At 34.2% G+C, this 72,089-nt stretch overlaps 1 protein-coding gene and 1 long non-coding RNA gene across 2 annotated transcripts; one reads left to right on the plus strand and one right to left on the minus strand.

Annotated features, from left to right (window-relative positions):
- Positions 1-9,589: 9,589 nt before the first annotated feature.
- LOC138700337 (protein doublesex-like) lies at positions 9,590-29,516 on the minus strand. Its single transcript, XM_069826895.1, has 3 exons — positions 29,362-29,516; positions 16,534-16,559; positions 9,590-11,965 (listed from the first exon to the last, which is right to left on the minus strand). The coding sequence occupies exons 1-3, from the start codon at positions 29,420-29,422 to the stop codon at positions 11,702-11,704; spliced, it is 351 nt and encodes a 116-aa protein (XP_069682996.1). The 5' UTR covers positions 29,423-29,516; the 3' UTR covers positions 9,590-11,701.
- Positions 29,517-41,039: 11,523 nt separating this feature from the next.
- Positions 41,040-48,538, plus strand: LOC138700338 (uncharacterized). The gene is made up of 3 exons (XR_011332331.1): positions 41,040-41,169; positions 46,808-46,842; positions 48,245-48,538. It is a non-coding gene; the product is annotated as an uncharacterized lncRNA (long non-coding RNA).
- Positions 48,539-72,089: the final 23,551 nt, after the last annotated feature.

A 72,089-nucleotide genomic window follows, 5' to 3' on the forward strand; every position in this document is an offset into this window, starting at 1 on the left:
CTCTTTCTATTATCTAATATTATTTGAAATATATTAACATTCTATGTATTTTAGTTTAATTCTGCTACACAGTTTATTTCAGTGTTTAATTAATAGTTCATAGTATTTTGTTGTTTAATTCGTAAATAACTCTTGTATACATGTAACTCTCATCTAAATCAAATTGTTGAATTCTTTGTAAGTTCATGCTTATGTATATACACTTTTTGCTGGTTGAGTGGAACAGAAGGCCTTACGGCCTTAACTCTGCCAGCTAAAATAAATTATTATTATTATTATTATTATTATTATTATTATTATTATTATTATTATTAGTATATTACTGTTAAATACAAGTACTATCTAAATTATTTTCATGATCACTTGGTAGGGAAGATAGGACATATTCCGTTAAAGAATATGTTTCACTTATAGTGGCAGGTGCAGGTTTGTAGTGATTTTGGTGAAAAGTGATGATGTTTTGGATGTTGGTAAATGGTGGTCTAAATCTTACAGGAAGATTGAAACAAAATACAAACAACGTGATGAAAGAGTCATATTTCAGCCTACTTTGTTCAATCAGTTTTAATAATCTTCTGAACGCCCTGCACAGGTGATTGCTTCGAGACACATTGCTGGTCTTGAACAGTATATATTTGATCTAAGGTTGCCAGCTCCTTCAAGAGTGGTTCAAATTCGAACGCGTAAAGCTTATGACACCAAAGTGCCTATACATTTTCAAAGATTTCAAATTTGAAGAGACTTATGTGTTATATCCCAGAAGAGCACAAAAAGGCTTCTATGAAGAAATTTTAGGTAGGCCTTCATACAGTGCAGATATTCGTGAGTGAACTCATTTAAATGTGTCTACTTCGCAAGAGACTGAAATTGATTCAATGATACAAATTATTATTTTTAATATTTTGAAATATTTTTATTTAATAACATTGTAACAGCTACAAAAAATTCTATAATAAACTTAACCATATCCATCATGTTAAATTTCAGTGCAATCAGTTTTGAAGGGGCTCAACTCCATGACTTTCACCTTAAAATTATCGGTATTTAATTATCGACAACGAAAGTTTACGCATCAAAAATATCAAACCCTTCTAGTACAACAATTTAGACTAAAAATTAAATTAAAAGTGAGAGATACAAAATGAATATTAATACATGGGAAGTGAAAGAACTTCCTTTTGGCGCTAGGGGAACTTCATTTAAGTTAACCAAAACCATTCTCCTTTCTCTTAAATTTTCTAATGAGGACATTAACAAAATATGTCTAATAGTATTGAGAGATTCATTATCCATTTTACACAGTCACTTGTACAGGGACATCACTTTATTTTTACTTCCACATTTATTGTACCTGCGTTTCTGAATGTACTTGACTCCCACCCTTTTCACTAATGTTCCTGCTCCCGTCAGCCACACGAACTTACGGCCGCTGTTGTATTCGAAGTCTGCTAGCAGTGAAGTAAACAGTACAGAGTATAGTGTGTTTCAGAAATATGGTTGAGTTTTATATAGAAGAAAGAGCCTATATTAATGAAGCTTATTTCCAGGGGCAGGCATTTATGGAGATTAACTTTATCATTTGTGTTTTTTTAATATTGGTGTCGGCGGAGATTGTTGGAGATTGATTTGTACTCTTGGCGGGTATTAATGGAAATTTTGGAAAATACAATTATTTTGAAATTGGAGTATTAACTCAGTATGAATATTACTTTCCAAATAATTAATATTAAAAGTTCGTTGGATTCTGGTATGGCCGATAGACAATATTTGTTGGATTGAGACTGTATTTAACACATATTCATTAAACACGAAAAAAAAACTTGCCGCCCTCAAATTAACACTTTCAAATTATTGGTGAAATGTTGAATTCTCCGTCTTTTGAGTTCACTAATGTAATCAGAACACCTGGAATACCATGTAATGTAGTCTACTTGAATGTGCAACAAATTCAAAAGAAAAAGAATCCTAAAAAAGAACTCAGAATATGAAATTCGCTATAAAACGACACAATAATAATAATTCGTGAATGTGTTCATATTTCGCTATTAGAACTCTATTTCGCGATTTGTCTTGATTGTTTTATCCGCATATTATTAATCAGAATCACTTAATTCGTAAAGATTAGTAAAAATCTATTGTATATCTATTATGTCGTGATTTTCGCGATCTCTATAAACACCCGGCCCTGCTTATTTCGCACAAGTAAGATGTGTAGCATGACTGAATAACTTTATCTGTGTGGACTGAGCAGGAGTGAAGATTAGAGTACCGAAAGTACGGTAATATGCTGAATAAAGTAGCCATTATATAATGAATACAATCGCCTGAAGAGTTGAGTTGTGAAAAAAAACTGTTACTACTTTACTGTATTTTGATAAAATACCGTAAAAGTAATAAACAAACTGAAAGTCCTAATATAATATTTCCTGTAACATAAATGGATACACTACTTTTCTCTCCTCCTATAGCTAGTAAAATGATTTGTTCACATATTGCACTAGTAACACCAAACTCCTGTAATGGAAGGGGGTAACAGCGTTTCCGAGTATAGCCAGGTTAATGTTAAAAATGTTGGTAAAAATAAAGTGTATAACATTACGTAATATATATTAAAAATAAATAATAATTAATATAAGGAATAAAATAGCACAGATTACAAAACAAGAGCTTATATCACAAAAGCAATCACAATTGATAAAGTTTATAACATATATTCACAAGTATATAAGACTAATTAATTATCTAACCCTACATTAAGTTCCCTTAATAATTTCTTTAATTTTCAGTTTAAATTTAATCGTACTCATGTTAGCTAAAACAGGGTACTGATAAATTAATTTGTTGTATAGTTTTAAGCCATAGTTGAAGCCATGTTTCATACCAGCCGCCGTTGAACTTTTGGATTCTGTGAAATGAAATAATGTTTCTTCTCGTATCATAATTCGACGGAGTTACGCAGTAATATACCAACCGACAAATTAAAAAAAAAAAGAAAGAAATATTTGCACAAATCTGTTGATGGCAAAATTTTGTGCATAACAAATATCAAACCCTTCTAGTACAACATTTTATGCTAAAAATAAATTAAAAGTAATACATTGTAAGAGAAACAATGTTTTTTTTTTCACTCTACTGAAAATTTTACTTTTTTGTCATTGAGTCCTTTCTTAAGTGACTGATTCAAATCATATCTTCATCTACCCTCTGTTAGTCTAAGCTGTTACAAAACAGTTCGCTATTCATGTATTGCAACAGTATTCAATGCACTGCATAATTATCGTAAAGCTTTGAAGGACCATGAGAAAAGGTTTAGAACAAAATTAAATAAATTTCTGCATTAGCGCGTTTCATAAATTCCATTTTTAGCGCGTTTCATAAAACTTCAATTCAGTTTTGCTTCCCTGGTGAAGAGTAGAGAGTAATATAGGCAGAATTCTGCCTCCAAGCACGTTATTATTCCATTCTCAGCTTTTGATAACAGATGTCAGAATGTTAACGGTTGAAGCCTTGCAGTGACGCGTCTTCGGCTCAAGTGTTAGCTTGCTGCCCATGGGTTCGATCCCCAGCCAGGTCGTGCTGGAATGTGTGTTAAAAAAGGAGATATTGAAAATAAAGGGAAACGAGGGTATCCAAAGAAATCTATCATTCCACCAACATTCATCATCACAGATACTTCACAAACACCAGGAAGTAGGGAGTCCGCAAGATCAGACATACAACGAAACAAAACTGATTTTATAACCTCAACTAGTCCTTTTGTGAACCAGGTCGCTCGTCCTCTGATCAGGCGCACTGCCTCCTTTCTGGGAATTGTAAAGTAGGCTATCTGTGCGACAAAACTTTTTCCTAAGACTGTACATGTGTGAGAAGAATTTCTCCCAAACATGCGTAGATCTAAACGTTACCATTAACCTGCCTCCACAAGCATGCATATGTGTGTATTTATCTTCCCGCAACTTCCTGAATAAATTCATTCCTCTAAGAGACCAATACTCATTCCTGATGTGCATGTTCATTGTATAGAGCACATCTAGATCACAAAGCATGGGTAGACATAACGGCTCGGTTAAGGGAATGCGCTACTGAATTTTCTAATTTCTACATTTTAAGAGATAAATATATTGAAATTTTAACAGCATATTATGATCATTATTATGAATTAATCAGGAAAATTTCAATGATCTAAGTCAAGAAATAACTCTTTTAAAAATAAAATTTGAAAATAATACGTTTATTTTTGGAAACCGTTTTTTGGAATCTAAAACAAGAGTTTTCTATGTTTTTTATAGTGCATATTATAGCTGAAACACAGGTTGTGGTAATGGAGCATTGGAATTTAGCATATGAAGAGGAAAATAAAAAAAAATATGACATTTCTTCAAAAACTGTCATTTTTCAGTAGCGCATCCCCTTAAAGAAGCCAACGTACTATGATAGGAACGATCATGATTTTAAAATCAAATGTAGGAAACAGAAAACGGATGTAGGTAAATTCTTATTTTTAAATAGAACTATAAATGATCGGAATAACCTATCTGCAGCGGTTTTTGAGGGCTGTCCTTCCTTAAGGAGATTCAAGAATAACTTAAAACGTTGTGTATAAATTGTAAATTAAAATTAAGGTGACATTTATTTTTTAAAGTGATATGTATTTATTTAGCCTGACGAGTTACTCCCTTGGTTTGAATTGTAAGTTTAGTTTAAATGTAGTTCTGTTTATAAGTATGCATAAGGGTGTAATTGTATGTCTTATTATTTTGAACTGTTGTATCAGTGAAGCGAGGTGAGTCAGTGAAGTTATGGTTTTACAGTGAAGTGTATAGTTTCGATCAGTGATAAATTATAGTGTCAGTGAAATGTGTTCTATAGTGTCAGTGAAATGTGTTCTATAGTGTCAGTGAAATGTGTTGTAAAGTGTCAGTGAAATGTGTCATTGTGCGACTACAGTGAGTGAGATGAGAGTAAAGTGAAAGACTATTATCACTACCAATGTGAAACTTATGTAGGGCCTATACATATGTGGGTTGTAATGTAACATTAGGTTCACTTATTAATTAGGTTATTTTATGTATTATTATTAATTTTAATTATTGTGTATAATTCTATTGTGTATCTAATTGTATTGTGCATTGTATAATTGTATTGTGTATTGTAATTTTATTGTGTATTGTTTTATTGTTTGTACCACTGTCACCGGGTGCTTGCCCACTTGCAATGTAAATAAATACATACATGTTATGTTTAAGTTCACTTACTTCCATTTATAACCCGAGAGGGACCTCAATGTTTCCTACTGCAAACAGATTCCAAAATAAACTACAGCCAACGATTTTTCTCAATTTCTGACATCTTGGAATTTCTTTTTAAATTTGTCTTAGAGATTTTCAAGGCCATTACCATATTTATCATGTCTGTTATCTGAAATATCTGGCAAAGCCTTCAGAGATCGAAAGTGAAACAGTCCGTTGCGACTCATCTGTTCCTTCATCTCATGTGACACAAACGCCACTGTCCACTGTTTTCGCAGATACAGATGTCGGATTTTATCTCTGCGGTGGAGAGGAAGAGGGAGAGTAGCGGTTCTACTAGTCTATGAAAAAAAGTTCGCCCAAATGTTTAACCTTGAGTATAGTGAGGATCACATAAGAGCAGTTCCTAAAAGGCTAATTTGGCCGTCTCTTCAGTGTTGCCAACTAATAACAGTTATCACCAAAAGAGGGCTAAATCACAATGCCATGTACTATAATAATAATAATAATAATAATAATAATAATAATAATAATAATAATAATAATAATAATATAGTATTAACAATAGCGATATCTTGCTTATTTACCACATCTCATCTTTATGATATCTAAAAGGTTCAATAATTTGTGAAAGAGTTTTTTTTTTTCTGGATCTCTCGTACAACATGTTAGTAGTTAGTAGATTAGTGTATAATCTAATATCAAAATATATTTTGTCTGACAACATGAAATTCATTGCTTTGATTAAACAGTTTACGATCACGAGACCTAACCTAAAATTGTATTTTGTTTGATCACGTGAAATGATTAGTATGAATTCCGAAAACGAATGCCACTTTGAAATGTATGCTTTAGAATATTTACTCCATTATTGTAATAAAAGTCTAAACACGAAATAAATAAATTAAAATGTGAAATGGTATTTCTATCGATTACCCAAGGGCATGTATCACACGAAATATGTTACATTGATTTACACTTAGGTCCAATTGTTTAAAATTCCCTGACTAAAGATCAACTTTGATCGAAGATCGAAAAGTGAACAGAGTTCAGACACTTCTTCTATTGTATAAAACTTTTCTGCGATCAAATTACTTTGGTTCAAATGCAATCTAAGTTCACGTGAAAAGGATTTGGCAACATCGCATAAACAGATGAAATACGTGATGCGCGGACCATGTTATACAGGTTTGTTCAGTGTTGCCAGTCTAGCGACTTTAACTCTTTTTCAACAACAATTTCTTTTAACTTTTATATTGCTTAAATAGGGATTTAGTGACCTTTTTAGCACCCCAATAGTGACAGAATTTAATCTTTCTTTGTTGATAATGAGAAATCTAGCGACTTTACAACTACTTTTTGGCGACTTTCCGTATTACACTCTGTTGGAGACACTGGTTTTTTGTGCAATGTAAATAATGGCGGACAATAAGAAGAAGGTTGACTGTTCTCCGAGTTGTTATCATGTTATGGTGTTTGATACTGCTAAACATAGTAAAGCTTTATAAAACGACAATTTTCGTTTAGTAATACAGTTAATTGAACATTTATGAATGTACCTATCATATCCATTAATAATTAATGGTTGTTATAAACATAATATAATTATAGGTTATGTTATTTGATACTGCTGAACACGATAGAGCCTTATAAAATATAAGATTGTTTGTGTATTAAGGCAGGAAATTGAAAGAAATATATATAAATGTACCTAACATATCTATTAATATTAATAATAATGGATATTTTATTTGCACAATCTGTCACTCGTATATTTCAAACAGAAAAGAAATGACTGAACTTGGATCATCTAACTTAATCGGAGAAATTTCTTCAGTCAAAGTTGACTTTAGTTTAAGATAAATTAATCTCAGATTAGACTTTATACAACACAAAATTCCAAGTTCAGCTAAAACGAGGATCAATTTAACCTCTGATCTGAGATTAAATGGTTTATACAATCGGGCCTTAGCCTACCTGACTCTAATCTTGAAATTGTAACCACAACACAACGCAACACATACAATAACTATTATGTACTAATATTAATACTGATATTAATGAATTTTTAGTGTGTTCAAATTTTACTAGCTTCCAATAATCTGCTCAGAAATATAGAATAATTTGAATTTTCAGAATTTAAACTACTGACAACTTGTGTCACTGCTGCCAACATAACATTTATAAAATCACTACCAGTTGTAGTATTTCTCAGTACCGAAATTCGAAACGAAGTTGGCAAAAGGAAATGCAACCTGCAAACTAGAAAATCGCCATAATCCACTAGCTTATGTAGTAATGGGGGGGAAAATGGTTAGGTTTCACCCTTAGGGTATTAAGTAAGCTGATCCGGACTATGTTTAAATATTTTTACAATTATTTTAAAATTAACTGTATGAGAGCTCATAATCCCCACTAGGCCTTCTAGAGTCAGCCTTCTACATTATGTACAAAACGCTCGGCACTCCCCGTGTGTACAATAATTATAAGTCTTTGTTCTTTGTTTAACGGAACCCTCAGTCCCTTATTTGTATCGTCACTCTAGTCTTTACTGCTTACATAATTTGTAAGTACTATGTAGCTTTCGCCCGTGTACACAATAGCGCGTCCATTGTCTCTGAATTACTATATTTGTCTGACATAAGTAATTCTTTTATTTCTAATAACAGATAATAACTTTTCTATTATTCCTTTGTTTCCGTCCATTTCAAACCTAATTGGTTCAATACATATCGAAAGCTTCTATCACTCCCTCTAAACCCAATACTCCCCCCTAATTTACTTCTAGTTTCCCTACAGTCGGTGCACACTTCTTCAATGAGTAACTTAAAATGCATGCACGTCCCCTTTATTTTATTTTATTTTATTTAACTTATTTATGTATTTATTTAACCTGGTAGAGATAAGGCCATCAGACCTTCTCTTCCCCTCTACCAGGGGATTACAACTACAATATTAAGAATACAATTACAATTAATATTAAATTTACAAATACAATAAAAATCAAAGTACTAAAAGATTAACTGATTAATAAAAGCTAGACAGTTTATTGTAAAAGTTAAGAAGAGAGAAAATTTTTTTATTAACTAAGTAAAAATTAAACCTACTCTACGCAGTAAGAAAATGCTTAATAAGCTTGCTTTTGAACGCTACTAAATTCCGACAGTCTCTGATGTCACTGGGTAGGGTATTCCACAAGCGCGAGAGCGAGATTGTGTATGATGATGAATACGATGATGTCTTATGTGTTGGTATGGCTAGTATGCGGCTATTTTGCGTGTGTGTGTGAAGAGATTATGATATGATGACAGGTAACTGAAACGTGAGGCAAGGTAGGTAGGTGTAGAGGTGTGAAAGACTTGGAAAAGGAGAACAAGAGAATGAAAATTTCTACGTTCGTTAAGCCGTAGCCAGTTTAGAGTTTGGAAGGATGGGATAATGTGGTCAGCGCGACGGACATCGCAGACGAAGCGAACACAAGAATTATGAACACGTTGTAATCTTTGCGACTGGTTGACATTGAGGTCAGTCAGTAGAGAATCACAATAATCGAAGTGGGCATTACTAGTGTTTCCACTAGTATTTTCTTGAGTGATAGCGGAAGGAATTTTCGAATGCTCTTTAAGGAATGTAGTATGGAAAGCGCTTTTTTGGTAGTGTGGGTTACTTGGTTATTCCAGTTTAAATGCGTATCAAAGTAAACTCCAAGGTTTTTAATACAGGAAGCAAAAGGGATTATTGTGTCGTTTAACTTGACTCGAAGAGCAGGAGTAATATTGCATAATAGACGCTGATGTCCCACTAGGATTGCTTGTGATTTTCTTGCATTGAGAGTCAAACCAAACTTTCTGGCCCATGCAGATATAAATTCAAGGTCCTCGTTAAGATTGTGTATTGCGTCATTGAGTGAGTCAGGGGTTGTATGGATATAGATTTGTAAATTGTCTCCGTAGAGGTGATGCTTACAGTGCTGTAGAGTCGAGGGGATGTCATTTACGTAAATAGCGAATAGTAGTGGTGATAGAACAGATCCCTGCGGGACTCCAGTATCAACGATACGCCAAGAGGAAGTTCGACTTCCAATGCAAACACACTGCTGACGTTCGCTGAGATGAGAGGAGAACCAAGAAACTGTGTTTTCTGATAGTTGGCGTGATCGTAATTTTCCCGTCAGTAAGTCGATATTTACAGTGTCAAACGCTTTACTGAAGTCTAGTAGTGTCAGTATTGTAATTTTACGTTCCTCCATAGCTTTTCGGATGTCTTCCGTTACTTCCAACAGCGCAGTCGCTGTACTGTGTCGAGTCCTGAAACCTGACTGTTATGTGTCCAAGAGTTCATATCTGTTTAGGTAGTCAATGACTATGCACTGGTCAAAATCGTCCGAGTTAGTAACAGTCGCTGTATTTATCTGGTATTGAGAACTGACTGACTTCCTTCTCAATGGCGGATAGTTCTTGTTTTATCACACGCATCGTTCTCTCTGATATGCCTGTTGCAGCAGCTGACCTCTCTTGTCATTTAGGGACATGAATACTGAAGTCACCAGATCTACTTCATTCTTCATAAACTTTAATGCATTAGCCATCAGCTCCCGACTTTGACCACTCATATAGTGGCTCCCATTAATACTCGGTTTGACTGGCATGTAAGATTAAAATAAATACACTAGTTATTTTCAAAAAAATTAGTGAAAGTAAAAATGTGCACTATAATAAACTTAAAAGTATACTCTCTGTTAAATTACATAGAATTACAACAAAATGAAAAACATCTTCTCTGTTGCATAATAAAAAATTATAAACATTAATACATTATTTGTGATAGAATATATTGCCTCATTAATATTCGGTTTGTTCAATTCAATATTTTGTTGAATACCCCTTTTGCCTCAAAACAGTCCTCCAACGCCTTGGCATGCTTCTGGATAACTTCGTAGTAAATTGGGGACTAATTTTCCTCCATTCTTCCGTTAATCTCCGTTTCAGTTCTGTCTTGGAAGTGATATAAATTTGTCTGATATTGCGATTAAGGTTCTTCCACAGATTCTCAATCGGATTTAAATCCGGTGATTGTGCTGGGGTTCGGACAGTTGTATAGAAGCCATAAATGCACTTTTACAGCTGTGTGTTTAGGATCATTGTCCTGATAGTACTTGAAACTGTCTTTAGTCCCTAGCTCTCGCCATTTCATTTTAAATTATTTCTAATAAAGTCCAAATACACATCCTGATCCATTCTTTTTCTACGAAAACAAGTTCACCAACTCCACCTGCAGCCATACAATTCCATACCATGACGTTGCCCACACCGTGTTTCATTGTTCGCAACAGATTCTTTTTTTTCCGAGATCTTCATTTTTCTTATGCCACACGTACTGTTGTCCATCCGACCCGAAGACGTTAAATTTGCTTTCATCAGCAAACATCACAACGTCCCACCAGTTTTCCTCTTTATGGACATGTTCCCTTGCGAACTGAAGCCGCATCCTTTTATTTATTTCATTTATGTAAGGTTTTCTCCTACATACTCTCCCATTAAACCCCTCTTTCCTCAAATCTCTTCGAATTATTTCGGCACCTACCTGCTTGCTAAACTCCTCAAGAACACATGCTGCAAGTTTCGTTGCATTTAGTCGAAGATTTTCTTTTATTTTCTTCAGGATGGAATGGTCTTCTCGTTCAGTTAATTTTTTTGGCTGCCCTTTCTGTGGTATGGACTCGATTCTGCCTTCGTTTCTGTCTCTTCCCACTATATCCCCAACTGTATTCTTATTCATACTAATATTTTGGCTATTTTTGTGTATTTTAGCCCCTCTTCGTCATGATAGATCACAAAAGTTGTGTTGTTTCCTTTGCGACCGATTTGACGACCTGTAGACTAGTCCAACCTCGCCAGGGTTGTGCACAACGTGTAGACAGAATGATTGCACGTTCGCTACTGAACCCTACAATGATGTCAACGGAAAACGTGCATTAGATTGAAAGCAAAGAAATCAAAACCGAATATTAAAGAGAGTGAACTTTGATGGTACTTGCCGATTATTTGTTATTACATCGTGAATATTAAACTTTCGATGTAAATTATTTAACGTTATGTACAAAGTGTTTAAATAATGTATTTGCAAGGAAATGCGGTTCGCTTGAACACAGAACAAAACAACAATAGCAAAATACTGTAAAATCAGTCACGAACCGAATATTTATGGGCGCCACTGTATATCATTATGATGTACCGAAGTACACATGATATTACCGTGCAGATATTCTGCGTCATCATACGACTCAGTTGGTAGTTTCACTGGTAAATGTGAAAATTGGAAGCCAAGCAAATAATGTCGGTGATTAATGTATATTTCTTGCAATACACAACAGTATCACTCAGATGTTGGAACCAAGTTTTTTTTTCTGAATTGGGACGAATTGCTGCCCTCGAGTGGTAGTACCACTGTATCTAACCGACGACGACCGTAGTGGTGTCTTCAGTCATTGTTGGATCTGTGTGTGAAGAGTGATCTGTGGAATTGGTCGAATTTGTATCGTTGGCTATGGTATGGTCTTGCTTAGGGCCATGATGGTGCTGGTGGTGATGGTGGTGGTGATGGTGTCCGTGTCCGTGTCCGTGACGACCGTGACGTCCGTGACGTCGACAACCACCCCTATCAGGTGCTGATGTACTTGTCACAGGACTGATAGTTGTCTCCGGTGAGGAAGAAATCTGAAAAATATTTTAAATATTATTGTAATTACATTTCAAAATTCAAAAGCATGTAATTGAAAATAAAACGTTAATACTATTACAATGGAACTAGTTTGACACAAACTTTTATCGCCTAGTCTTTATACAGGGTGATTCAAGAATATTACACCTTACTCTAGGATCTGAATCCTTATGTCATTGTGAAGGAAAAAGTCCATATATGCAAGTGTTCGATTTTGAATAGTTTTGGGTAAAATCACGCATCCTTGTGAACTTCTCTCTCTCTCTCTCTCTCTCTCTCTCTCTGGACATCTGGAACTGTGTTACAGTACAGCTGATAGCAGCGACACAAAATCTCGTGACGTCAGTGTCAGGGTTAGAGATAACTCAACACCGGTACAACGTATCTACCTAGCATCCGAACAACAGAAGTTAGGGAATGAGGCGCCCGCAGTTCACACTAGGGCGACTTAATGTATTGCTGTAGAAGATGGGGTCTTTGAAAACCGGGTTTAATAACATTTTTCAAGTGAGTGATAATGTGAATATTATTATTTAACTTTAGTATTGCCAGCGGAGGTGTACTTTGTGCCTACCTTCTGCAAAATTTATACTTTAAATATGTAATTAATTTCGGAATATGTATTATATGACTTTCTTGTGTTAAATTCTATCGTACCTGGTTTACATGTCTCGACCTATTATGGGTCATCCTCAGAGGAAAGAAAGTCATATAATACATATTCCGAAGTGATAGTATTAAAAGTTGTGTAATCAAGATGTAATTAATATATTAAAAATATGAAAATATTATTTATTTTCAGTTGTAATCCTTCTAACTTATTGTGTTATGGTTTAATCGTTTTCAGTGATAATTTTATTAAAGTACGAAAATTGTCAAAGTGGACGAAATAAATTCCGCTCTTGTTGATGTAATTGTTCGAAAATATACAATGACACTTCAACTTTTCTTTATACATCTTGATTACACAACTTTCAACACTATATCACTTCGGAAAACGTATTATCTGTCTTTCTCGTGTTAAATTTTACATTACTTCGTTAACATGTTTCAGCCTGTTATCGGCCATCTTCAGAACTGGTTGTTGCTGGTCTTGGAGCCTTTTGTTTATATTTCCTATGAGGGTGTGTTTGTGTAGTGTGATGTTAACATTACAAATGTTAAAAAATTGTTCGAAATTAAACACTTTTGTAGTAATACTATGGTCTGTTCAGTATGTGACGATGGATGTGGAGAAAGTGATGCGTAACATTTACCAGATTGTTATATTTAAGTAAGCGTTCGAAAATATACAATAACATTTCAGTTTTTATTTTTTATTGTAGTATATTATTTGTTGATTACAACTGTTAAAAATTATTCGAAATTAAACACTTTTGTAGTGGTCACAAAATACATCCCCATTGGTACTGTATGTTATTTAAAATACTTTGGTTCATTAATTTATAATACACTCAGTACCGTCCTCGTAAATAATTAAAAATACATAAAACATCTTAACTTCCACGTTTATTACTATTAAATACGAGAAAAATTCGTACCGGCACCGGGAATCGAACCCAGGACCTCTCAGCTCTGCGCGCTGAGCGCTCTTTCCAACTGAGCTATGCCGGGACACGATCCACGGCGCCGGCCGAACCCCTCTCGTAATGCTATTTTACGGCCATACTGCCTGCACTTGAGACGATACACGTCACATATGCAGGAGCGCATATTTTAAATGACTTTGTGGCCATATTCAACATCAGTTTCATGACAACTGCTAACGTATTTAATAGTAATAATACAATAGACTGATTCATATTAGTCATGTAATATTCAATGAGGTGGGCGAGACCTCATACATATGAATATTCCACGTTTATGTTTAACATTCAGCAGGGCTGAACTTGCTCAATTTAAAAAATATATGACATGTTTATATGAACTTTTTTCATTACAATGACGTCAGAAGTCAGATTCTAGAATATGGCATAATCTTCAAGAATCTCCGTGTATGTACGTATTTCCCAATGGGAATCAAATTCGTTGAAAATTTAATTGGAAATGCTGCCGCCTGGGTGGCGGCAGTGGGCCATTGTTGTTTGAATGTCAAACTACAATTAGTTATTTATATGGTACTTGCACGACAGGACATTCGCTTTCATAATTATCATGTTACTTTCACAACGTATGGACACAAAATTAACAACAAATTCTTATCATACGAATGTTTTCTAAAATTTACATGCTACAGAAAGTGACGTCTTTATTGTTTTAGAAAGCCTAGAGATAAGGATTCAAATGTGGGAGACAGTGTAGTTCAATATTATGCCATTAGAGACGTGGATGATTTCAGTATTTGCACACAAATTCCACAATTTGGGACATCTGGCCGAAATATACTAGGATCCAGAATACAAAGCAGAGGTTAAATTAAAAATACAATATGATTGCGGACAGAATACGGAACAATGATAAATTTAAAAATAAAGTACAATTTGATTTCGGAGAAAGATGAGATGAAAATACATTGAAGAGTAATGAAATGAAGTAAAAAAAATTACATGGTATTATAAAGTGATTGTGTAAAATGGATAATGAATCTCTCAATACCATTAGACATATTTTGTTAATGTCCTAATTAGAAAATTCAAGAGAAAGGAGAATGGTTTTGGTTAACTTAAATGAAGTTCCCCTAGCGCCAAAAAGAAGTCCTTTCACTTCCCATGTATTAATATTCATTTTGTATCTCTCACTGAAGTGAGGAATAAATGGGTTGTAAATAGACTTCTTTTCATCGTTAATGTTATTGGCTTGTTGATCATGCTTCTCAAAACTGACAGTGGGGTCAAGATTCCGGCGATCGATGGCTACAACGTCTGCTCTTCTCGTTGACCCATTCTCAGCCAAGCAGTGCACTTACACTGAGACAAGAATAGCGAAAGGGTTTCGTATTTTTTATACATGATAATCGAGTTGAGAGGTAGAGAATAGATCAATATTTTTATTCTATATTTAAAGTCATATATTTAAATCATGCGAATCAAGAAGCACGGGAGAATTCTGTATGTTTAATTTTGTCTGACACAAGAGTCGCAGAAATTGTCATGTGTGTAACTTCGTATCAGTCATAGTTCGCGAATGAGATCCATATATTTTATTATATGCGAATCGAGACTCGCAGATCCGTTCTAAATCTTAGATTATAATTTGAAGATATTATCAGCCAAACCCAAAACTATGGCTTTCATAGGTAAATATAATTTAAGAGGTAAAATAGTTATAATAGAGGGCAAAATAATCGAACACGTAAACTCCTTCAATTACCTAGGGTACAATGTATCATACTGCCAGAAAACGATATAACCTATAAAGTGAATACGTTCCAAGAAATGTGTGGCACTGTAAGAAGGATCTTGGGACGTAAAACTTTGAAGTCCACAAAACTTCAATTTTATAAAGCTATGTAAGTTCCTATGCTTGTACAAAATGGAAACATAAAAATTGGACATTTATCCTTCGAAGAGATGGAAAAATTCAAATATCTTAGAGCAACAGTAACAAATATAAATGACACTCGGGAGGAAATTAATAAATATGGGAAATGCCTGTTATTATTCGGTTGAGAAGCTTTTGGCATCCAGTCTGCTGTCAAAAAATCTGAAAGTTAGAATTTATAAAACAGTTATATTACCGGTTGTTCTGTATGGTTGTGAAACTTGGACTCTCACTTTGAGAGAGAAACAGAGACTAAGGGTGTTTGAGAATAAGGTGCTTAGGAAAATATTTGGGGCTAAGAGGGATGAAGTTACAGGAGAATGGAGAAAGTTACACAACACAGAACTGCACGCATTGTATTCTTCACCTGACGTAATTAGGAACATTAAATCCAGACGTTTGAGATGGGCAGGGCATGTAGCACGTTCAGGCGAATCCAGAAATGCATATAGAATGTTAGTTGGGAGACCGGAGGGAAAAAAACTTTTGGGGAGGCTGAGACATAGGTGGGAGAATAATATTAAAATGGATTTGAGGGAGGTGGGTTATGATGATAGAGACTGGATTAAGCCTAATCTTGCGCAGGATAGGGACCGATGGGGGGCTTATGTGAGGGCGGAAATGAGCCTACGGGTTCCTTAAAGGCATTTGTAAGTAAGTTGTGAGTCCCTATGCTCACATATAGCAGCGAGAACTGGACTTTGAATGAGACAGAAGGAAGATAGAGGCTGGAGAGATGAGATTTTTTAGATCGGTTGCGGGGTTTACTCTTTTAGATCATAAAAGATCTGAAGACATACATGCTGAACTTAACTTTTTTAACTCAGTGATAAATTATCACAATATAAATAAGACTGGAAAGAGCATAGTGAAGGTATGAATGAAGACAAGTTCCCAAAATTACTTTTTAACTATACTTCAAATGGAAGACGGAGTGTAGGTAAACCTTGTAATAGATGGGAAGATCAGTTTCTCTGAGAAGGAACAGACCAAATGGCTCAAACCTTAATGATGATGATGAATCAAAACTCGCGGAACAGTTGCATATCTTTGATCCTATGAGAATAATTGTGAATTGACTTACCTCAGCTTGTGACACGGCACCTGGAACTGAAACAAGAACAATGTAGGTATGAACTGAACTCATTCACTGAATACAGGCCTATTGTTAATTACTGTTAAAGCTACAGGTTGAATTTAAATATCATGCTTAGCCTCTGTACATTATTTGAAACTTTTACCTCACTTCAAGATTGCTCATCACTGGCGAATTTTAACCCAAACATTAACACTGACTATTACACTCTTACTACGTCATACTACTTTTGACCAATAAAACGGTACGAAAGGACGTATTTCAACCAATCATGGCTGCATATCGCACAATTTTATCGCGTCCCTAGCATTTGTTTAATTTTATCGTGTCCCTTGCATTTGTTTAATTTTATCGCGTCCTTAGCATTTGTTTCTTTGTTTGCCAACATTTGAAACTGCGTTGGTCTGGCGTCAAAAAAAAAAAATTTATATATATATATATATAATTACAAACCACTCCAGTCGATGCACAGCAGTTTCAAATATGACTCGCATTGGCATTCAAGAACAAGAATTCATAAAAATCACTGATCATGCCTATGCATCTTCTGAAATCCGATTTACAAATAAATGAAGGGCACCATTCGGAAATCCTGAATAAGTTGAAGTAGGCCTAAATCAACGAGTTCCACTTCTATTACGCACACGTCCAATATAACATCAATTGAACCACCAACCACATTCAAATTTGAAAATTGTACATTCAATAATTATTCCTTTTAAAATTATTCATGTTTATTTTTTATGTTATCGTCGTTAATTAAAACTTTTCTAACACTTGTGTATATTAGTTAGGTTATGTTATAGCTTCTGCTATATGACATTATGAATAGTCACGTATCAGAGATTGTTTAATATTAAGATTTATTGAAAATCATCTGTCAAGTGACGTTGATTACTGGGATTCGGATAATTGAAGTAGAATGCAACTGTCTCAATAAAAATGAAACTGAATCAACAAAGCCTTCTTGACTAGTAACATTGCCTCAATAAAAATGAAACTGAATCAACAAAGCCTTCTTGACTAGTAACATTGCCATCGTGTGTAATAGATCGAGAACTTCTCGACGAGAAGGCATTGCTCACTACTGCCATCTAGCATGCATCTAGCGTAATATTTGTAATGTTGAGATGGTACAATAATACATTTGAAGACAGTTGTATTTTCGTAAGTCAATTAATATTTTATTGTATTGGAGTACTTCGTTACTTCTAATCTTTATATACTTTCTTCTAATCGTGTAATAGTCAATTAAATCCCACTCGAGTTTTGATTTTCTCTACATCAATCAAAACGTCTAGTGAGATTACTGTTGATAACACACGACTGGCGGGGAAGCAATTAGCAGGCGTTGTGAGTTATACTGAACCACCAGTAGTGGCGCTTTGATTGCAGTTACAGTAAGAAGATCTGAGTGCTCTTCTACCGGCTAATCTTTGAAATAAAATTATGTCACTCCACCAATTAATAGCTAACAACCTCATACACGAGATCGAAATAAATATATTGTTTGTTACACCGCTTTACCTCTCGGAGGCTCAAATATACGCCCAACTTGTACTTATTTATAAAATTTGTGTATAGCAGGGTGCGGCATTTAACGTTTCCCATTTTAAGTTGGCGATTCTGTTCACATTGTTGGTAAAACATGTTTGCAAACACAGGGATTCGGTATAGCAAAGCCTTTACAGAGGTGTGAAAATTATTAGAATAATCTTAATTTTAAAGGTTTTTTAATAGTTCCTTCACAAATATTAATTGAACTGATGAATATTGGTATATATTACTACACTGATGTAGGATATATTTACTACTAACAATGCCGGAAAGCATTGCTGTACATTGGTATTTTTCTTATTTTACAATTGTTATGTGAATTCAGAAATTATTATATTATGTTGGCGGAATTGGAAACATGAAAAATTATATGCACAAAACAGATGTATACGTTCATTTGAACCTTCACAACAATGTAAACGCAAAGAACAGTTTGTTTAAAGCATTTCTTAATTAATTTTTGATGTTTCCAATTCCGCCAACATCATATAATAATTTCTGAATTCCCATAACAATTATAAAATAAGAAAAATACCAATGTACAACAATGCTTTCCGGCATTGTTAGTAGTAAATATATCCTACATCAGTATAGTAATATTATATAACAATATTCTTCAATTCAATGAATATTTGTGAAGGAACTATTAAAAAACCATTAAAATTAAGATTATTCTAATAATTTTCACACGTCTGTAGTTAACCACGGAACGTTGGCCGGTGCAACAGCGCATTTTCTGTGTTGAACAGTTTGTTTCAACCAAGTCAATTGTTGCTGTCCAGCGCGAGTGTAGGCGGATTTTTGGTGATAATCAACGTGGAGTTGCACCATCACGAAAAATAATCAGTGTGTGGGTGCGTCAGTGGCGTGAAACGGGATCGGTTCGAAACAAAGCTGAGTTCGTCAGAAAACGGCGCGGACTCCTGATAATGTCGAACGTGTGAGAACGGCTCTGCAGAGAAGTCCGTATCGTTCCGTGCGGCGTCATTCCCGGATCATGAATTTGTCGGACAGAAGTGTGCGAAGAATATTACATAATGATTTGCACTTCCATCCATATAAACTCCAGGTCGCACAAAAATTAACAGTAGTAAACAAAGCAATGCGCGTCCAATGTTGTCAGAGAATGCTGCAATTTAACACTCACAGCTGCCGGATAATGAGTGACGAAGCAAATTTCTGTCTCAATGGTTATCTAAACAAGCAGAACTTTCGTTATTGGGCCCCACAAAATCCACGTGAAATCTTTGAACGACCACTACACAGTCCTAAGGTCGTAGTCTGGTGTGCAGTTGCAGCAGAGGGTATCATTGGTCCTTACTTCTTCGAGGACGATAATGGTCCTGCGGTGACTGTGAATTCTGAGCGTTACAACATAATGTTGACAACTTTTTTCCTGCCTGAGTTGAGACGCCGTAACTGGAACATTCAGCGCCTGTGGTTTCAACAGGATGGAGCCACATCCCATACAGCACGTGTTTCAATGAACACACTTCGTGCTGCTTCCCCTGGACGACTTCTCTCCAGATTAGGTGACATTCAGTGGCCCTCTGTTCCCCCTGATCTCACTGCACCAGACTTCTTTTTGTGGGGGTATCTTAAGAGTAAGGTCTACGGTCATATCCTTCATGACATCGAGGACCTTAAAACCGCGATTCGTGAAGAAATTGCTGATGTTACACCTGAAACATTGCGGCGAGTAATGGACGGTGTGCTGGGAAGATTGCAACAATGCATTGACGCCAATGGAGGACATCTTAAAGACATTATTTTCAAAACAAAAGATGTACTGTAATTCCAAGATTATAATGGTTGTAAACTGATTAATTTCTTGCAATTTACTTGTAAACTAGATAAGTTACGGGGGTTTGAAAATAGGAAACGTTAGATGCCGCACTCTGTATGTACGCTTGGTCAAAATGAAAGTGGCCAGCGTCTGAGGGACTAAGTTCGAATCGGGTATTTCCGTGAACGCTCGGGACAGCCAGGCTTTGTTCAAAAGATTACGTACCGTATATTCTTCTAGTAGTTATAATGGGGATCACAACTATTAATCACTAAAATCTTCCGAGAAAATAATTCATATACGACATTTAAAACAGACAGATCGATCAGGGTGTTTAAACAGTGAATATTGTAACACAAACACTATATACTGCATAACAGGTTCTCAAGTGGAGTACGACCGTTGCTAGTTACAATGCCATTCTGACTGCAGTAGTACTTTTAGGCCCAATTGTATAAAACTCCCTGAATAAAGATCAACTTTGATCGAAGATCGAAAAGTAAACCGAGTTCAGACACTTCTTCTATTGTATAAAACTTTTCTGCGATCAAATTACCTTGGTTCAAATGCAATCTAAGTTCACGTGAAAAGGATTTGGCAACATCGCATAAACAGGTGAAATACGTGATGCGCGGACCATGTTACACAGGTTTGTTCAGTGTTGCCAATCTAGCGACTTTAACTCTTTTTCAACAACAATTTCTTTTAACTTTTATATTGCTTAAATAGGGATTTAGTGACCTTTTTAGCACCCCATAGTGACAAAATTTAATCTTTCTTTGTTGATAATGAGAAATCTAGCGACTTTACAACTACTTTTTGGCGACTTTCCGTACACTCTGTTGGAGACACTGGTTTTTTGTGCAATGTAAATAATGGCGGACAATAAGAAGAAGGTTGACTGTTCTCCGAGTTGTTATCATGTTATGGTGTTTGATACTGCTAAACATAATAAAGCTTTATAAAACGACAATTTTCGTTCAGTAATACAGTTAATTGAACATTTATGAATGTACCTATCATATCCATTAATAATTAATGGTTGTTATAAACATAATATAATTAGGCTATAGGTTATGTTATTTGATACTGCTGAACACGATAGAGCCTTATAAAATATAAGAATGTTTGTGTATTAAGGCAAGAAATTGAAAGAAATATATATAAATGTACCTAACATATCTATTAAAATTAATAATAATGGATATTTTATTTGCACAATCTGTCACTCGTATATTTCAAACAGAAAAGAAATAACTGAACTTGGATCATCTAACTTAATCGGAGAAATTTCTTCAGTCAAAGTTGACTTTAGTTTGAGACAAATTAATCTCAGATTAGACTTTATACAACACAAAATTCCAAGTTTAGCTGAAACAAGGATCAATTTAACCTCTGATCTAAGATTAAATGGTTTATACAATCGGGCCTTAGCCTAGTAGTAGAATGTTAGGTAAATGTTCGTGAAGTTCAGATCTTGCTTATTCCTGGTAGCTCTTTTAATTATTCTCTGTGTATTTATACTTTGTAGCTTGATGTACGTTTCTGTCTGAAATTCTTTTAAAACGTTGATAAAATGGTAAATGTTTGGATGAGCAAAATTTACCATGCGTTAGTTGTGTGGCAAACGCTAATAAATAAACAGTTGGCAGACGAGTTACATGTTCGATTAAAATGTCACACCTTCGAAATGCAACGTGTTTGCCAGTTTCTTACGAATGTACATCTCCCCCACACTGCATGCACACTATTGTATCCCGGATATTGCAACGGGCCCACCCGAGGGAACTAATTGACAGATAATCTATGTAATGAATATGTGGTCACGAAGGACGCAACACTCAGACACAATTCTAGCGTTTTGTAAAAGTCACTAACCTAGGTTTGAATTATGTATAGGACTTCAATGGTTATCCATAATCAGCCCTACGTTATGTTACGTGGAAACCCGGTTTATACAGGGACCTCATTTTATTTTTACTAACATTTTTAATATTAACCTGTCTATACCTTTAGAGAACCGGAAACACCGCTTGCTCCCCCCCTCCAAGACTGGAGTTCGATGATACTGGCGTAAAACACAAATCACTCTACTAGGTATAGGAAGGAAGAAAAGTAGTTCATCCATTTACGTAAACTAGGAAATATCGCGATTTTGAGTTTGATAATTTTCATTAGGTTTTTCTTTAATCAAAGTACAATACTGTATTAAGAATAAGTGTTTTTACTCACGAAGTGAGTTATCCATGCGAACGTATTCATTATGCAGTGTATATTATACTGTCTACAGCACATTAGCGTACAATATAGAGAAAGAAGTTAAATTGAAAAATAATCATAATATGAATATTTAAACACAATTTTGAAAATGGTGGCTGTTCATTTCGATACAGGCTTCAGTTCTTTTGTGCATATTATCGCACTATAGACTATTGCATCTAGTTCCAATTGCCAGTTTCGTCCTTCGTACTAGTAACTCATGTTGAAATAATTCTGTACCTACTCTACGTACTGTAAATTCAATCTTCACTTCTGCCCGACCCGAAAATATAAAATTACTCAGACATGCTATCTACTGTCCGTCCAAGTTGTTATGCCGTAGGATTGTAGAAAGGGAGGAAATCACGTGACAGTTAATTACTTAACGAGGCCCTTTTATTTAAGTTAAATTAAACAGCTGTATAATATTACGTAAACGTGTAATTCCTATGAGAAATTAATGTTTTCAGAAAAGAGCTAAGACAGCCCAGCTTTTACAGAGGGGCGAGCAGAAGCAGGTGGGGGAAATCGGGAAGCTACGTAGGCAAACGGACAGTACCTGTGCGAAAATATGATTCAATATTGAAAGCTCTTTCGTCACTGGAAAACGCGAACATATTTCTGGAACGTACTATACTCAGTAACTCAGTACTGCTTACTATCTGCGGTCTTGGTTCTGTGTGGAGTTGGAACTTCCTTAGTAGAAGGGGTGGGAGTGAAGTACATTCAAAAACTCGGGTACAATAAAAATTGAAGTAAAAATAAAATGATGTCCCTGTATATATATCTACACCATGGATGCAGTATGGTGACACGGGATAATTAGTTAACATGCATAACTAAACATAAATATGAAAGTTATAGAATAGATTTAGAAAATTAAAGTAAAAATAAAAATTGATTTAAAAAAAATGTTTATGGTAGAAAATTGTCAAAAGTTTTAATCGTTATCACTATTGGTTTAAACATGCAATAAAACTAGACGTAAATGCAAGTTTGAACCAATAAATTACTGAGATTTGCGATAGATTAAGTAGCTAGTTTAGGAAATTGTATATTTATTATGTATAACTACTTTTTGTATTTAGAACATTTTTTAAATTATTAAGTTTGTACAGTACTTTTGTGAACTAATATGAATAAATCTAATCTAATCTAATCTAATCTAATCTAATCTAATATAATATAATATAATCTATTATATCTACACCATATGCGTACGCAAGGGGGGTTTACCGGGTTTGAACCCCCCCCCCCTTAAACTTAAAAAGAGTTACATATATTTCAATATATTTTATTGTTTCCATGGATTGTCCTGTTATGTAAAGTGTCTTACCTATCATACATAATTATTGTGTAAGTGTAATGACAAAAGAATTTCTTATTATACAAAATTAAACACAAGTTAAAATTTGTTAAATATTGGATGGCTGTGAAAAATACGTTTCAAAGATTTTATGAGGATATTCATGAATATGTTGTATTAGAGCATAGTATGATATTAATAATATACCGTGACATAATAATAATTTAAAATACCGATACTGTTAATTGCAAACAATTTTAATAATACGCAAATCTAGCTTTTCAGGTAAAGCTCCCTGTGAAGCAGACTTGAATAATTTCAGAGGAAAATTGTTCCGGGGACGGGTATCGATCCCGAAAACTTTGGCTGAACGCACCAACGCACTTACCAACTGAGCTACCCAGGAACTTCACCCGACACCGTCTCAAATTCTCCCTTTATATCCACATAGCTTGTCCCCAGTTGTTTAAAATTAGGTTGTTTAGAAATATTTTAAATGCACAGAAATAGTTTTAGGTATTATTATTATGATTATTATTATTATTATTATTATTATTATTATTATTATTATTACTATTATTATTATTTTACACAGTCATTACTTTATTTTTCCATTAACACTGATATCTAGGTAATTGTCATTGTCTCAATGTAACACGTGCTGTGCTGATCATACTAATTGTACTATTCCTTTAGTTGTGAGATTATATTCATATGTATTAATTCTTTTTTTTCTTTTAACTTAATACTTGTATACTAGAATGTATTTTTCTGTTTGTGATTATGTATTCAGTCTCTTTTTTTTATTACACATATATTTTTTTATTATTGTCATTTCAAAGTTAATACTGATTGTGTATATGTATTCAATCTCTCTTTTCTACTTAATTATGTTTATTATTATTTTTAAGTTCATATTTGTATACCGGTATGTATTTTTTCTGTATGTGATTTGATCCTGGTTGAGTGGAAGAAAAGGCCTGATGGCCTTAACTCTGCCAGGGAAAATGAAACTATTATTATTATTATAGCTTGGGTGGGCTGACAAGACACCAGAAACCCACATCGAGTGCACACAAACTCTGTGTGACTTGAATTGTGGTTTTCTGTTAAAAGCTAGATTTGCATAATATATACATTACTGTAGGTACGTTAACAGAAAACCACAATTGAATCGGTCATTTGTAAAACCACATGAGTCCACATTTTTACGAAAATGAGTTGACGGTACTGTAGGAAGCACTATGGGTAGACGCATCATTTCCAGTCAAAACAACATGAGTCCTATCATCACTAAGCATTCTATAAAATCTTAAAATATTGAGGTCTTTCAAAACCACATCAGTCCCGGAGTTATGTGACTTAACGCCATGAAGCGTCCATGACGCATTTGCTATCACACACTTCTTTGTCAAGATGTTGAACAGCGAGTGTAGTTCCAAGAGTTCTTAGAATAAAAAATAATCAACAGTGTTCTGTGGAAGTACCTGTACCAGATATAACAGACATTTTTAATAAAACTACGTCATTTGAAAGCAAAAATGAACAAGATGTGTACCTGTGCACCTTCTAAGTAGAAGTGCATGATATAAAGAGGAAACGTCCTCAAAGAGAGATTCCAAAGCAGAACCACCGTCTTTTTTGGAGGGATAATATGCAACTTATGTTATTTCTTATTGTGAACTAAAGATATGTCTGTACTCTTACATTGTCATTAAACATGTGACACACTGGTATGAAAATTAATTACTCGTGAATACCTTTTTTCAGTCGGCTATGATATTTTGAATTTAATTTGTGAATTATATGAATTATTTTGAATATGAAATAAAAATAACAATATAAATTGATTGAAAACTGTACCTATAATAATGTATTTCATACTACAACAAACAATACACTCCATATTTTGTCAGGATACTGGAGTTGTTATTATTGGTACTTGTTAAAACAACATGAGTCCAAGAAATTAAAAAAATATTTTAAGGTGATATGAAATGAAACTCAGATGCTCAACGCCTAACAACTGCGGAAATGAGATTTCTAAGGAGGACTGCCGGCTACAGCTTGCTTGACCACAAAAGGAATGAACTAATTACAAAAGAATTGAAAATTACACCTATTTATGAACATCTCAACCACTACAGACAAAAATGGCTTAACCATGTCAATAGGATGGACCGTTCCAGACTCCCAAGACAAATTCTCCGCTATATACCACATGGAAGACGATCTTTGAGACGCCCCACAGTGGTCTAAAATCCATATTTAGGAGGACAAATGCAGAAAAATGACACGTAAAAAAATGAAATTAAACCCTTAAATTATTTTTCCTATATAACTGAGTAACACTGAATTGATTATCTTAATCAGCGGAGGTGGCTGCATAGCGAGATAAGAAGCCGGTAACATGCCACATTTCGCCACCCAGCATTCTTACTCAGCAAGCGCCGCGAGTCTGCCGTTTTCCTTGTGCTGTAACTCTGTTGTAAGTGGTCGATTCCATTCACATTTGGTATCAACATGTCAAGTAGTTCTTTGGGTATGTAACACTGTTTGTTTGTGTTACATTTAATGTTATTATAGCATGTCAAATTAGCATAAATGGACACGGGACAAAATGTAAATATAACCATTGAGTGCAGACTTTGCTAAGGTAGAGAAAAAAAAAACCCCTTTTGTTCGTCCAAAAATGATTTTTTTTTCACTTCCTCCACTATTTACCTCTATTTTAAATCTAGTCTTAAGGTGCGCAAATTTGCGGAAGTAATAATTCATGAGCACTATTCTTTCGAGGTGCAGTAGTGCAATTTTTCTCGGTTGCAATTATTTCAATATCTGTGAACCGAATCTGCTTCCGCAGTATAATTCAGGGAATTCAAGATTACAGCTTGTTAATTATGTACCAAATAAGCTTTTCGAGTGTCCAAAAGGTGCAATAGTACCTAAAATGTTACATTTCCCCCCCCCCATAAGATTTTGTCTAAATGCATCCCCCTGTAAGGGGCACTTCTGCTTATACCAACGTAAACAGAGTTTGTACACAAAACAAATGTACTAAGTGTAACTACTGTATACAATTTAATAAAAATCTGTTAGATAGGACAAAAGTTACTAATTTTGTCTAATTGCGCCCCCCCCATATAAGGGGTAGTCACACTTACATCAAAGTAATGAGAGCTTGTATACAAAACATACATGCTACCTGTAATTACTTTGTAAAATTTCATAATGATCTGTTAAATAGGAGAAAAATTACTAATTTTGTCTAATTGCGGTCCCCTATAAGGGGTAGTTACATTTAGACCAACATAATGAGAGCTTGTATACAAAACATACATGCTACCTGTAATTACTTTGTAAAATTTCATAAAGATCTGTTAAATAGGAGAAATGTTACTAATTTTGTCTAATTGTGCCCCCTATAAGGGGTAGTTCTCCTTATACCAACGTAATGAGAGCTTGTATACAAAACATACATGATACCTGTAATTACTTTGTAAAATTTCATAATGATCTGTTAAATAGGAAAAAAGTTAATAATTTTGTTTAATTGCGTCCCCCTATAAGGGGTATTTCCCCTTATACCAACGTAATCAGAACTTGTATACAAAACATATATGTTCCTTGTAACTGTTTTGTAAAATTTCATAAAAATCTGTTAAATAGGAGAAAAGTTACTAATTTTGTCTAGTTGCGCCCCCTATTAGGGGTATTTCCCCTTATACCAACGTAATCAGAACTTGTATACAAAACATATATGCTACTTGTAACTGCTTTGTAAAATTTCATAAAAATCTTTCAGATAGGAGAAAAGTTTCTAATTTTGTCTGAATGCGCCCCCCTATAAGGGGTAGTTCCCCTTATACCAACGTAACGAAAGCTTGCATACAAAACATATATGCTACCTGTAACTACTGTGTAAAATTTCATAAAAATCTGTTAGGTAGCTGAAACGTTATTAATATGTCCCGCTAAATTGGCACTCTAGACCACTGTGGCGCCCCCTGAAAAGATGGACGGAGACCGTAACAGACCACTAGGCCTAATACCTGCAAGGACGATGATGATTATGATGATGGTGATGATGATGATGATGATGATGATGATGATGATGAAATAAGATAATTAAGATACAATGCTTTTGTAATCAGACATACTAATTAACGGTTCTCCTGTAAAAATTTGACAGAAACAGAAAACCCATTAACTATAGGTAGTTGTTCCTATTTTTCTCGAAACTTATTTTCTGTGACTCATGTGGTTTTACAAACGACCGATTCAATTTCAAGTCACACAGAGTTTGTCTGCATTCGATGTGGGTTTCTGGTGTCTTGTCAGCCCACCCAAGCTATGTGGATATGAAGGGAGAATTTGAGACGGTGTCGGGTGAAGTTCCTGGGTAGTTCAATTGTTAAGAGCGTTGTTGCGTTCAGCCAAAGGTCATGGGATCGATGTCTGCCCCCCCTTGACTGAATCGTGCGTACGCCACTGCTCTACACCAAAGGAGTCGCATGGTGCGTCTTTTAAAAAATGTCTCTATGAGATCACGATCATTGGACGATCGTAAGCGCCATAGGATAGAAAGTTAGAAGTCATTATAGAGAAAGCTAGTGGCTTGTGCAGCAAATGCTGCTGCAAACTAAGTTCGTTAGACGTTCAAATAACAATTTTTCAGATTTATTTTCAATGAAGAATACTTGTCTTTTTGATAGTTATTTGCTTCCATAATAATGAAACATACTCCCTCTGAATGGATTTTTTTAGGCCAAATACTTTTTCTTGAACCTATCCAACTTCAGTTTTTGAGTTTCAACGCGAAAACGCAAGTAACAATGTCAGGACGATAGCAGTAGCTATTTCAGGTCATTGTGGATTGTAGGCAAAAGTTAAAAAAATGTCAGGTTTGCTAAGCTTTCGAACAATAGCATTTTCGTATAGCTGCTGCATGTAGAACTTGAAATGTAGAGCGTAAAATCATTTTATCCTACTAAGAGATCTTGCTGAAATGATCTGGAGACTACAAAATTTTCTAGGTCTCTTAATTTATTAGTAAGTAATACCTTTTGATCTTTCCTTAGGAACTGTAATTTTTGCGCTCTCTCGAGCCAATACTGAAGACAATGACACATATTAATATCTACACTACCCCGCCATGAAGTATATGAAAAAGACCCAACCCCACTGGGTTAATAAGTAATTTTTTTTATTTTTAATAACAATATTATTATCTTAAGTTTTGTAGTTATATATAGCAGTCACTCAGTAAATTATAGAAATGAAGATCTAAATTAAGATATTCTCTACATTTACTTACATAACCTCAAAACGTTTCACTTTCATATCATCACTATTGCATCAATATTATGTACAATTAATGAAAAATAGACGCATCATGATATTAACTATAATAATATTTAATTTCTAATGGTAATAATGTCATCAAACCACCTCAAGTTTCGTAGATTTGAATATCCAATACACAGCTGTACTGAGAAAATTATACACTGCAGAATCAGTTTTCAATAACAAATTTAATTGAACTCTAAATATGTCGGCAATCCTGCAGGTCATGGCCTTCGTGTAATAGCCTATTGTTTATTGTAGTGTGTTTTGTTCTGAAATTCAATCAAGTCGGCCGTGATTCAATAAATTAGTTCTCAAAACTGACAACAGATGGATTTTGGAAAATAGGAAAATTATGTAGGAAAATTGACATTTCACTGAAAACTACTATTTCTCCGAAAAACTTTGGATGCCAGGCATAAAAATGAGGGGTCACTCATTAAAATCCGTTCAGCCGTTTTCCCGTAATTTATGTGAAAAAGGTGTTATTAACAGACTTCTTTCAGCTAGAGAGAAGCCTTATTTAAACGATCAAAGACCATAGCAAGAGATGGCTACTTACTCGATGAGATGCAAACAATCACCGTTGCTACAACGACGAGGAAGCCTAACATTCTCGCCATGTTGCTGGGTTACGAATGTTTGGCGTAAGCTTGGAAACCTAAAGAATTATTCATGCACAGCGTTTCTATTGTGACACAGTTAAATAATGCGGAACAGGTTTGCATACTGCTTTGTAGGAAAAGCTTTATCACAGATATTCTTTATGAGTAATGGGGGTTCACCAGCGATTTTTTTTACTGAAACCTACGAAGGAAAGTGCGAAAGTACACGTTAGCCAGTTACTGAGGCTTTACATACAGTGAAACCTGTCTAAAGCGGCCATCTGAAGTTACCTTGTAAAATGGCCGTTTTATCAGGTGGCCGCTTGATTAAGGTTGCGGTTCTTTATGAATCAGCATGAAAGTACTGAATTTCACTGACGTTTTAGGACTGTGCGCGTACAACAATCGTGCATATTAATGTCAGCCTCTTCCATTCTTGCAACTAGCCTTTTCAAAACTCAATTTCTTCGCCCTCGCACACTTGAACCATTCGTAAACGAAATCATTCACATTACTAAACACAGATTCTCTCTCCTTTTTTGGCTATCATTCTTTTAATATTTCATATTAATTATACCGTGTATTTGTGTCCTTCCACATTTGAATATTTCTGCCATTTTTCTCGCAGATGTTCCCTTCTCACTTCCTTCAATCATTTTTCGTCTCACCTCTAAACTTAACACCACTCTAGATTTATTGTTAGACATGATTTCTCTCTCAAACTAACGTCACACTTCCTCCGAATCAACTGCATAAAAAGAAGAACAATTCGTAAAAGCTGGTCCAAATAGAAAAAGATGGAAAGAGGAGAAAACAATTTAAAAAAATTCGAATGGTTAACTACTGACCTAAAACATACTGTGACATTTTCGATAGAAAAAGTCCGTGTTTCAATCCTTTAAAAACGAGTAATAATTTATAGCTGTGCAGGGTCGGAGTGGAAAGTGACAAAAGAGTCATAAAACAGTAACCAACTAACCCCAAGATATGGAGGGTGTACTGTTGTACACTTAGCTATTGTCCTCGTGATATTGCTCTCTGTCCTCTAACCATCGAAAAAATAGGTCAGACAGTATCCGTGAAAAGATTTTTTGTTGGACAGTGACTGTTATAGTCAGGTTCCAATCCAAACAGACCCTGGCCGCTGGCCGAAGCATGAGGTGGCCGCTAAATAAAGAGACAATTTGTATAGATCTTATGGCAAATCCAATTGGTTCCAGAGAAAATTGGCCTTTTGGCCAGGTGGCCGTTTAAATGAAGTGACCGCAAAGGCAGGTTTCACTGTATCTTCTTTCTTCACGTGCCTATTTGTTTCCACCAATTTTGTTTCGTCTTTTCACTTCTCTTCTTCCAGTTCGTAAGTCCCTTATTGTTTTGATAAGTCTCATGTTAGCCTATGTTTTCTGTCCACATGAGCATCCCATTCTTTTCTTCTCGTTTTAACGAATGTCTAGCATCGACACGCCACATTCCTTCTTATATATTTATTCCTAATTCTATCCAATTTTGTTTTGCCTATGATTATTCTTAAGGGGTTAGGTACAGCTTTCAGCAATACAATTTTTGGAAATATTCAACATTTTTTTTCCTTCATTATTGTATTTTTTTTATTTTAGTTGGTTATTTAATGACGCTGTATCAACTACTAGGTTATTTAGCGTCGATGAGATTGGTGATAGCGAGATGGTATTTGGCGAGATGAGGCCGAGGATTCGCCGTAGATTACCTGGCATTCACATTACGGTTGGGGAAAACCTCGGAAAAAAACCCAATCAGGTAATCAGCCCAAGCGGGAATCGAACCAGCGCCCGAACGTAACTTCAGACCGGCAGGCAAGTGCCTTAACCGACTGAGCTTTCATTACTGTATCTTGTACAATAATGAAAATTAGTATGTGTAAAACACTGTCCTTCTGTTATATGAAAAAAAAAAAATACGATTTAAAAAAATTATTTATATATATTTTTTTCAAAATTCAAAATGTGCAGTTCACTGTGCAGTGATGAAGCGTTTCCCTCATAACTCATAAACTTGTTAACTTTTTCATGTTCTCTCTCTTTTATTTTATTGCTGAAACTCATGTTTACAATATCATGCTCTGTCAGCTATATTCCTTAATAAATAATATATTTTTTTTTATTTTGTGTTAGGAGAAAATACCGATATTTGACCATTTTGTAAAAAAAAATATTTTTTATCAGACAATCTATCAAAGATAGAGAAGTGATCTTGCATCATGCAGATATGACATCCATTAATACACACAAGAAATTTCATCACAGAATGTTGGATATTTTTTCGAGATATGTGGGAAACGCTTCATCGCTGCACAGTAAACTGAATTTTGAAAAAAGAAATGTAAATAATTTTTTTAAATCGTAAAAATATTTTTTTCATATAGAAGATGGACGGTCTTTTACATATACTAATTTTAATTATTGTACAAGATATAGCAATGGAAGAAACAAATGTTGAATATTTCCAAAATTTTACTGCTGTAAGCTGTACCTAACCCCTTAAAATAATCGATTCCGCTGTTTTCATTAGCTGTTTATTGTAGTTTTGTTCATACTTGCTCTTGAATCTGTAGAATATCTTTATCTTGCTTTCTGTCCTTAGCTATTTATTTTTACAAATGAAATTTCGATATGCTTCTACACCACACACGAGACTGACGTCTGATTTTCGTTGCGTTATTTCATGACCAAATGAAAGTGAGTGATAATTCTCACTCTGTCTGGCAGAAGACTCGCGGGAAACGCGTCGCTGCTGCCAATATTATGTGGAAAGCTAAAGCGAGTTTTCGTAAGGCTTATGTTAGATTAAGTTTATGTTTGTTGAGGCTTTTAATATGCCTTGCATATACGCTTTTTCGTACATAGATTTACCGCCGAATATACCAAAGAACGTCGAAAAAATTGGAAGATAATTTCAAACACGCTACAAGGAACAAATCACAACAAGGTTCAACTTAAAAAGAAGAAATTAAATACACTAGAACAGTACAAAATAAGCAGCCATACAAAAACACATCCACAACACAGCCTCAATACACGATTACATTTCAGAACACACCCTATTTGTCGCCACACTGCCACACACAAACGCACCCACCATCAAAGTAGCTTCAGAAGAAACCGGAAACAAGCAAAGACTCACTAGTTCTAAAATGAAGCCGAAACTATAACACCCATGTAAATTACAAACTTAGTTCCATATTAATAAAGGAAAATTGTTTATGTAGTAAGTCTTAATTTATAAAAGTGTTAAAAGAGTGTAATGAAGGTGGATAATTTTAGTTAGGAAAAATGATGTTACAATTCATGTTATTGATAATGAAGAAATATTGGTAAATACAGTGAAACTTCCCAATAGCGGACACCGCCGTGGAAAAATTAAATGTCCCGTTATTGAGAAGTGTCCGCTATTTAGAAAATCGTTAGTATGTATACAGTACATTGAAATGTCTCATACATATTCAACACTATATTTTACAATACAGTACAGTAGACAGTGAGATTGTTTACAGTATTCATCCTGAGAGAAATCGTACCAGTAAATGTTTTGTAAATGAAATAAACATCAGTCACTGTACCACTTCACCTTACACAAAGAAGTCTAGAATTGTTGACTTTAAAATAACATCCTTGTTTTTCATAATTTCACTAACCTGAGTTTTTCCACATTAAACTTTGTGGCCAGCTCACGAACACTTAATTTCTCCTTCTCACTATGCTTCACAACATCCACTTTCTCTTTTAGTGACAAACGTTTACGTTTTTGTGACATTTTTAATGTGACTGTACTTCCGAACACTCAACTTGACAAACCAAGAAAGTACGGACTGCTCGCGTACAGTATCACAACTAACAACTGTGCTGCTTACCTTCAATAAAGTACAAGAACGTTCAAATGCACGATAATGATTGTTGCAAAGAATTCCGTTAGAATTCCGTTTAATTTAAAACCGTCTTTTTCTTTTTTTCTTTCACGCTATCCGTTATTTGGAAGTTTTAATTGTTGTTGGGAGATACATTTCAGTGTCCGCGTCCGTTATTGAGAATGTCCGCTATTTGGAAGAATTTTATCATAAGGGCCAATGTTATTTTGCAGGGGAATTTTAAAATGTCCGCTACTGAGACGAGTCCGCTATTGGGAAGTGTCCGTTAAGGGAAGTTTCACTGTATAAGCAACAATAGCCAAACTCTTCGCGCTGTGGTATATGGACATTACGAAGTTAAGAAAGGGACTAGTGAAGTGCTTTGTGTGGAGTGTGGAATTGTTTGAGGCAGAAACATGGACATTACGACGAAGTCAAGAGAAATGACTGAAAGCATTTTTGAAATGTGGATATGGAGAAGAATGGAGCGTGTAAAGTGGACAGACAGAATAAGAAACGAAGCTGTGTTGGAAAGAGAGTGGTGAAGAAAGAATGATGCTGAAACTGGTGAGAAAGAGAAAAAGGGATTGCTTGGGCCACTGGCTGAGAAGAAACTGCCTACTGAAGAATGTACTGGAAGGAATGGTGAACGGGAGAAGAAGATATCAGATGGTAGACAACATTAAATATGCTGTCCTGGGTCCGTCTCAAGGAGCGAAGAACTATTCACTCTCTCACTTTACTCTTCAATATTCTTCATACCTCTAACCCTAGCTACTTAGCTTCTCGTTTTCAACATTTGTCCTCATATCACGAAATAGATACTCGCTCACAACACCATATCACACTCTCCATTCCTAAACACAGAACATCCTTCTACTCTTCATCTTTCACCGTCTCTGCAGCTCATCTCTGGAAATCTCTACCACAACATGTCAGAGACTGTCGGAGATTCTCTAGTTTCAAAAATAAATTAAAATTGCTCTTTTTCAATTAGATTCTTTTCAGTTATAAGCCCTTTTCTCTGCGATAGTTTTGTAAAAATATAGGCTATATATTTCTTTCCTTCCTTTCCCCTTTTTGTTCTCTTTATCAGCCGATGAATTTATTATCATAGCCTTTTTATTGTGGATTTTATTTAATTTTCGTATTTCTTTTCTTTGTTATTATTATTTTATTACATTCCATTTTGTTATATTCTACCTTACGTTTTCCATAATAATAATAATAATAATAATAATAATAATAATAATAATAATAATAATAATAATAATAATGATTTATTTAACCTGGCAGAGTTAAGGCCATACGGCCTTCTCTAATACTCAACCAGGAGTAAAGACCATTTGTACTAAATGAGTTGCTTTTGCTATATTCCAATGTATTTTACTTTCTTTTTTCTATTATGGTATTATTTTCATGTTGTTTAGTGTCGATTTTATACTACTACTACTACTACTACTACTACTACTACTACTACTACTACTATTATTATTATTATTATTATTATTATTATATTTTTTTGTAATATGTTAGTATTCTGTTCTTTAACTTTTTGTTAAATTTTAACTGCTTGTATACTTTGTGACCTGGTAGAGTGTAAGAGAAGGCCCTATGGCCTTAACTCTGCCAGTATAAATAAAGAATTATTATTATTATTATTATTATTATTATTATTATTATTATTATTATTATTATTATTATTATTATTATTATTATTAAGATACGCGGAGACTATGAGGAAGGCGGAAACAAGGAAGATTGAAGAATGGTGAATTTGCAGTGAAAGACCTGCCCTTGGGCAGAAAGCTGTGAATGGATGGATGGATGGATGGATGGATGGATGGATGCATGAATGAATGAATGATGAATGAATGAATATTTTACGAGGATTTGTTGCATTGAAAATTCAATTTACATAATGCAACTTTCTCATTTGGTTAGATATGACAGTAAAAGTAGCCTACTTATGTAACTACAAATAACAGCGATGTTAGTCATATGACAGCCTAATGTATGTATCTAAAGCTGTTGTAAAAGTCTTGTAGTTTTGTCACATGAGGAATTGCCACCAACTACCACAAGGTTGAATGACTAAGCTTATCAGAAAACTGTATACAATCCATCTAATTTCGTATTCTTGTCACATTGTTAGCCGAGTGACTAAACCAACGACGTTCTACGTGAAACATACGTGTTCAAAATAAGAACGAATTAAAGTAGAATTTGAGGTGTTGGAGCAGATTTTTCCATTTTCTGTGCCGTCATCCGCGGTTCATTTTCAGCATCTGTACAATGTATTCACTGGCATCTATATATATATAATTTCAACTGGTAATGGAAATTACGGGAAAACGGCTGAACGGATTTTAATAAATGACCCCTCATTTTGAAGCTTGGACCCCAAAGTTTTTCAGAAAAATAGTAGTTTTCAGTGAAATGTCAATTTTCCCACATTATTTTCCAATTTTCCAAAATCCATCTTTCGTCAGTTTTGAGAACTAATTGCATTTCACAATAAAACAAAACACACACTACAATAAACAATAGGCTATTCCACGAAGGCCATGACCTGCAGGATTGCTGACATATTTAGAGCTCAAATTCAATTGGTTATTAAAAACTTCAAGACTTACTAAAAATAATTTACAGGTCTGATTCTGCGGTGTGTAATTTTCTGAGTACAGCTATGTGTTGGATATTAAAATCTACAAAACTTGAGGTGGTTTGATGACATTATTACCATTAGAAATGAAATTTTATTATAGTTAATGCCATGATGTGACTTTTTCGTTAATTATACATATTAATGCTATGTTGATGATATGAAAGTTTTGGGGTTATGTAAGTAGATGTAGAGAATATCTTAAATTAGATATTAATTTCTATAATTTACTGAGTGGCGGCTATATTGTATATACATATACAAAACTTACGTAAGATAATAATATTATTAAAATCAAATATTTTTATACTTATTAATCAAGTGGGGATTAATGGCGGTGTGGTGTAGATAATTACATGCGTCATTCTCTTCAGTATTGGCTCCAGAGAGCGCAAAAATTACAGTTCCTAAAGAAAGACCAAAAGATATAACTTACTGATAAACTAAGAAGTCTACAAAATTATGTAGTCTCCCGATCATTTCAGCAAGATCTCTTAGCAGGATAAAATTATTTTACCCTCTACATTTCAAGCTCTACATGCAGCAGCTATACCAAGATGCTATGTCTATTGTTCGAAAGCATAGCAAATCTGACATTTTTTTAATTTTCACCTAGAATCCACAATGACCTGAAATAGCAATTGCTTTACTCCCACATGAAAAACCCACTGATCGTCCTGGCATCGTTACTTGCGTTTTCGCGTTGAAAGTCAAAAACTGAAGGTGGATAGGTTCAAGAGAAAGTATTTGGCATAAAAAACCATTCAGAGGGAGTATATTTCATCATTACAGAAGTAAATAACTTTCAAAATGTCTGATATTCTTCATTAAAAATAAATCTGAACAATTTTTATTGGAACGTCTAATGAACTTAGTTTGCACAATTGCTGCACAAGCGACTTGTGTAATATAATCGGCTCCATATCTGAACAGTTCACTTGAACTAAAAGCACATCGCTGTTTGACTCTATCGTCTCAACGCGTCTTAATTTTTTTTTCAACTATATCAACTGCTAGGTTATCTATTATTGTATTGTGAAACTTGGACTCTAACTTTGATAGAGGAGCAGAGATTAAGGGTATTTGAGAATAAGGATCTTAGGAAAATATTTGGGGCTAAGAGGGATGAAGTTACAGGAGAATGGAGAAAGTTACACAACGCAGAACTGCACGCATTGTATTCTTCACCTGACATAATTAGGAACATTAAATCCAGACGTTTGAGATGGGCAGGGCGTGTAGCACGTATGAGCGATTCCAGAAATGCATATAGAGTGTCAGTTGGGAGACCAGAGGGAAAAAGACCTTCGAGGAGGCCGAGACGTATATGGGAGGATAATATTAAAATGGATTTGAGGGAGGTGGGATATGATGATAGAGACTGGATTAATCTTCCACAGGATAGGGACCGATGGCGGGCTTATGTGAGGGCGGCAATGAACCTCCGGGTTCCTTAAAAGCCATTTGTAAGTAAGTAAGTGTATTATGACAATAAATGATTGAAAGGATTTTAGTTTTGTACTTTAAATTTGCAGAAATTTGATCTGAAGAATGTAAATTTTCGTTTTGGAAAGTAATGTTTCAGTGTTGCATATTTGTTCGATCAAATTTCCTTCTGGTTTTTTATAACCTTGCAAAATGCTTAAAGTTTCAGTTACTTTCATTAACGTTATCGATCTGGAGTACCGTTAGTAGCTTAATAGTACATTATGCAACGAGCCTATAATGATAGTAATTAAGAAGCGAGTATGGATGTTTATGAAACGAGCGCAAGCGAGTTTCATAATTTTCATACGAGCTTCTTAATTACCACTATAGGCGAGTTTCATACGACTTTTTATGCTCGACCATATTTCTAACTTGAAATTATTCAGATTTATTTTAAATTTTATTTGTATCTGACAAGATCGGAAGTGACCTTGTTCTAGGTCGTGAATTGTGAAATGTGCGCAGACGCGAAAGTATTGATTTTTTCCGAGGAACAATAATGTCACTGACCTTGACGTAGTCCCGTTAAACTTGATAATATTATAACCTTGATTATTGAATTCGACATTGAAAAACGAGATGACAAATTGAATTTATTTGAATATTATTTACAATTAACGCTAATTATTATAGTAACAGAACATAACCTTCTGCGATAGTATTGGATTTCAACCTCCGTGACTTTTCGCTAATTCTCTTTCGATTGCATATCCGAGAATAATCGATACTTGCGGTTTTATAACGGTACAAAGCTGACATATCATTGGCTGAATACCTGTAAGCTGAGTTGTCATTGGCTGAAAACACCTGTACTTTAATGAGTATGTGTACTTGAATGACTTGCATTAAAGGACTGCTACTAGGTGTATAATTACTACATTTCGGCATGGCCGAGTATAAAAAATAATTAGGCCTATATTATAGAAAGGTCCAACTGAATGTGTAAGTGTTTATATAATTGAGGGGCTGGGTGCAAGAACGGCATTTTAGAGGATGTGCCCTTTTTGAGTAAAACGCTTTATTGTGTCCTCTGATCTATTATGCATATGATCACCAAGTTGTAGTTCAATACTGTGATTATAGAGGTCAGGAGTACACAAAATGTAAAGGCGTGCATAGGTAACTTTATTACTAGGGACAAGATTTTTATGTAATATCAAGGTGTGAATGTACATATTTATGTAAGAAAAATAAGCTGAATATGCAGTAAAATATGTAAAATCATGAAAATATTTAATATCAATATCTGGCAGGTATAGGATAGGTAAGACTCTTCAGTTGTGATTTCATAGAGCACCCGACTTTTTTACCGCACACTTGACACATTACTATTTTTCCATCTGTAGTGAAAGCTTCGTCCATCGCAATCCATGATTTTATTTTTGTCGTTAGGATAGAAGATACAGGGGCCATTTTAGTTAGTTAAATGCAGTAGATAAACTCACTTGCACTTTATACTGTAAGTACTAAAACTAGAGAACTGAGTGAAATGAATGACACAACAGTACTGCAAGCACTGTTTCGCTTTACTGGATTAGGAGAAAATAAGAGGAGATGTGGGACACATGCATTTTAGCTGCTCCCTGTAAGAAACAAAGTACCTACTGAAACCTCAAACTATAGGCATTTACAAACTGTTGTTTGAAAAGTGACATTCCTGTCTCATTCAGAAGGGTAGGATTATTCCAGCCGAGAACCATACTTTCTAATTGCTCGGAAAATCCCATTTTCTATAGGTCTACTAAATTTAAAATAAAGAAGTCAAGCAATAACCTGGAAAGCTATTTATTTTAATCTTTCAACATCTTTCCAGTTTGTTCCTTTACTCCAGCTTCTTTTTGAATAGTCGACTACTTTATTGCGGCTCATGTCAGACTTGACACGAGTTTTCCCTGGAAGGATTAGGAAGAGGGTGGGTAAGGTTTCAAATTGCATGGGAACGGCTTGTTAAGATGTGTGCAGAACAATTATAGTTCGAGACAAATCATGTCGTTCTCGTCGCACTCCACCGCATGAAGGCAACGCTACTTTCTGAGTGATTTTTACAATACAAGGTAGTTGCCTTTTGTTCACTCATATTTACAGTGTGGAGTATGGGGTGAGTGCCTCTATTATTTCCTGGAACTAAGAATGTTATGTTTCGTCTCGAAATATATCCTTTCTTGGGTACGTAAAAAGGCTTTTTAATTGTAAAGTTCCCCAGCAGAATTTTTTTTTTCTTTTAGAGAAGTAAAAATTAATAAAACCCCTAAATATGTAGATTTATGTAATATCAAGCCATAATATGTAATGTGGAGTAAATATGTAAAAATATTTTTTTTGTATAGATACAAGATCCTATAACAACACAAAAAAACTGTTTGATTAGTCACAAAAAACATTTCTAACGTGTCATTTATATTTTGTCCATTCAATAAGCACAAAAACCACACTGAAAATTTGCAGGCCAGATACCATAATCTAAAACCAATAACTGGTACATTAAAATTATATTCTTTCATTCCGTTGTCAAAAACTGAAGATTTAGTAAAACAATTTTCTTTCAAGAAAGAAAGTAGGCGAATGAAAATTTAAAATGTGAATGAAAAGAAACATTTGAAAAGCATAATGTACAATTATTTGAAGATATCGTAATAAGTAAATTAGCAGTGATTCCTCGAGTGACTTGATCCGTACTGGGTGTAATGTTGCAACGTTCAGTCAATTATCCAGCGCCGATAAACCTCCCAGCGCGCTTTAAAACTTCCCGTCCACTGCTGCTGCGCCGACCGCTACACATTCTGTCATAAGTAATTAAATTTCCATTAAACTATTGGAGATCCCATTCTGATTTTTTCTGGAATTATTAAGAATACTTCAGTGCACCTAGTAGGCATTTTTTTAGATTTTTAATAGGGCTATTTCACTTTGATGTTTATGTTTTAAAAATTGAATTATAAAAAATATTTGAAATAATTATATTAAAATTAGTTAGTAAATATTTAATAAAAGACAGTACTTTAAGCTTTTAAATTCATTTTTCAAAAAAAATTTAACATCAATATCGTCAGAAATATGACGCTTTAAATGTTGCATTGTGCGACATTTTTAACGAATTTTAACATGTAATATTTTAAAAACATGTGGACTTAGGAGGAAATAAAAATATTCTTGTTGGTTTATGAGACCCATAGAGTTGGTAAAAAAAATATAAACGCAATCAGAAATATGAAGGTCAAAATTTGTATAATTTTGTGCGATTTGACTTGGAATGACTCATATGTAGTATCAAATTTTAATACATTAATGGTAATTACAAGATTCGCAAAGATTTGTTATTTATATACGGTTAGGTTGAAAGGAATAGGCTACAATATGTAATTACATAAAAATCCGGTCCCTAATTATTACGGTTTCAATTTTCAACATCAATTTTCTCAAAACTTGCATTTGAGAGAAGTGCCTTTCTTGCACCCAACCCCTCAATTGAGCTTAAAAATAGATGTTTTTAGAGTATGACTTGTAAGAAATACCAAGGTTCTGGATTCCTTGTTTGTGACTAACACATGTGGACAGGAATTGTTGTGCAAGGGGATTACTCCGCTGTCCTACGCTAACAGATAAAGCTAACCAGTTCACTGCAGTATATAAGTGAGGCTTCCTGACCATTGCATTACTCTTCCATCCCACACAAGATGGACAAACGTGTTCTGTTTCTGATTGTTGCGGTGACGGTCGTCCTCCTCTCCGTGGGTGAGTATCGTTTTAATATAGGCCTATGTTATGCTATTACCACAGTCACGAAGCTCAATACGTAGTAAATATGCATCCATAGATAGTTGCTAACCACTAGGATCGCTACTATCGCCTCATCACAGACAATGCGAAGTAGTACCTGCACAGTCAATTGTTTCTAGTACCCTCATAAACTCAAGCTTCGTGACTGTATATACTAGACTGCGCTGTTACTGTCAGATAGTAAAATAAGATTTTCTAGTTTAAGAGGCAGCCACTGAAGTCGCTGGAAGCTAATATCTCTTAATTTTTTAATCATACAGGGACATCATTTTATTTTTACTTCAATTTTTATTGTACCTGAGTTTTTGAATGTACTTCACTCCCACCCCTCCTACTAATGAAGTTCCAACTCCACACAGAACCAAGACCGCAGATAGTAAGCAGTACTGAGTTACTGAGTATAGTACGTTCCAGAAATATGTTCTCGTGTTCCAGTTACGAAAGAGCTTTCAATATTGAACCATATTTTCGCACAGGTACTGTCCGTTTGCCTACGTCGCATCCCGATTTCCCCCACCTGCTTCTGCTCTCCCCTCTATAATAGCTGTGCTGTCTTAGCTCTTTTCTGAAAACATTAATTTCTCTTAGGAATTGGGCGTTTACGTAATATTATACAGCTGTTTAATTTAACTTAAATAAAAGGGCCTCGTTAAGTAATTAACCGTCACGTGATTTCCTCCCTTTCTACAATCCTGCGGCATAACCACTTGGACGGACAGTAGATAGCATGTCTGAGTAATTTTATATTTTCGAGTCGAGCAGAAGTGAAGATTGAATTTACAGTACGTAGAGTAGGTACAGAATTATTTCAACATGAGTTACTAGTACGAAGGACGAAACTGGCAATTGGAATTAGATGCAATAGTCTATAGTGCGATAATATGCACAAAAGAACTGAAGCCTGTATCGAAATGAACGGCCACCATTTTCAAAATTGTGTTTAAATATTCATATTATGATTATTTTTCAATTTAACTTCTTTCTCTATATTGTACGCTAATGTGCTGTAGACAGTATAATATACACTGCATAATGAATACGTCCACATGGACAGCTCAGTTGGTGAGTAAAAACACTTATTCTTAATACAGTACTGTACTTTGATTAAAGAAAAACCTAATGAAAATGATCAAACTCAAAATCGCGATATTTCCTAGTTTACGTAAATGGATGAACTACTTTTCTTCCTTCCTATACCTAGTAGAGTGATTTGTGTTTTACGCCAGTATCATCGAACTCCAGTCTTGGAGGGGGGGAGCAAGCGGTGTTTCCGGTTCTCTAAAGGTATAGACAGGTTAATATTAAAAATGTTAGTAAAAATAAAATGATGTCCCTGTAGAAACTAGCATGATAGTATGGTAAGGTTGCGTATATCGCACCACTTTAGCATTTGTAATTTTTATTGAACAGTACTGTTTTTATTTTCTACATTGCTTTACAGAAATACAATCCCGGAACATTTATCTTTCAAATAAGAACGAATCCTTGAATTTCATTTAATATTTTTGAATTAGAATGACATTTTCGAAACACTTGTCACTGGTGCCATTTAGGGACCTACTTTCCTAAATAGCACCTGCAGTTTCTTAAATCGCACCTCTTTAACTGCAAGGAACAGGATGAAGGAAAGCTTTTAATATTGAACATATTGAACAGTATTTAATATGAATAATGTGATAAATACAAATTACAAGTTTATTGAAATTGATGAAAGAGAGTAACGTTTCTTCAAATGAAATTGAAAAACATAGAGCATAAATTACTAACATATGAACTGGCTGAATGCATTTTTTATTGTTACACATTTGCCATGTGCTTCACCAGGCAGTTCAGACTGTAAACTGCGTCACCTTTTCTCCACGATTATCTCGAAGTCACCTAAGAACTGCTTCATGATATAGCTGTCTGAAATGATTTGAAGATAGAAATATCTAAAGGCTGGGCCTATGAGTATTATGACGAGGAAGCTGAAACAGGAGCATACCATTTTCCCGAGATATTCTAATAGCTTCTAAATTGTTGGAATTGATCGTATAGGTGGACTAAAGAAACAGCACTTTTTTCTATGGCAGGTTTGAGTGGCGAATAAAATGTTTGAGCTATTCGACAATTACTTCACTGTTGGTGTAACCTGACTCAGAGCAAACAACTCACGATCCTGGCGAAGCACCAGCTGATAATGAAGGATGCACTGTTTGACGTTTAAAAATTATCATGGGTAGCACAAAATACCTGGTGCGGTTGTACAACACACACTTGTTGTATTAACGCCCTTCTCACCACTTGATATTGCACCCACCTGATATATTCCTCGTTCAGCTAAAATTTTTGGGGCCTTCTTTTGTACGGTTAGAATCGCTACAGTTGCTCATATCGCACCGGTGTGAATTAGGCACCTACAAAGTGGTGCGAATTGAGAAACTACGTCATAAGTTATTATTTCCTTCATTCTAGCCTATAATCACCACATGTTCGAAAATCCTACTAAGTTAAATGTTCTTTAACATCTCTTTAAACCAATAACATCTTAGGATTGTGGATTGCTTTGCATACAAATCCGTTATTTAGTTACAAAATGTTAGCTAAATATACATCCACCTGAGCGATTATATTAGATACACTATCACCACGTTGCAGACAGAAAGAAGTGCAGAATTCAAGTGACATGGTGGAAGTTCATATGGTACACTACTACAGTAACTTGTTTTAAACTAGCAGTGGTGCCATTTAGCAAGCGGTGCGATTTATGCTACTCTACCCTATATCGAGCTTCGTTACACTGTAGTTTTAGCCTTTAAAACCGAAATACATTTTATTTATTTATGTAAGATATTATTGTCTGGTAAATTCCTTTCGCTAATATTCAATTTTTGAACCAAAAGATTTGAGAAACATATTGGGAGCAGTTCGAGATGCACATACTTTGTAATGGATGACACTAAACAAGAAATAAATGTATGACTTTTATAGTGTATATGATATGATATGATATGATATGATATATGATATGATATGATATGACGTGATATGATATATGATACGATACGATATGATATGATATGATATGATATGATATGATATGATATGATATGATATGATATGATATGATATATGATATGATATGATATGACGTGATATGATATATGATACGATACGATATGATATGATATGATATGATATGATATGATATGATATGATATGATATGATATGATATGATATGATATGATATATGATATGATATGATATGATATATGATACGATACGATATATGATATATGATATGATATGATATGATATGATATATGATATGATATGATATGACGTGATATGATATATGATACGATACGATATGATATGATATGATATGATATGATATGATATGATATGATATGATATGATATGATATGATATGATATGATATATGATATGATATGATATGATATATGATACGATATATGATATATGATATGATATGACATGATATATGATATGATATGATATGATATGATATATGATATGATATGATATGATATGATATATGATATGATATGACGTGATATGATATATGATACGATACGATATGATATGATATGATATGATATGATATGATATGATGTGATATGATATGATATGATATGATATGATATGATATGATATGATATGATATGATATGATATGATATATGATATGATATGACGTGATATGATATATGATACGATACGATATGATATGATATGATATGATGTGATATGATGTGATATGATATGATATGATATGGTATGATATATGATATGATATGATATGATATGATATGATATGATATGATATGATATGATATGATATGATATATGATATGATATGACGTGATATGATATATGATACGATACGATATGATATGATATGATATGATATGATATATGATATGATATGATATGATATGATATATGATATGATATGACGTGATATGATATATGATACGATACGATATGATATATGATATGATATGATATGATGTGATATGATATGATATGATATGATATGATATGATATGATATGATATGATATGATATATGATATGATATGACGTGATATGATATATGATACGATACGATATGATATGATATGATATGATATGATGTGATATGATATGATATGATATGATATGATATGATATGATATGGTATGATATATGATATGATATGATATGATATGATATGATATGATATGATATGATATATGATATGATATGACGTGATATGATATATGATACGATACGATATGATATGATATGATATGATATGATATGATATGATATATGATATGATATGACGTGATATGATATATGATACGATACGATATGATATGATATGATATGATATGATGTGATATGATATGATATGATATGATATGATATGATATGATATATGATATGATATGATATGATATATGATATGATATGATATGACGTGATATGATATATGATACGATACGATATGATATGATATGGTATGATATATGATATGATATGATATGATATGATATGATATGATATGATATGATATGATATGATATGATATGATATGATATATGATATGATATGACGTGATATGATATATGATACGATACGATATGATATGATATGATATGATATGATATGATATGATGTGATATGATATGATATGATATGATATGATATGGTATGATATATGATATGATATGATATGATATATGATACGATACGATATATGATATGATATGACATGATATATGATATGATATGATATGATATGATATGATATATGGTATGATATGACGTGATATGATATATGATACGATACGATATGATATGATATGATATGATATGATGTGATATGATATGATATGATATGATATGATATGATATGATATGGTATGATATATGATATGATATGATATATGATACGATACGATATATGATATGATATGACATGATATATGATATGATATGATATGATATGATATGATATGGTATGATATATGATATGATATGATATATGATACGATACGATATATGATATGATATGACATGATATATGATATGATATGATATGATATGAAATGGTATGATATATGATATGATATGATATATGATACGATACGATATATGATATGATATGACATGATATATGATATGATATGATATGATATGATATGATATGATATGATATGATATGATATGATATGATATGATATGATATGATTGACATGGTTATGTCGCATAGAGAAACGTAACCATGTCATTCAGGTACTACCATATGGTGGTAGATGAAAGTAACGCATTGTCCGATATTACCCGATGTCCGATACTACCCGACTCTCCCCTAAGTAAGTAAGTAAGTAAGTAAGTAAGTAATATAAATTGCGGGTTCTTTCTTCTCACACGTACATATGAATTTCATCACGCTATTTGTTTTTCCTCTGTCATCCCCATTGTAGCTCTAAACTTTAGCATATTAGGATATATTATAAAAGTTGTTTATTTCCTGCATAATTAATCTTACAATCCCACAACTTTTCCATACCTATAAGATATTCTTTTATTGCATGTTGCAGATGTGAAAGGTCGACCTCAAAACGATGGAGGAAATGTAAGTTCTTAAATATAAAATGTATTATTATTATTATTATTATTATCATTATTATTATTATTATTATTATTATTATTATTATTATTTTATTATTACTATTATTATGTTGGGCTTTCGTATCAATTTATTTTTTTACGATAATGGATTGTTATTCTAAATGGCAGTCCAGGAATACAGAGAGGATTTTGGAATTGAAGAGGTTACATCAGCTGCTTGTCTATGCGTATGACGTGAATATGTTAAGAGAAAAACCAGAAACTATTAGGTAAAACGCGGGAATTTTACTTCAAGCAAGTAAACAAATAGAGTCCACACCTGTGGAGTAACGGTTAGCTCATCTGGCCGCGAAACCAGGTGGCCGGGTTCGATTCCCGATTGGGGCAAGTTACCTAGTTGAGGTTTTTCCGGAGTTTTCCCTCAACCCAATATGAGCAAATGCTAGGTAACTTTCGGTGCTGGACCCCAGACTCATTTCACCGGCATTATCACCTTCATCTCATTCAGGCGCTAAATAACCTTAGATGTTGATAAAGCGTCGTAAAATAACCTACAAAAATTAAATAAACAGATAGATCTGGAAGTAAATCCCGAAAACACAAAGTATATGTTTACGTCTCGTGACCTTAACATAAAAAAAATTAAAAATTAATCTTCTGAAAATGTGGAAAAATTCAAATACTTTTGAGCAACAGTAACAAATATAAATGACACTCTGGAGGAAATTAAACGCAGAATAAATATGGGAAATGCTTGTTATTATTCGGTTGAGAAGCTTTTATCATCTAGTCTGCTGTCAAAAAATCTGAAAGTTGGAATTTATAAAACTGTTATATTACCGGTTGTTCTGTATGGTTGTGAAACTTGGACTCTCACTTTGAGAGAGGAACGGAGATTAAGGGTGTTTGAGAATAAGGTGCTTAGGAAAATATTTGGTGCTAAGAGGGATGAAGTTACAGGAGAATGGAGAAAGTTACACAACACAGAACTGTACGCATTGTATTCCTCACCTGACATAATTAGGAACATTAAATCCAGACGTTTGAGATGGGCAGGGCATGTAGCACGTATGGGTGAATCCAGAAATGCATATAGAGTGTTGGTTGTGAGGTCGGAGGGAAAAAGACCTTTAGGAAGGCCGAGACGTAGATGGGAAGATAATATTAAAATGGATTTGAGGGAGGTGGGATATGATGGTAGAGAATGGATTAATCTTGCTCAGGATAGGGACCAATGGCGGGCTTATGTGAGGGCGGCAATGAACCTGGGGGGTCCTTAAAAGCCAGTAAGTAAGTAAGTAACAAAACATTCCAAATACTCAGTTTTTTAAAAGAGGAAGCGTGCGATTGACGGACAACAGTAATATAATTTACGTGTTACAGTGATCATTTCTCTGTTTTCATAGATGCCACCGCCTCCTACTCCGGGAGAAGATGCACCTCCAAGACATCCACACCGACATGGCTGTCGTAAACACCATTCCACACCAGCAAGCCCAGGAGCGTAGCGCCACTGTACAGAGTGCCTAAATCTGGAAACAATGCCTACTCGCATGCATATACATAACAATGGTTTTCAGTATTTTTCAGCACCCTACATATTTTTCACGTAGGAACACCTTTCAATGCCTCCTTAGAGTACTCCGCACTTGCAAGCTTTGTAAACGACTGTTGAAATAAATTGAGTTGGATGTTTGGGAGATTAAATATTTGACTATAACAACCCTACAACATAATATGTACTTTTTTATTCCTTAAACATAGCTACAGGTGAGATCACCTTGACTCCATGCTTTAAAACAAAAGAAATGCAAAAAAATGGATAAATAAGTATTTTTATGGTTATTATTATTTAAATTGAACCTTTTCCCAGCTAAAATGAACAAAAAACTATTTAACCCTTTTTGGCCTGAATTTTTTTTATAATTTTCCACAATTATGGGTGCACAAGGTCATAGAGACACCATGGAGAAACAAAAAAACGAAGTAATCCTCTTCCTAATAATGGCTGGCCAAGGAACTGGAGGGTGCTGCACTCTATCGTAATTTCCCTAAAATCAAATGCATGGGTCTTCTGACCGTACGTGCTTTGTACCCAAAACAAGTCCTACTTTGTAGGTTTCCCCACCCCCCACCTATGATTACATCCAACTATTCTCCAAAAGGATACACATATTAAAATGGAAATGGCACAATAAAACACATTATATAATATATCCTAACCTACAAGACATAAAAGTGTACAGTTGGGTGTATACTATTATCCCTTCCTCAGTTCGTGTCACAAACTTCAACAGCTGAAGTTCTAATCTTTCTCGCCTTCAAGAGGAACAATCCAGTCTTTTGTTCGCATTCTCTATTCCCCATGAGGTCAAGACATGCAAGCGAACTCCTATTCTGACTTAGCATCGAGGGTGGTAGATATTTTCTTCTTACATGTTCCATTTCGACACACTGTAATAAAATATGTTTATAGGAGTCCTTTTCTCTGCACAGTGGACAAAGGCGCTCTCCTCCTTCGTTGACAATTTTATCACCCTTTCATGCCCCCACGCTAAACCTGCTCTGCTGTCTTTGTTACAAGAATTTATGCAGTCACACCTCCCCCAGTTAAGCATGAGATCTGATTGTAGATGTAGTGAGGACTTTTCCGAACATTGGAGCTCAATCTCTTGCCTCTCGATATCAATTAAACGCATCTTCACATTACGCCATACATTCCTCCTGTTATTCTCTCCTTTCTCCCACACCCATCCCATTCCTATATGATGCAGTCCTCTCTGCAGTTTATAAAACCACCCCTTTTCCCAACCCTCTCTTTACTCTATCGGTAAAGAACGAAACTACTTCTGAGGACACCAAATGGAATTCATCAGACAAAAGATCACAGAAATGTTATCGATTACAAATGTAATCATTCGAGCGGAAAGAGTTACGGGCCTACAATTAATTCTACCTAAATGTATAGTTTGTTGCGTAATATTTTAATTTTAGACATCATGAATCAATTTATGAACACATATTATTAAATAACTAAAATCTGTCTTTCATGTAATTAATATTACTCTCGTTGAGATATCATTGTCGTTAGAAAATGTCTGTTGTATCAATTATGTCCACAGTGAACATACATGTAAACACTGTTCAGAAAAAATGTACTTTTTGCATATGTAATTTATTTATTTAAATCCACCACCAACAGAAGCAGGCTTCCAATAAAATTACAGGTGGCTTACATAAATACATACACAAAATACATAATAAAAAAACAAACAACACAAACGAAAGAAAGAAAATACATAACGGTAATAGATGCTAGAATATAATATTACAGTTAACCCTTTCTTACCTATAGATACCATATGGCAATAATTAACTTTATAGCATTTATATACTTGTGTGTTACATGTGAAGGTAAATTTTGCTGGATAACTTCTATTTCAATACATTTTCATCAATATAGTTTTGTTTCAAATGTTGCCACTCCCGTAACTTGGTCACTGAATTGGTCCTAATACAGCTATTTCTTTCAACATGGATTGCTTGTAAATTTAATTTGGGTTAGAAAGGGTTAATGTAGTGCCAAATGTCAATATAATAATGCAAAATTATTTAAAAACTAGAGTGAAAACATTATAATACACTTCTTCATAATTTAAATATCTAAGGAAATACAATTCTTTTTAATATTGTATGAAATTTTTCAATTGTTAAACTGAAATCTAATTGAGAATCACAGTTTAAAGACAGAGAGTTGTAAGTATTACACATAACAAACAATGGAGAGTTCTTGAAGAAAACAGTTCTAGGAATGGGAATAATAAAAGGTTGCCTATGACGTAATTCTGTTCTTTTTACATTGAACTGAAGGAATTTAAGAAAATCACAGTTATTCAATGTACCGTTAACAGTCTTACAGAGTAAAATTTGACTATTTATTAATCGTCAGTTTTTAAAGTTTTATAATTAAATTAAAAAAGTAACTGATTATATGATATTTCTTGTCATAAGACGACACGTGATGTTTTTTAAAATATAAATAACGTAAAAATCTTTTCTGTATCCTTTCTATTTGCATCTGATGGGACTGGAACTGAGGTGACCATATTACAGACGCATACTCTAGCTTACTCCTAACTAGATTTTTATATAGAGTATCAATAGTATTTATATTTTATAATTCTTTTGTATTTCTGATTATAAATCCTAACTTTCTATATGCATCAATTGCCACGTGATTTAAGTGCATTTTAAAACATAATGTGTTTGTTTTTCTGTTTTTATCCTGTGGACAAAAGTCACACCATTTTCTCTTTCTTCTCTCGTTTACTTGAGCTAGCTGATGAGGAAGTAGTGGATTTACTGAAATATTGCTGATGAGGGCTTTCAGCTCTCTCGGAAGATTCTTGTTCTGGAGTCTCTGCTTCATGGAGGGTAGCACATTGGCCAATCCTAGATCCTTCAAGTACTGTCTTGTATTCTTCCGTCGCTTCTTCCATTCGGGAACAGTGTATGAGGATATGATGAGTGAGTTAATTGCACCTTTGTCCAGCATTCCATAAAAAATTCTCAGTGGCCACCGTCTTGTTCCTCTTACTTGACTAACTACAACTGAATTAGTACGGTTGGTATTTGAATGCTAACAGAAACGTACAACATTACTGCTATTGTTGCGTCAGTGTTTGAAATACCCAACATTAATAATAATAAAAATAAATTCAAATTGTGTGCATAAATATGACTAATTATTTTGAAATGTTATGCAAAATCGTCAATTTCTAACATATAAGTTGGTATCATATCATACACACTTATTATTGCTAATATTACAATCAGGAAACTACAAAAAAAACTTATTAAATACTAGCCGTACCCGTGCGCTCCGCTGCACCCGTTAGAAATAAATATAAAGTAATTACACAATTAAAATAGGATATTTGATCCAGGGAACATTCGTGTTTGATAGAAGGATAAATCGTTTATGTTACTTAATATAAATTGTATTTGCATAATTAAAATGCGATCATTTTGATCCAGAGACACTCATTTGGTCATAAAAATTATTTTAGGAAATACAGGAAACGAATGCCTATCAAGTTTTCTGTGCATAAGAATCTATTTTAATCTTACCTGTCCTCGATTCACTCAGAAGTTACTGTAATAACATTATAGCATTATGTCCATCTAGAGAAACTACACTTTCCAATGGTGAATTAATAATTAATTATACAAATCGGTTAATTTAGCTTCCGATATTACTTCATACAAACATAGAAACATTCTCTGTAGGCTATGTTTCATAGCTTTCGATTGTTGTTGACCAAGGCCCCTTGTAGACGAAGTCATTTGTTTTTTTTATTTCATTACACCACCTTAGATGGCGTTATTATAATTTTGAAACTCATTTATCTCATTAAATATCAGTCCTATCAAAATTTTGCATGGAATAAAACTTATCGGAAATTATTTTTAAAGAAACTTTTGTTATGTAATATTTTTCACGAAAATTAATAATAAGGGAGATATTTCGATTTATTTAATTCAAGCCCCCTTATAACCCCTCTTTTAAATAAAATATTTTGAATGCCACATAGCCTAAATTCTAAGTTACAACGAAAGTAATTTATATTCCAATTTTCATATAAATCGGTTCAGCCATTATCGCGTGAAAAGGTAACAAACATCCAGATAGATAGACAGACAGACAGACATACAAAAATTAAAAAAAAAAAGCGATTTCGGTTTCAGGGCGGTTAATTATATATGTTAGGACCAATTATTTTTGGAAAATCGAAAATTACCAGAAAAATTTCGGCTAGAGATTTATTATTAGTATAGATAATAGAAAGAAAAATACATTAAAAACTATTGTATAAACAAGAATGAACATGTTAAATATTTAAAGAAAACAGAAATATAAATTAAAGAATTTACCCCCGTCTGAGCAAACGCCCACTTAATTATCGACCACTATCTGACCTAAGATTTTATGATCGTGTAAGCGAACTTTCTAACGAGGTGATAAGTGAGAACCAAAGATATAAAAAAATTGACAAATTTTGAAACAGTTCTGCAAGTTCTCAATAAGTGGCACCATTATTGGGGCGATTAAAACTGTTGTAGATTAAGCATAGATTATTCTTATAATTGACCATATCAGCTGTTCCCCGCTAAACCTGGTGTTTTTTACGACCATTAGGAGGGCTGAAATGTTTAATTCTATGATATGGGTATATTTATGTACTGTTGGCGACACCGACTGTTATCTTCGCCATCTATTCACAGAAGTAATAACCAGACATCGGATTCTAGGGCAAATGCCTATTTTGTTTCTTTAGGAGAAAAGTAAAAATAATTATTAATATTTGTGTTTCATGGAAATTGAAAGGTATTCAAAGAGTTTTATAGTGCCCTAAAATGGTTATTAGAGCCTAATTTGTTAATATTCGCCTAAAAATGCCTAACTCACTGTAAAGTTTCGCATTTTACTCTTACTTTTTATAATTTATACATGCATTCACTGCGAAATTTAAGGCATTTAAAAAGTGGAAAGTTTGCTTCACACCGGCCATGAAACCATTGATAAAGGAAACAAAATGTTTTGAATCTCACGACACTCGCAATAGATTTCACCGAATTTAACATGTTTGGAGGCATAAATGCCGACAAAGAACCAACCTTAGTTTTGAAGCAGGCAACAATCACAACATGTGCTGCTACCGATTCAGAGATATACTATACTATAAAAATGACTGTTTTCGGTCTGAAACCGATTAGCTGTACTGCCCTTCAGAGTGTCATAAAATCACAATTTTTGGAGAAAGAGTGTTTTTGAAATATTTATGAAAAGTCGTAAAACTGCGAATTACTAGGGTAAACCGTTACAAAATATTTAAAAGAATGGCCCTCCTAGTGTTAACACTATCAAGAAATGCAACAATAAGTGGAACTTTGTATTTTTGTCCAATTGAATCTCAATAACAACGGTTCATTTGAATGCTCGTTAACAGTTGCTCTTTCCCTCACCTTATTTGTGTTGAGAAGTTTTGAGCGGTAGGACGTTTTCCTGTGAAGTTTAACGCGATAATGCCGAAAAATATAAGTGCAAAATCTACATTGATCCGGCAATGGCTAACAGAATATTCAGAATTCACTTATGATGGAAAAATAATATTCTGCAAGATTTGTAGCAAACAGGTATGTAACAATAGTTGAAATATATAAATTCTATTAATTTTAATGAGTAGGCCTATAATATTTATACATTGACTGAGCTATCCTGAGGTATAATTCTTTTTAAGACCACTACACTTTAACCTTTTAAATTCCGATAGTAAAGTTAAAGTATTTGCAGGTCATTAAAATTTTGATTGTTCGAACCCACTAACTTTCTGATAGAAATACGGCAATACAACAATTAGGATTAGGTGTAAATGTTCCAGTAAGTATTGATGTTTCTATTGTACCTAATTTAAAATTTGCGCCTCTCACATCAGTTTCGGTTGAAAGAAGTTTTTCTGCTTTCAAAATGATTCTCAGTGACAAAAGGCAAAGGTTAACTGTGGAGAATTTAGAAAACATTCTGGTGGTGTACTGTGCAGATAATTATAATAAAGTCTGAGCATGGAACTGAATTTCAATAACTTAAAATGAGTAATCTTGATATCAATAATCATTATTTCATTAGTTTGAATATATTAAATTTGTGCAGCTCTGTTTATAAATATAATATAGTATTCTTTTTTAATGTTTAAACATACTTTTTGTGCGTACTTTAGTGTATAACTAAAAATTTCAGTGAAAGAAATAAGTATGATACCTTGATGTGCCTAAAATGCCTATTTTCATTAAAATAGAGCCTAATTTTACAAATTTTGAGCTTATTTTAGGCGCCTAAAACTGCAATTTTTAGTGCCTAAAAATCTGATGTCTAGTAATAACTAAAAAAAAAGCCACACTAAGGGTACGTACACGTTGGAGCGACGATAAACGATGAAAGAAGCAGCGATGCTATATCAGAGAGAATTGAAGCATGCATTGTTATTGAGGTGTGCATATTGGAGTAACGATAAAAGCGACGAAAAAGATAAGTTCCATTTTCTTCGCTCTTGTCGTTTATAATATGATGTCTGATTAACATAATATTAATCTGTATAATTAGCGGTGGTTATCAATATATCCGAATATTAATCGATTCATTATTATTTGGCTTATTAAATTAATTGTTGTAGATATTGGCAAATTGATCAGTTGTGTATTTATTCGTCATATGTTATGTGATCACAAGAACCAATCACAACACAACGAATTTATACTATCTTTGGGATGAGAAACTGGTTTAATTTTGTACGTATTTAAGTTACATTAACCTTGAACTTAGCAGCTGATATTTCCTATGTATCTTCTTTCATTAAGTGGCTGTGTAGAATATCTTCTGCTGATAAATCAAAATGTTCGCTTCCCGCGTCCTCGTTGCTCCGATATGAACACTTGATTTTTTGATAATACCAAAGCATCGCTAGGTCATTTCTTTTATCGTTTGTCGTTGCTCCAACGTGCACCTACCCTTACACGAACAAGTTATCGAACATTATCGATTAGTGGGTTCAGATCTCTCCAATTTTCTCAACGCGTAAGCTAACTTTCCAACCACGGGAAAATTCAAAACCAAAGACATAACGAATTGAGAGGAAGATGAAAACGTCAGTGTCACATTAATCATATTTCTCGATAAGACTGCTAAAGGCAAGGGTCCATAAGAGACCTGGAACTTTATTTAAACAGGCATATGAAGTGCCACCAATTAAAAAAAGAGAGAGAGAGAGAGAGAGAGACAGATTTTGAAGTAGTTTCGCTAGTTTTCAATAGGTAACACTATTATTGGGACGCGTAAAAATGTATTTGGGGAAATGATGTAGATTAAGTGTAACTTTTTCTCATAATTGACAGTATCAGCGGTTTCCCGCTAAATCAAGTGTTTTTTTTTTTACAATCATTAGAGGAGGATGAAATTTTGAATTTTATAATACAGGTATATTTATGTTCTATTGGCGACAATGAATGTTATCTTCGCCATCTATTCTTAGAAGTAATAACTAAAAAAGCGACACTTACACGAACAAATTATCGAAAACTATCGATTAGTGGGTTCAGGTAGCTTTGAACTTAGTGTTATAGAAAATACTAATAAACCGACAGTCCCAGAGAAAATTTCCTATACTACCCCACAAGAATTGTCTCACTTCATTCAAAGGCTTCCAAATAAAAAATCTCCAGGCCATGATCTTATACCCAACATTGTACTAAAGAAGCTCACCAACAAAGCTCTCACTTACTTGACGATAATTTTCAATGCTGCCCTTTTAATTGGGTACTTTCCTCGAGCCTGAAAGCTTGCTGAAATCATTGTTTTTCATACGCCTAACAAACCTAAGCACTTACCATTAAGTTATCGACCTATTAGCTTACTGCCCACGCTATCGAAATTGTTTGAGAAGGTTATTCATCATCGCATTTGTAAATTTACCAGATTTTCAGTTTGGCTTTCGTCCAAAACATTCTACAACACACCAACAGCAAAGAGTCACTGAATCCATTATAAAAGGCTTTGAAGAAAAACAGCATACTGCCACTGTGTTTCTGGATATTGCCCAAGCGTTTGATACTGTTTGGCATGATGGTTTAATGCTAAAATTATATAGAATTAGTTTTCCTGACTATCTCACACGCATCGTGAAAAGTTTTTTATCTGAGCGTCAGTCCTCAGTACGTATAGATGGCATTAATTCAACGCTTCGTCCAGTTTTAGCCGGAGTACCACAAGGATCTATACTGTCACCACTTCTCTTCAATATCTTCACATATGACATTCCATGTTTGCAACCGTCACACATAGCTATGTATGCTGACGATACAGTTCTCTTTTATTCTCATAGTAACCTAAATACAGCAATCAGCACTCTTCAGACATCCTTACAGGAGCTGTCTAAATGGTTCTCTGACTGGAGATTACTACTCAACATTACCAAGACAGAAGCTAAAATCTTCTCTTTAAGGCCTATTCATAATCCACCTCCTTTGGTTCTTCTAAATGAACAAGTTACATGGCTCTCCAGTCAAGAACCTGTCAAATATTTGGGAATATTATTAGACACGAAACTTACATGGAATGCCCATATAACTCACATTGTTACACTAGCCTCTTCTAGAATTCGAAAATTATACCCCTTGGTTAATAGACGTTCACAAATTGGATTGGACTGTTCAATGCTACTCTACACCTCGCTTGTACGACCTCTTTTAACTTATGCAGCGCCAGTGTGGGGGACTGCAAATAAGACACACATGCATCGCCTACAAGTTCTCCAGAACAAGTTCCTGCGTACTGCAACAAATGCCCCCTGGTTTGTAAGAAATCAACAACTGCATCAAGAATTGGGAATTCTTCCACTAGAACAGTACATCCATTCAATGTCAAAATCTTTCTTCAACAAACTTCCTGGAGTTCCCGGAGCTGTGACATATAACATTGGAGCAAGATCTTGTCAGCCATCTCGACTTAAAAGGAAACTCCCTCAAGACATCCTTCTTAGTGATACTGACGACTCTTCATAATTTAACACAGAAAATCATATTTTTATTCACATAATTCACAAAAATGTTTAATTAATTAATTTAAATTAATTAGAGGAGCCTTTAGAGCCAACATCAACATGATATTCTGCATGTGATATTCCATCATTTAACAGTGGTCTGTATAGCAAGTTTGCTGGTCGACCAATATAAAAAAAAAAGTAAGTAAGTTGAACTTCAGTGTGCACCACTGTCCGGACAAAATCGATTCGAATAAATGTCAGTTTCCAGAAATTCCCGTACCGTGTGAACGAGTCGAGAAAATGCAACCATCTAAGGAGCGCAAACGGATTTGACCTCATTTCAAGGATATCTTCACTTTAAATCAGTTTCTCGTCTCTGAACTACGCGATGGCTTCTTCGTCATAATTTCCTACTTTATTCTCTGATTTATGCCATTTTGCCTTTGTTTCTTGTCGTTTCGTTTCTATTCTTTTGTTTAATGTTTTCATTTTTTTTAATAATTAAAGACATCCAGTCATTTCCAAATAAAGTCCTACGAATTTCACTCAGTTCTCCTTGGTTTGTCCGTAACAGCCAACTACACAGAGAAACTGGCATTGACACAATCAAACAGTTTATTCATTCACAAGCTAAGAAGTTCTATAACAACCTAGAAAATGTTCCAGGCGCCGTCCACTATTCCCTCGGAAGGAAGTCCACATTTCCCACCAGAATCAAGAGCCGACTTCCAATGGACCTCATATTATAATCAAAATTTATCATCACACCAACCTATGTAAACAATTATTTATTAACAATTATTTTTGTTCATTGAGGAGCCCAATCTAGGCTGCCCTCAATTCAGTGTCATGTATTGTATTTATATTTTATTTAGAAACTAGCCGTACCCGTGCGCTCCGCTGCACCCGTTAGAAATAAATATAAAGTAATTACATAATTAAAATAGGACGTTTGATCCAGGGAACATTCGTGTTTGATATAAGGATAAATCTTTTATTATGTTACTTAATTTAAATTGTATTTGCATAATTAAAATGCGATCATTTTGATCCAGAGACCACTCATTTGGTCATAAAAATTATTTTAGGAAATACAGGAAACGAATGTACAGAATAGCCTATCAAGTTTTCTGTGCATAAGAAGCTATTTTAATCTTACCTGTCCTCGATTCACTCAGAAGTTACTGTAATAACATTATAGCATTATGTCCATCTAGAGAAACTACACTTTCCAATGGTGAAATAATAATTAATTATACAAATCGGTTAATTTAGCTTCCGATATTACTTCATACAAACACAGAAACATTATCTGTAGGCTATCTTTCATAGCTTTCGATTGTTGCTGTCCAAGGCCCCTTATAGACTAAGTCATTTGTTTTTCAATTCATTACACGGCCTTAGATGGCAGTTGTTTTAATTTTAAAACTCATTTATCTCATTAAATATCAGTCCTATCAAAATTTTTCAAGGAATAAAACGTATCGGAAATTATTGTTAAAGAAACTTTTGTTATGTAACATTTTTCACAAAAATCAATAATAAGGGAGATATTTCGATTTATTTAATTCAGGCCCCCTTATAACCCCCCTTTTAAATAATGTATTTTGAATGCCATATAGCCTAAAATCTAAGTTACAACGAACTTAATTTATATTCCAATTTTCATCGAAATCCGTTCAGCCATTATCGCGTGAAAAGGTAACAAACATACAGACAGACAGACAGAAACAAACATTTCAAAAAGCGATTTTCGGTTTCAGGGTGATTAATTATATATGTTAGGACCAATTATTTTTGGAAAATCGAAAATTACCAGAAAAATTTCGGCTACAGATTTATTATTAGTATAGATGATCTGTATAGCGCTAAATGCGCTGATCGATCAATAAATTATTAAAAAAAATAATAAAATAAGTTGTCTACTTACCCTGTGGCGAATCAAAACAGTTGATATTAGAGGAGAGATATAAAGTTCTAGACAGTCTTTCTCACCAGACTTTCCTTTCACTGGCACAAAAAAACATTATTACAAATATTACATCCATTTCTATGGAAATGAGAAGAAATGAGAACAATTGTTAAAATAACACATTATTAAAAATGCATCAAAATTATTTCTGACACTATCGATTGTACTCGACAAGTCCTATTGCCTACGTTGTTTCAATTATTTATTTTTTTACAAGGCAATCATAGTCCAAGTACAGAAATGATATAGCTTCCAATTACAGTCAATAATCTTCAGTGTATGACGGCCAGAACGTACCCACCCAGCAACATACGGAACTGCAGTAGGATCGCTAGATACGTCAGCAATGCTCCCAACAACTGCAAGAAAAAATAAGTGCATTGTAATGTAGGAAACTATCGAAATCATTTGAGCCGTTCAGAGCAGAAGTGGTGTAAGTCAAAATTGGGTAATCAGGTTTAAAGTAAAAATTCTCTAAAGTACAGCGCAAAGTAGCAATTAACATTCAATTTATTTAAACTATTAGTAGTCAGGGCTAACAAGGACATATTAATTGCTACTTTGCGCTGTATTTTACAGAATTTTTACTTTAAACCTGATTACCCAATTTTGACTTACACCACTTCTGCTCTGAATGGCTCATTTATAGTATGTTTTCATTGAGATTGAAAATTCCCACCAAGAATTTTGAAACTTCCAGTCAACTATTGACGAACTCTTGAATTTTTTTTTAGTTTGTTTCTGGATTCGTCTAAACAAGGAAATTCCAGTTACGCCTTTATTATTGATCAGTAACAATCTGTACTTGCCCTCTGTGAGTTCTGACCTATCAGTCTCCTCTTGTATGGTTTACCAGTTTACAAACGCGTTTAATTTTGTCTGTCACGAAGTAAGTATCGGTGACTTACATGGATTATTTTCAAATTGGTGTTTGTGAGCTTGATTTTCTTTGACACTTTTAATGAGTGGAAAAGAAAATTTTATTATTAATTCCATTACTTCTTTGTACATTTTCGAGCATAGAATTGAAAGTCAAAGTTTAAAAAGCAAAGAATAAATGCATTTAAATATTCATTTTCTTTTCTCTGCTTTTAGACGGAAGCAGCTTCCAGATCGAAACTTTACAGTAACTTTCACTTCGGAAGAAAAGAAAGATTGTTATAATTCGACACGTTTGCTTATGGTTTGTTGCGCACTTCTACAAAAAGGGGAAATTAGAATGGTAAATATTTGTGGTGCAGTCAGCTGACGGCTTTCAGTGAACGACACGACGATGACCACCGCTCAGTGTTTGGATTGTGTGCATGAAACAATGGCTGTAGGAAAGGTTTCCCCCTATTACTTGGGTTATGCGTGCTACTCTAATCCAGTTGTTGAGTGGTGATTCTGTATTTGTTATTTAAAGCTTTTTTAAACGTAAAAGTCAATAAGGGATACTGAGATCATAGGGGAGTAATGATAAAACCAGAATAACTTGAGAAATGGAAATACTCAGAAAAATCTCTGTAAAACAATTTTGATCTTCACAAATTCACAGGATAAACTTCGTAACGAATTTCGGTTACTTTCCGAAAAATTGTCAGGTGACGAATAATTGATCGGTTTACTTATTTCTTTATTTATTTATTTACTCATATACATGTTTGTTTGTTCGTTAATTTATTTGTTCCTTTATTTACTTACTTATATATTGATATATGATATGATATGATATGATATGATATGATATGATATGATATGATATGATATGATATGATATGATATGATATGATATGATATGATATGATATGATATGATATATGATATGATATATATGATATATGATATGATATGATATGATATGATATGATACATGATATGATATGATGATATGATATGATATGATATGATATGATATGATATGATATGATATGATATGATATATAATATGATATATATATGATATATATGATATGATATGATATATAATATGATATATATGATATATGATATGATATGATATGATATGATATATGATATGATATGATATGATATGATATGATATGATATGATATGATATGATATGATATGATATGATATGATATAGTAATTTATTCGCTTATTTAGTTTTTCGCACTATTCACCTACCCGCCTACTCACACACTCACTCACTCAGTTATTTACTTACTTATAAATGGCTTTACAGAACCCGGAGGTTCATTGAATAATAATAATAATAATAATAATAATAATAATAATAATAATAATAATAATAATAATAATAATAATAATAACTTACAAATGGCTTTTAGAGAACCCGGAGGCTCATTTAACAATTTATTACTATTTATTTATTTATTTACTATTGTTTATAGTGCTGTAGTCCACACCTGTGGAGTAACGGTCAGCGCTTCTGGCCGCGAAACCAGGTGGCCCGGGTTCGAATCCCGGTCGGGACAAATTACCTGGTTGAGGTTTTTCTCAGGGTTTTCCTCAACGTAATATGAGCAAATGCTGGGTAACTTTCGGTGCTGGACCCTGGACTCATTTCACCGGCATTATCACCTTCATCTCATTCAGACGCTAAATAACCTAAGGTGTTGATACAGCGTCGTAAAATAACCCAATAGAATAAAAAAAATAGTGCTGTACAACAGCCAGAGCCCAATAACAATCCAGCACAAAGCATAATTAGAATAAGACAAAATTAATAATGACAGAATCACAATAATAGTAATTACATATGAAGATAATAAATACAATTAACGACAATAATGACATTGAATAGACGGAATAAAATAAAATAATAATAACAATAATAATAATAATAATAATAATAATAATAATAAAATAATAATAAAATAATAATAATAATAAAATAATAATAATTATTATAATCTTAATAATAATAATAATATACTCATTTAAATAAATGAATTCTTACAGCAGACGCCAGCCTTCTATTCACTGTGACGAAACCAGCTAAACAAATTGTTGGTCGATCCATTGCTATGCGGCGAATCCACAGGCTTATCTGAAAAAGGATCACACAAGTGTAATTCATCACGTTTTATTATACATTTGCATGCCTTTCTTAGGGTAAGTACACGTTCGAGCGACGATAAACGATAAAAGAAGCAGCGATGCTATATCAGAGAGAATTGAAGCATGCATTGCCATTGAGGTGTGCATATTAGAGTAACGATAAAAGCGAAGATGCACGATAAAAGCGACGGAAATGATAAGTTCCATTTTCTTTGCTCTTGTCGTTTATATGATTTCTGATTAAGATAATATTAATCTGTATAATTACCGGTGGTTATCAATATATCCGAATATTAATCGATTTATTATTATTTCGGCATATTAAATTAATTATTGTAGATATTGGCAAATTGATCAGTTGTGTATTTATTCGTCATATGTTATGTGATCACAAGAATCAATCACAACACAACGAATTTATACTATCTTTGGGATGAGAAACGGGTTCAATTTTGTACGTATTTAAGTTATATTAACCTTGAACTTGGCAGCTGATATTTTCTATATATCTTCTTTCATTAAGTGGATGCATAGAATATCTTCTACTGATAAATCAAAATGTTCGCTTCCCGCGTCCTCGTTGCTCCGATATGAACACTTGATTCTTTGATAATACCAAAGCGTCGCTAGCTCATTTCTTTTATCGTTTATCGTTGCTCCAACGTGTACGTACCCTAACGGGACAAGGCATTGCTAGACGTGCCATTGCCACAAACAATTTCCTGAATTAGCCCAGATAAATCTCGTCTTTTACTTCTTAAGCGTTTGTAAAAGTGGAATACAGACTATTAAATTAAATTTACTGTACAGTCTTCACATTTTTTCCCTTAATAGTAACTATTCAATTATTTTTATCTTAAACTCAGAGGCTAGCAATTGCACTACCCTGCCCCCTCGCAAATGACGTCTCTGGTTAGATATCATAGAATCTGAGTCACAGCCAAGATTATAATGTAGCCTAGTCATTCCCTAAAAAGTTAGGTATGTTTTCTTTTACATCTCTTTGGAACAAATGCCTAATGAAAATGGGAAATGAATACAACACCAAACGCCATCTCTACGACGAAGCTGCCATCTTTTGTTTTATGAAGGCGTGTGCGAATTTGTGTCGTGTGTAATTCGTGAAAATGTTTAAATATGCGTGAAGTGGAAATATTTATACGTTATGCACTGCAAGTTTTCAAATTACTGTGAGGAATTAAACGTGTTTTAAAAGTGTTGATAGAAATTGAAGTTCGTAAGATATTAGCTGTGGCCCAAATGGTTCTGTTATTCTACAAATCCAGCATATCTATGCTTTCGAGTCCTGATAGAGAATCAAACTCTGGATCCAGTGGACAGAAATAATTTAGAGACACGAGACACGTTAGCAAAGGTTGAAAGTTCGCGGTGTTTTAAATTATTGATAGTGAGCACCGAAAACTTACTACAGATAGTGTTGAGCATGTAATACATTAGTAGGTTATTTGAAGTTGGCTTTTATTTATGCGGATTAATAACATGTATAATAATTATGTGACATAGACTCATAATACAAATGTGGGAAGACAAAAAGTAAAATGGAGGAAGGTTATGGTACAGGGGAAATTTGCGTGCATTTCATGTGAACTACTAATGTATGTTTTCTTGTGTTTCCATAAGCAACTGCTACGTGTAGACCTTATGTTTAAAATCCAAGGCTTTTCTGTAGCACGCGACACTAAAACTTCCAACTTTCATTTTTTCTAAGTTATACGCTGCGGGAATCTGTGACAGCTTAGGTTAGTTTACTCATAAGCTTTTCGTATGTCTTGCATATACGAATCTATGACAGGTAGGTTAGGTTAGTTTAGGCTTTTGGTGTGCCTTGTTTATACGTATGTGCCAGGTTAGGTTAGTTCAGTTCAGACTTTTGGTATGCCTTGCATATACTCATCTATGACGGTTAGGTTAGGTTAAGTTAGTCTTTTGTTATGCCTTGCATATACGCACTTGTGACACATTAGGTTAGTTTAGACTTTTGGTTTGCCTTGCATATATACATATCTGTGACAGGTTAGGTTAGACTTTTGGTATGCCTTGCATATATACATATCTGTGACAGGTTAAGTTAGTCTTTTGTTATGCCTTGCATATACGCACTTGTGACAGATTAGGTTAGTTTAGACTTTTGGCATGCCTTGCACATACTCATCTGTGACAAGTTAGGTTAATTCAGTTCAGACTTTTGGTATGGATTTGAGGGAGGTGGGATATGATGATAGAGACTGGATTAATCTTGCTCAGGATAGGAACCAATGGCGGGCTTATGTGAGGGCGGCAATGAAACTCCGGGTTCCTTAAAAGCCAGTAAGTAAGTAAGTAAGTAAGTATGCATATACTCATTTGTGATAGGTTAGGTTAGTCCTGCCTTTTGCTATGCCTTGCATATACGCAGCTGTGACAGGTTAGGTTAGACTTTTGGTATGCCTTACATATACATATCTGTGACAGGTTATGTTAGGTTAGTTTAGACTTTTGGTGTGCCTTGCATATACTAAATGAAGTGAAATGTGCGTATCGCGTTCATTTTATAGTGTTGTACCTCTTTTTCAACGTGTTAAGTTATCAGTTTTAGGTTACCTACACCGATCAGTTATTTCAAATTTTTAGCTATTTTCTAATATGTTTTCAAGTCAGTTGAATCCTATATGAATTCTTCACAGTAGTAACTACCTTCCCTCTTAAAATTAGAATTTTTTTTCACTTCTTTCCGTGTAAAAACCTTCAGTGTCAAGCGGTATAGAAAACCTAAATCCTACAATGGCAAAACGAAGAATAGGAAAAAAGTGCTGTCGTGATAATTACAGTTGTGGCTTGGCGTTTGTTATTGAAAGTCGGAGTGAAGTCGGTCAGACAATTTGACTTGATCCATGAACAGTGTGTTGTGTGCTTAACAGTGAAGATGTTTTTGCTGACAAACGGATGTGGAGAATCATGGAAATGGTGAGTTAGTTCTTGAACATACAGTAGTTTCTGTTTTTGTAAAGTAGTCATTAAAGATTTCCTGTAAAGTTTCAGATTTACACTTTGCTTTGTTTCACATTAATTGTTCAGAATTAAGCATAGAGAATTGTGGATGATATGTTTGCCGTCGTTATGGCTGATGCACTTAATGTTACTATGGCTACATACATACCAAGCTCTTACGTAATTATACTACACATCATGAAACGCGAATAAAATATAAACATCATATGGCAACTCTGGAGAATGACCACTCCACGAATTGCGAACTTTTTTTTTTTTTTACAAACGACGATTTTATGCCCGATTTTCAAAATATAATAGAAAAAAAAATGCAGGTGAATATTTCTTATGTCGCAGCCACTATGGGAACTTGATAAAATGTCGTGAAAATGCATTGGATTTATAGTATTGATTAGAAGAAATTGGTGTGATCACTGGGAGACCTGTAAACCCACCCAACCCGCCCGAAATACGTAGCTTACTTATTTACGTAGATCGACGTGCGTGAACGAAGAATACAGCCATATTTCTTTAATGTAACAATGGGTTTCAGTGTCTCTAAGATAGTAATAATACTGCACACCTAATCAAACCTAACCTAACCTCTCTCATAATACTACACACCTAATCAAACCTAACCTAACCTCTCTCATAATACTACACACCTAATCAAACCTAACCTAACCTCTCTCATAATACTACACACCTAATCAAACCTAACCTAACCTCTCTCATAATACTACACATCTAATTAAACCTAACCTAACCTCTCTCATAATACTACACACCTAATCAAACCTAACCTAACCTCTCTCATAATACTGCACACCTAATCAAACCTAACCTAACCTCTCTCATAATACTACACATCTAATTAAACCTAACCTAACCTCTCTCATAATACTACACACCTAATCAAACCTAACCTAACCTCTCTCATAATACTACACATCTAATTAAACCTAACCTAACCTCTCTCATAATACTGCACACCTAATCAAACCTAACCTAACCTCTCTCATAATACTGCACACCTAATCAAACCTAACCTAACCTCTCTCATAATACTACACATCTAATTAAACCTAACCTAACCTCTCTCATAATACTACACATCTAATTAAACCTAACCTAACCTCTCTCATAATACTACACACCTAATCAAACCTAACCTAACCTCTCTCATAATACTACACATCTAATTAAACCTAACCTAACCTCTCTCATAATACTACACACCTAATCAAACCTAACCTAACCTCTCTCATAATACTACACACCTAATCAAACCTAACCTAACCTCTCTCATAATACTACACATCTAATTAAACCTAACCTAACCTCTCTCATAATACTACACACCTAATCAAACCTAACCTAACCTCTCTCATAATACTACACATCTAATTAAACCTAACCTAACCTCTCTCATAATACTACACACCTAATCAAACCTAACCTAACCTCTCTCATAATACTACACACCTAATCAAACCTAACCTAACCTCTCTCATAATACTACACATCTAATTAAACCTAACCTAACCTCTCTCATAATACTACACACCTAATCAAACCTAACCTAACCTCTCTCATAATACTACACACCTAATAAAACCTAACCTAACCTGTCACATAATACTGCACACCTAATCAAACCTAACCTATCCTGTCACATAATACTGCACACCTAATCAAACCTAACCTAACCTCTCTCATAATACTACACACCTAATCAAACCTAACCTAACCTGTCACATAATACTGCACACCTAATTAAACCTAACCTAACCTCTCTCATAATACTACACATCTAATTAAACCTAACCTAACCTCTCTCATAATACTACACACCTAATCAAACCTAACCTAACCTCTCTCATAATACTACACACCTAATAAAACCTAACCTAACCTGTCACATAATACTGCACACCTAATCAAACCTAACCTATCCTGTCACATAATACTGCACACCTAATCAAACCTAACCTAACCTCTCTCATAATACTACACACCTAATCAAACCTAACCTAACCTGTCACATAATACTGCACACCTAATCAAACCTAACCTAATTTCTCTCATAATACTACACACCTAATCAAACCTAACCTAACCTGTCACATAATACTACACACCTAATCAAACCTAACCTAACCTGTCACATAATACTACACACCTAATCAAACCTAACCTAACCTGTCACATAATACTACACACCTAATCAAACCTAACCTAACCTCTCTCATAATACTACACACCTAATCAAACCTAACCTAACCTGTCACATAATACTGCACACCTAATCAAACCTAACCTAACTTCTCTCATAATACTACACACCTAATCAAATCTAATCTAACCTGTCACATAATACTACACACCTAATCAAACCTAACCTAACCTGTCACATAATACTGCACACCTAATCAAACCTAACCTAACCTGTCACATAATACTGCACACCTAATCAAACCTAACCTAACCTGTCACATAATACTGCACACCTAATCAAACCTAACCTAACCTGTCACATAATACTGCACACCTAATCAAACCTAACCTAATCTCTCTCATAATTCTACACACCTAATGAAACCTAACCTCTCTCATAATACTACACACCTAATCAAACCTAGCCTAACCTGTCACATAATACACACCTATTCAAACTTATCTTAAACTAACCTAACCTGTTACATGATACTAAACACCTGTAGTAACATTCCTCACATTTAGTATCATTTGGTTTTCATGTATTGCCGGCCCTGCCACTTGTGTTGGTTGCCATCTAGTGGAAGTGGATCGTACTAATTCCAGGAAGAAAATATGGCTACTTTCATAATTAATTACATTTTACACGTTTCGTGATATATTAAATGTGTTAATATATAATAATGGTAAAGACTGGAAGGTCCGGGGTTCGATCCCAGTTGGTTACAGGATTTTTTCTCGTTGCCAAACTTTCAGAACGGCCCGAGGTTCACTCAGCCTCCTATAAAATTGAGTACCGGGTCTTTCCCGGGGGTAAAAGGCGGTCAGAGCGTGGTGCCGACCACACCACCTCATTCTAGTGCCGAGGTCATGAAAAGCATGGGGCTCTACCTCCATGCCCCCCAAGTGCCTTCATGGCATGTTATGGGGATACCTTTATCTTTTACCTTTAATAATTCTATATAGTAGACCTATAATAAGAATTGGAATGTATTGTTTTGATAAAAGCATTGAAAATTGGTTTATAGCGCCGCATTGTCAGTGATAAAAATGTGCAATGTTCGTTCCGTGGCTGGTGGATGCTCTATATTGACCAAATTTCGGAAACGCTAATTTTGGCTGTACCTAACATAACCTATCACAACCTAACCTAACCTTAACTATAATCCAAGCAAAACTAAGCTAACCTAACCCAATCAAACCTATCGTAACCTAACAGAAAACGAACTTAAAAAATCTAAAACATGTAAAACCATAGTCCGCAACAATCTACGCATATAGATGATGGCTATTGATAATTTATTATTTACTTCTACACTAAATTGAACTTGGGAAGTTTGACGAACATCGTCGAAGATCAGTGACAGGTTAGGTTTGGTTAGTTCAGGCTTTTGGTAATTATACCTTGCATATTATACGTTTTTATTGGTAGGCATATCAGAAACCTGAATAAACCAAACCTAACCTGTCACTGATCCTGGATGATGTCCGCCCTACTGACCAACGTTCAATATGACGCAGAAGTGAATAATTACCTGGAAATTTAATGTAGAACAAATACGTGCTCAGGACTTCTAAATTCATGGAGAGATTTCCCTCGAGAATTAATCATATTTTCGAAGTTAATGTTAGTTTGAAAGCGTTTATTTGTGGTTAAGAAGTGACGGTCAAGCAATAAAAAATATGTTTTATGCTTATTTGATCAGAGCTCCTTCTACTTCTAAGATTGTGAAGCTACTCTGCCAATGTTTTATGGAATTCCCGCTAATTGGCGTTCGTATAGATGGTAGATTTTATTATATTCCGCGAAAATAAATCAGATCATTAACTATTTTGGTTATCGATCACAGAGGAAGTATAACTCGAAATGCGTGATTCTGTAAGGTTGTCACTGGACGGTTTTTCTTCTGAGTCTATTCTTCGATGTCAAATTGGTCAGTGGGCACCAGTTTTAACGCCAGATTTGTGAATACTCGTCTGTAATTAATCCTCGCAATTTAGCTCCTCTAGAATTTCGTGCTACTTATCTAGGATGTTATTTGTCCCCAAGCATATTTGTTGTAAATAATTATGACATTTCACAGGTTTATGCAATGTTTATATGTACAGAAGGAAATTCGAGGTTTTTGCACCTATAGTTACTCACTATGTTTAAATAATGAATTAATGAATTATTTTAATTATTGTAATGGCAGACTATTTACTTTGTGTCCTTGTTTCTATTTTTTTCAATTCTCAGAAAACACTTTCACTTACCCTGAAATAAAACACGAAAATGTAACTGTTGTTCCATCAAGTGTCAATTATAATGTTCAGACAATTAATTAATTAATTAATTAATTAATTAATTAATTAATTAATTAATTAATTAATTAAGTTTCATCACCCGCTGGAGTAGAAAGTACAAGAACCTTATTTTACAAATACAAGCAATTACTCTTGAACCTACTACAAACTTTTACTCATATCCTACACGGCAGACTATTTATGCTGTATTTGAATTTATTTCTATCAGTAACTTTTATAAGTAAAAGTTTGAATGCAAAATAAATCTAATTACAAAATAAAGACGTGTTCTATAGCTGGGCCCATCCACGATTCCAAGGAATAAATATGAAAAGAATAATCAATATATCATAATAAATATGAAATAATCATTTTAATAGTAAACGAAACTAAAATAACCAGGGATAGCTGTCCATCTCACTGGAACGTTTCGGAGTATATGTATGTAGATATTAACAATAATAGTGTGGGGTAAAAAAAAAGACCTCAGATGAGTGTCGAGGGTTAATGAATAGAGTTAGTTTTGGGATTTTCAAAGGAAGCATTCTTGAATGTTGAAGAACTGCTATTTTTTTAAGGTATGGCGTATTTTTCAATAAATGTGTGTGCAAATTGTGGAACTGTAGAATAAGCGAGATTTCGTAAGGTCGAAGATCAGTAACAGGTTAGGTTTGGTTAGTTCAGGCTTTTGGTATGCCTTGGATATAGGCCTACGCTTTTTGGTAGAAAGGTAGACAATATATATATATATATATATATATATATATAGAAAGCTAGTTTTTGTAACGTGGAGGACCAGTGACAGGTTAGATTTGATTAGTTTAGGCTTTTGGTATACCTCGCGTATATTCTTTTTGGTGGAAAGGTAGGTACAATATAATATAGAAAGCCAGTTTTTGTAAAATGAAGGATCAGTGACTGTTAAATTTGATTTCTTCAAGCTTATAATATGCCTTGCATATTCGCTTTTAGTAGATATGCACACAAATAAGCATAATTGTGCTACTTTTGTGAAAAGTAAATATAAAAGGAGAGTTCGTTATGACGGGCTACAGTTTTTCCATTTCTTAGGACGGGATTGTATTTAACCATATTTTTGTGCAAGTTTATGTATTCTATGTGAACACTGTCAGTCTCTTACGCGTAGCTTTCAGCTGTTCGTAAGTACTGCCTGTTGCGTGTACTTAAGACATTAGTGTGGAAATATTTCAAAATATTGCTAAACTGGAGAGTTTGCTACGGCAGCTTTGAACTGTTCCGTTACGGTTACGACCAAATTTAACTAAATACACATTGTCGCCAACATAAGGACATGATGTTGGTCTGTGGCGTCGTTAGAAGGAGAAATTTTTTTCTCTCTACTTACTTCATGAGGTGGTCGCGACAGGAACAGTTTTGCTGTGGCGCATGCGCGGACCTCTCATGCAGTGGCAGCGTGATCCTTACTTGAAATTATTTTCGTGTGTACATTCCAGATCAAATTAAGAAAATCCCTTCTTGCTCTGGACACATATCTTGCATATAGGAAAGTTAGGTTTGGTTAGTTTAGGTTTTTATTTACCAAGTCCGCGCATGCGTAGACATCCAAGATAATCCTGCCGGCCATGGCCCTTACGATAGTTTTTGTTTCGTAATATTGATAAATAATAATATGATGAAAGCGGTGAATAATTTCATGCCCGCTAAAAGTTTTCTTCGTAAAAGACGAGGTACTTTCTCTAGACCACAAATAAAACGGCAACGCGGTCATAATTACGTACTTAACACTGTGGCGAACTTTAACCGGAAATTTACTATCCTTCATTTGAATGATATTCCCTAAAACACACATTTCCCCACCCTTATTTCGGTGTGATAACCTACTTTAGGATCTTACTGCATCTGCATTTTCTTTTGTTGCATTCAAAACCCGCCGTTGTATTGCATAAATCTTGAATTTGACTAATGGAGTGATTTATTTAAGAATATAGTCGCAAATTTTACTACACCATTTCGATTGTCTTTTGTTTGACACGGCTCGGTACGGCACGGTGACAAGTGGTCAGCGAGCAACGTCGACTAGTGACGTTGGTCTACCGTGCGTATTATCCAGTCGTTCGGAAGGGGAAATAATGAACAAAAACAGCGGGGAACTGTCGCTTAGAAAACAAAAAAATTCAGGGTGTAGAG

The sequence above is a fragment of the Periplaneta americana genome, chromosome 5 (genome assembly GCF_040183065.1).
Source record: "Periplaneta americana isolate PAMFEO1 chromosome 5, P.americana_PAMFEO1_priV1, whole genome shotgun sequence".
Classification (NCBI taxonomy): Eukaryota; Metazoa; Arthropoda; class Insecta; order Blattodea; family Blattidae; genus Periplaneta; species Periplaneta americana.

What these genes read in the sequence shown, in the direction of transcription:
- LOC138700337 (XM_069826895.1), bottom strand. Translation starts at nt 29,422, where the DNA reads ATGGCGAGAATGTTAGGCTTCCTCGTCGTTGTAGCAACGGTGATTGTT. An exon ending in GATTGTTTGCATCTCATCGA is followed by an intron (nt 16,560 to 29,361) that starts GTAAGTAGCCAT and finishes TTCTTGTTTCAG; the next exon opens with TTCCAGGTGCCGTGTCACAA. An exon ending in GTGCCGTGTCACAAGCTGAG is followed by an intron (nt 11,966 to 16,533) that starts GTAAGTCAATTC and finishes AATATTTTTCAG; the next exon opens with ATTTCTTCCTCACCGGAGAC.